This window comes from Pleurodeles waltl, chromosome 1_1 (genome assembly GCF_031143425.1).
Source record: "Pleurodeles waltl isolate 20211129_DDA chromosome 1_1, aPleWal1.hap1.20221129, whole genome shotgun sequence".
Classification (NCBI taxonomy): domain Eukaryota; kingdom Metazoa; phylum Chordata; class Amphibia; order Caudata; family Salamandridae; genus Pleurodeles; species Pleurodeles waltl.
Window position 1 is genome coordinate 554,946,667 of NC_090436.1, and position 72,089 is coordinate 555,018,755.

Genomic DNA, 72,089 nt, shown 5'->3' on the forward strand with positions numbered 1-72,089 from the left:
ATAAGCATCTATTTTTGACACACTTGCATCCAATTTTCTGACTTACACTGTGTTTGGGTGATTTGACTATTTTCTTAACAAGCATGTGGCCTATTACTAAACATGATTATGATGGTCTGACCTGCAGTGTGTGTTCTAGTGTTTGGGCACATGTGGCAGATCTTACTACTGCGGCCCATGATACTCATGTTGTTGGGCAGGATGGGCTCTCTTCAGTGACGCAACAGCTGCTAAAACTTAAATAATTTGATGGATTTTTGAAGGTTGAGCAGGTGTTGCATCAATAGAGGACAGCGAGGCTACGCGGCTAATGAGATAGACTCATGGCCTGTGTGTATTTTCTGTTCAAATTGTTGTTGTGACTCGGTGTGACCGGCATACTGGACATTTGGCGTAATGTGCAGGTATGTATGTGTTACAAATGGGTATAACCATCAGATTGCATTCAATGAGGTCCACAGTCAGGATCTGTGTTTTTAAGATCTGTTGCCTATTATGCTGTGTGTACTTGCTGGATATCATGGACATATTAGTTCCCATGACTGACTTTACACATGTTAGATAGGAGACTGTTGATTATGGCCATGTCATATATGTTAGTCCACACAAGTAATGAAATGTTGACTACCACTTCATGGTCACTTGTGTGTCTACTGACCATGAGTCAGGCATTTGACCATGATACGTAGGTACAGTGTTTGTGACACAGAGTCACAAAGCCAATCCTATAGTTGTTATGTACACCATAGTTTGACTCATGTAACTGACCAATGTTTGTCCTCTGGTTGTGGAACACCAGCACACCATGCTGCATGTGTTCCCATATTTGCACTGGTTCATTGGTGTCCAGTTCAAGGGTGTGGCCATGTGTACCCTGTGTCAGGATTGGCCTCCATGGTGTCACAGTTGCGTGCAGGTCTAGTCGAGAGCCCGTAGAGCCAAACCTTGAATCAACATAGTTTCCTTCAAAGCAGATATGACCAAAGGCCAAAGATCAGCGGAAAGCATACATGGGAATAGGCCAGCTATAGCACAGCAGAAACTTCATGAGGCTGAGGAAAGGGAAGCCTTTGTGTGCTCAGATATGTTAGTGATCAGTAATGGCGTATCATGCAGATTCCATCTCTACATTTGTACACAGGTTGGCCTCTGCTATTCCCACTGCACCAGGGAACATCAATGCCTATGTGCTGATTGATCTCACAGCTAGTCACCACGCATGCGCCATCAAAAGGTTGCGGCAGAAGTGAATCGGTGTCTGGATCGCAGGGCACAAACATGTTTTGTCCCTACATTAACATTGGCATTCCTTGTTCGTTGGGCTGGAGGCACAGCACTAAATCCATGCATACAGCCATTGCACACTGTCACTGTTTGGCACTCATGAAGACATGCTAAACCAGACAAGGGATGAGGGCAGGATTAGCCCATTTGAATACATGTCCCAGAACATGATACAATTAGATAACAAATTTAACTGTACTATACATTTGTGGGATCATTGCAGACCTACCAGACCCAATGCCCCAAGAGAAAACAGCAGCCATGGAATGCAACTATGAGGCAAATGTACCCACAGGAAACGTCTCTGGTTCACGCAAAGACTGGGAGCAGTCTGGCTAACAGGATGCAGGCTCTGTCAGGTAGGAACATGGAGAAGGCAAATACACAGTGAGCAGAGTCTGACTGGGACAAGAAGGAACAACACTGTGGGTACTGAGATCAGTTTGTACAGTACTCTGCACTGTTACACAATCCCCCAAGGACTCTGGTAAACCAATGATTTGCACGGCAATGCACAATAAGGAGATTCAGGAAATGGCAGCCTCTGAGCAGTTCCAGGCATCAACATGGGCAGGGCAGTGTCTAATGGCTGGGCTACATGAGAGTGCTCACAGATGTGTGTAGCTTCATTCTCTCGGAAGGCCTGGAGTTGATCATCCAGTTCAAAGGACAAACCGGATCTTTCACATGGGAAGCAATGGACAGCAGATTACAGGACCCTTGACTCCCGGGTAGGTCGCTCCCCGCGCCTCTGTCCCCTGCCCCCCTGGTTACTGCTGCCCCTGAGCGTGAGTGTGTCCTTGTTGTCTGAGCGAGTGTTTTTCCTTTTTGCCTTCTGTACCCCTGGTTGTCTGAGCAAGTGTTTTTCCTTTTTGCCTTCTGTACCCCTGGTTGTCTGAGCGAGTGTTTTTCCTTTTTGCCTTTTGTACCCCTGGTTGTTTGAGCGAGTGTTTTTCCTTTTTGCCTTCTGTACCCCTGGTTGTCTGAGCGAGTGTTTTTCCTTTTTGCCTTCTGTACCCCTGGTTGTTTGAGCGAGTGTTCTCCTTTTTTGCCTTTTGTACCCCTGTTTGCCTGTGTGTGCCCCCCTCGCCGTGCCCGTCGCCTTTTTTCTGCCTCGTTTTCTCGATCGCTTTATTCCTCGTTTTTTTCCCGCCTTTTGCGGCCCTCGCCGCTTCATTCCCTCTCCCGCTTTTCCCGCCGTTTTTTGCCTGCATCCCATTGGCCCCTACCCTCCCGCCACCCGCCTCCCAGCTGACCCCTCCTCCCAGCTAGCCTTAAATGGCGGCCGCTGCGCGACCGCGCCGCTGGCGTGCCGAAGGCGCGCCTAAGGCAAGCCCGTCTGCACCCGTCCGCGCCTGGACCGCGCCCAGCGCCCGAACCCCTGGCCCCCGACCCCCGCCTGACCTACGACTCCACCACCCTCACCACCCTCAACCCCGGCCGCACGCCGGGCTGCTACCGCGCCACCCCGAAACAAACCCATGGACCCTTCACCTGCAGCAGCTGCCGCTTCACCTGCCTACTGACTCACACCGCTCCCGTCAAGAACGACTCCCCCGGAAGCAATCTCCACTGCATCCTGGTCAACACCCATTCCGTCCACAGACACGCCATCGAACTGTGGAACCTCATCAACTCAACGAACCCGGACATCGCCTTCCTCACCGAGACCTGGATGAACCCCTCCTCGGCACCCGACATCGCCATAGCCATCCCCGACGGCTACAAAATCATCCGGAAAGACCGCACCAACCGCATCGTAGGAGGCGTCGCCATCGCACACAAAAGCTCCGTCCGTATCTCGACCCACATCGACAACTCACTCCCCAACGCCGAACACCTCCACTTCGCGATCCACAGCGACCCCAAGACCACCCTCAGAGGCTCCCTCATGTACAGACCACCAGGACCACGCACCAAGTTCAGCGAAGACATCGCAGACTTCATCAACCCTCACGCACTCTCGTCCACCAACTATATCCTCCTAGGGGACCTCAACTTTCACCTGGAGAACCACACCGACAACAACACCACAGCCTTACTGGACAACCTCGCCAACCTAGGACTGAAACAGCTAGTCAACACCCCCACCCACTACGCCGGACACACGCTCGACCCCATCTTCTCCTCCAGCAAACACATCTCCTTCAGCCACACCACCGAACTCACCTGGTCGGACCACAGCTGTGTCCACTTCAGCTTCAAGAAGACCACCATGCACCACCACACCCAGCAACCACCAAGAAGACACTGGAATCGAATCACCACAGAACAGCTCGCATCAACCCTCTCCCAGAACCAACCCACCAGCACCACTAACCCCAACGAAGCTGCCAACAACCTCACGAGCTGGATCTCAGACTGCGCCAACCTCCTGGCCCCCCTGAAGACCCAAGCTAACACCAACAACCACAAGAAAAACTTCTGGTTCACCCCCGACCTCAAGGACTCCAAAAAAGAATGCCGCACCCTCGAGAAGTCTTGGCGCCTCAACCAGACCGAGGAGAACATGTCAGCCCTCAAGAACGCCACCCGCCAACACCACCAACGCCTCCGCGCCGCACGAAAATCAGCCTACCAGAACAGACTAGACAACAACGCCCACAACAGCAAGGAACTTTTTGGCATCGTCAAAGAGCTCTCCAACCCCGACGCAGAAAACAACTCCATCCCTCCCTCACAGGACCTCTGCGACTCCCTCGCAGCCTTCTTCCACCACAAAATCGCCGACATATACAACAGCTTCACCACTACCAACACGAACCCACCCCCAGAACCCGCCACCGACATCACCACCATCCTCACCTGGAACCCAACCACCACCGAGGAAACCACCCGAGTCATGAACTCGATCCACTCGGGATCTCCATCCGACCCCTGCCCGCACCACATCTACAACAAAGCCGACAACATCATCGCACCCCACCTCCGAGACGTCATCAACGCATCTCTCACCTCCGCCACCTTCCCAGAGAGCTGGAAACACGCAGAGCTCAACGCCCTCTTAAAGAAACCAACAGCAGACCCCACCGAACTCAAAAACTTCCGGCCCATCTCCCTCCTACCGTTCCCCGCCAAAGTGATTGAGAAAATCGTCAACGCTCAACTCACCACCGCCTTGGAAACCAACGACTCACTCGACCCCACACAGTTCGGCTTCAGAGCTAACCACAGCACCGAAACCGCCCTCATCGCAGCCACGGACGACATCAGATCCCTGACTGACAAGGGAGAAACCGTGGCCCTCATACTCCTGGACCTCTCTGCAGCCTTCGACACTGTCTGCCACCGTACCCTGATACACCGCCTCAGCAACGCCGGCATCAGAGGCAAGGCCCTGGAATGGATCATCTCCTTCCTCTCCGGAAGAACTCAGAGAGTCCGCCTCCCCCCCTTCAGATCTACAGCCACGGAGATCATCTGCGGCGTCCCCCAAGGATCCTCCCTCAGCCCCACCCTCTTCAACATTTACATGACCCCCCTGGCGAACATCGCACGAAAACACGGACTCGACCTCATATCCTACGCCGACGACACCCAGCTCATCTTATCCCTCACCAACAACCCCACCTCAGCAAGGACCAGACTACACGAAGGCATGAAGGAATTAGCGAACTGGATGACAGACAGCAGGTTGAAACTGAACACAGAGAAGACGGAGGTTCTCATCCTCGGCCCCACACCCACCGCCTGGGACGACTCCTGGTGGCCTCCCGCCCTAGGCAGCACTCCCCAACCCACCGACCACGCACGCAACCTCGGCTTCATCCTGGACTCATCCCTCTCCATGTCCAGACAGGTCAACTCGGTGACCTCGGCATGCTTCAACACCCTCCGCATGCTCCGCAAGATCTTCCGCTGGATCCCCACCGATACCAGAAAGACCGTCACCCACGCCCTCGTCACCAGTCGCTTGGACTATGGGAACACTCTGTACGCCGGCATCACCATCAAGCTGCAGAGGAAACTTCAACGGATCCAGAACGCTGCCGCACGACTCATCCTGAACATACCCCGCCACCACCACATCTCCGGACACTTGAAGAAACTTCACTGGCTCCCAGTCAACAAGAGGATCACCTTCAGACTCCTCACCCACGCACACAAAGCCCTTCACAACCTCGGACCAAAACTCATCAACCACCGCATCTCCTTCTACACTCCTCCGCGCACCCTACGCTCGACCGGACAAGCCCTGGCAGCCGTACCCTGCATCCGCAAAGCCACCGCCGGAGGAAGATCCTTCTCTTTCCTGGCAGCGAAGACCTGGAACTCTCTGCCCAGCCACCTTCGCACCATACTTGACCACCTCTCCTTCAGGAGGCAGCTCAAGACCTGGCTCTTTGAGCACTGACCCCCACCCCCACCCCCCAGCGCCTTGAGACCCTTACGGGTGAGTAGCGCGCTTTATAAATGCGAATGAATGAATGAAAAGGATTTACCGACTACCAGGCAGTGCATTCTCAGACCTGAAGCCCATGCAGACTGATGTGCTCTAACTGTACCATGCCATACTGAAGAGGTAAGCACACAGGACTGAGAATGGGAGTCTGGGTGAGTGTAGATGATGATTCTCAGAGTCCAGATAGTCCATTTGCAGCACACCCTAGAGAAGAGTGGTCAGGGACTTAATACATGGCAGTGGCCGGAGTTATTACCTGGGATGGTCTGTGCAGGGCATGTGTTGTGAGCAATGCTTGTCATACCTGGGGCACTTGTGCTAACCATTTCCATGTTTGATGAACTTGTTGTCACACATCCTCCTTACAGAGATAGCTGATGTCACACTTACCGCTGTCAAGGGTCTGGTCATACATTCCTGTTGCCAATGCTATTACACATCCACTGCCTCATGTATGATGCACTTTTCTACCTTAGGATTAATGGTGTCTTAATTGTGTGTCATATGCTGCAATGGATCATGTTGGCAACAAGGAAGTGTCTCATAGCTGTGTACCTATGATGTTGCAGTTCAAATGTGATATGGACAGGATGTATGTCATTTAAGCTGTGTATGATGTTTGCTGTACATCCATACCCCTCAAATGTGAAGTGGCATCTGGAGTATGCAAATTTGTATTCCTGCAATGATCCATGAGGTAATACCCTGATTCTGATTCCTAGAGATCATGTGATGCATCAATAATTCCCTAGAGCATGATTTAGTGATGAAGTAAGTTGTTTAATTACATATGATGACAAAGTGGTGATGGTGATCAGAGTTCAAAGAAGTTCTGTACAAACTGTTGTCTGACCCGCATTCCTGCATCTGTGGTGTACTGGTCCCCCTCATGTTCCCAACCAGCATCCTCCTCCTCCCCCTCGTCAGGCATTTGCGGTTCTGGTTCGTAGAGGGGTATGTTCCTCCTCACACAAATGTTGTGCAGGATGGCACAGGTCAGAATGATTTTGCAGACCAATTCTGGGGAATATCGGAGGCTGCCTCCAGAGATTGTCCAGGCACCTGAATCTGGACTTCAGGATGCCAAAGGCCCACTCAACAATGGTGCGTGTCCTCCGATGTGCCTCATTATAGGCCCCCTCTGCTGCTGTGCTTAGGTTGGCAAATGGGGTCATGATCCATGGCTGGATCCCGTAACCCTGATCAGCTGAAAGAGAAACAGTGTGTAAGTATTTTTTTGTTGTTTGCACGATGATTGTCAGGTCACATGGCAGTTGTTATCTTGTGTAGTCTGTGACTCATATGTGTTTGTGGTATTGTGTGGGATCCTAGGCTTCTGTGATGTGCTTTCTGCATTGGGGTGTTTGACTGGCAAAACTGGAGTTTGGCAGATTGGGTTAGTATCCGTGTTATATTTGTAAACTTTCTATTCAGTGTGTTTCTCCCATGCATTATGGAGTGAGGAAGATGTGTCCGTGTGCTTTCACTGGAGGTGACATGATATTTGCAAACACACAATAGGTTCCACTGTGGTGGTGACATGGTTGCACTATATAGCCTGGACATCCCATTCAATTGGACATATGTAATTGCAGGTGGAATGCAACCATGAGGCCCTGTGATTTGACTAGGTGACAATGCAGGACACATCTCCATACGTTGGCAGCACAGAAGTGTTCACTGTTCATAATGCACAAATATCCCATGTTTGACAAGTTCTCTGCAAAGCTATTTTAGTGCCCTCAGCCAGTTTGCTCATGTGCAGCCCTGCACCTACACTCCTGAACTTGCTCCAGGTGAACTGGCTCACTTGGTTGTGGGGGTGATGGTTTCAGTGTTAGGAGGTCTATCTCCCTGTACATCTGTTATGTGTATGGGTAATTGTTGCAATCAGTATGCGTAGCTTTACATTAGTGTCACATCCACATATTTAAATGGCACAGTCCGCTCCCTTATTGCTAGCTGCCAATGTCACCCCAGGAGTGATGTGAGATCTTGTTACTGCCCGCAACATTCCATGTCACCTTCATTTGCGTCAATGTCATCATGCTATGCGTGTCATGGTGTTTGAGCTGCAGCAACACACATTACACAGCCCTTACACAGGACGTATTGCTTGTAAGTGTGTGGGATTGACTGTAGCCTTATGTGACATTGGAAGGTTCTTCTTCCAAGTTGTACTGCCAGTTAAGGCCATGTCATTGTCACAGTGTGGTTTGAGATTGGTCCCGTATTGCTCTAGTGTGGCATCGATTGTTATTTGCATCCATCATTTGTCCATAGGTATGTGTGTCCCAATGGGTCAGGATATCACAGATGAGTAGCAGTATCACACCTCAGTGTATGTGTTGTGTGTTGTACCGGGTTGCTGTGGTGTGTGTAAGTTATTAGGTTTCTGTACTTACTAACAAGGAGGCCATTGCCATATCGTCCATCCTAGAAGTGGTGGTTGATGGTGCTGTGGCGGAAGATGAATGAGTCATGGACACTCCCGGGATACTTTGCCATAATGTTTGTGAACAACCCCTGGTGATCCACAATGGCCTGCACATTGATGGAGTGTGTGTGCTTCCTATTGCGGTATAAGTGCTTGGTTGCAGCAGGTGGCACAATCCGGACGTGTGTGCAGTCTATGGCACCAAGCATGTGCGAGAGGCCATTAATCTGATAGAAGCCCTGTTTGGTCTCCTGCTGCTTCTGCTGTGTGTTGGGGAAGTAGATGTGGCGGGTGTGAGGGAGATGATGGCATCCAGCACCTTGGTAAGGAAGGCGGAGAATAAGGGCTGTGAGATCCCAGCAACCAGGGCACCAGTGGTTTGAAATGAGCCACTTGCCAACATGTGCAGAACAGCTAGCAGCTTGGTCTCCGGTGGAATGATGTGGGGTGTCCGCAAGCTGGGTGCCAACTGTGGCTCAATGTTGTGCAGCAGCTGGTGTATGGCTTGCCGGTTTAGTCTGTACCTGTGGATGATCTTGCGTTCCCTGAGGCCCATGAGGGTTGTCCTGGTCCGGAATATCCTGTCCTGCCTTCTGCTTTGCCTTTGAGGTCCACGTTTGTGTGGTGGTGGCTGCTGCTGTTGGTCCTGTACTCGGCGTCTTCTGGCATACTGCATGAATATCACCTCCATGTCCTCCTTCTTGGTCAATGATGTTGCTTGTGTGAGTTTTTCTTTAGTAGTGGTGTTTTTGCCCTATTTTAACGCCTGCCCTGACCCAAGCGTTACAATTTGACGCAAATCAGGTTTAGAGTAATTTTTTAGCTCTATTTCCCTCCAGTGCGCCATTTTCAAATAGATGGATAAATATGGCGCACAGGTGTTTGAGTCATTTTTTGGACGGGAACGTCTACCTTGCATTTCATTAGCGCAGGGTAGTTTCCTGCATCCAAAAAATGACTCTAACTCCATATTTGCCGGATTTGTGCCAAAAAAATGCCGCAAAACCAGCGCAAACAGAGTACAAATACGCCCCTAAGAGTGTCCAAGATACCCCACCCCAAGACCTTGAAAAGTAGCAGTAAAGTGATACCACTTCCCCAGAAACACACTAAACCAGTGATAGAGAATTCTGCTAAAACCACAACAGACTGCAAAGCGCTGAAGATGGATTCCTAGACCTGAGGACCTGCAAAGGAAGGGGACCAAGTCCAAGAGTTGTGAAAGTGTCTAGGGGGGCAGGAGCCCACTAAACCCCGGATGAAGGTGCCCAATGGCTGCCTCCGGATGGAAGAAGCAGAAGATTTTGCAACAACGAAAGGTGCTAGGAACTTCTCCTTTGTGCAGAAGATGTCCCACAGAGTGCTGGAGGATACAGAGTTCTTTCTTTGGAGAAAGACCACAAACAAGCCTTGCTAGCTGCAAAGGTCGTGGTTAAAAAAAAAGGGTGCTGCCTGGGCCCTGGAAAGACCAGGATGTTGCCACTTGGGGAAGGAGACAGAGGGCGTCCTTAGCAACAAAGAGAGTCCATGCACAGGAAGGCAGCACCCGCAGAAGTACTTGAACATGGGTTAAAGAAAACTGAGCACGATGGTCATCTCAACACTACAAAAGAGGGTCCCATGAGGCCGGTGGTCAACTCAGCGAGTTGAGCAATGCAGGACGGGGTGCTGGGGACTTGGGCTAAGCTGTGCATGAAGGATTCCTTGCAAAAGTGCACAAAAGTCCTAGCAGCTGCAGTTCACGCAGTGCACTGGATTACTGTCTGGAGGGGGGAGGTAAGGACTTACCGCCTCCAAATTTGGATAGGTGGACCACAGGAGAGTCTGGGTCACTTGGGTCCACCACCTGTGTGCCAAGGGCCACACTCGTCAGGATGAGAGGGGTCCCAGAGTACCGGTGACGCTGAAGTTTGGTGCCTGCTGGAGCAGGGGGAAGATTCCATCAACACACGGGAGATTTTTGTGTGACTTTCAGTGCAGGATGAAGGCAGACAGCCCCCAAAGCATGCATCACCAGGAAACAGTTGAGAAAGCCAGCAGGATTAGGTGCTACAATGTTGCTGGTAGTCTTCTTGCTACTTTGTTGCAGTTTTCCAGGCGTCCTTGAGCAGTCAGTGATCGATCCATGGCAGAAGTCGAAGAGAGAGGTGCAGAGGAACTCTGGTGAATTCTTGCAAGTCGTTATCTGAGGAAAAGCCCATAGGAGAGACCCTAAATGGCCCTCAGTGGAGGATTGGCCACCTAGTCAGGTAAGCACCTATCTCTGTCCACTGGCCACTCAGAGGCCTCCATTGTGCCCTCACACCTCTGGATTCAAGATGGCAGAGGTTAAGGGCACCCTGGAGGAGCTCTGGGCACCACCCCTGGTGTGGTGATGGACAGGGGAGTGATCACTCCCCTTTCCTTAGTCCAGTTTCGTGCCAGAGCAGGGACTGGGGGTCCCATAAAACGGTGTAGGCTGGCTTATACAAGGAGGGCACCATCTGTGCCCTTCAAAGCATTTCCAGAGGCTGGGGGAGGCTACTCCTCCCCAGCCCTTAACACCTATTTCCAAAGGAACAGGGTGTAACACCCTCCCTCAGAGGAAATTCTTTGTTCTGCCTTTCTGGGACTGGGCTGCCCAGACCCCAGGAGGGCAGAACCCTGTCTGTGAGTTGGCAGCAGCGGTACCTGCAGAGAAAACCCCAGAGAGCTGGTATGGCAGTACCCAGGGCCAATGGTAGAGCCCTGGGGATGCATGGGATTGGCACCCCAGTACCAGATTTAGCATGGGGGGACAATTCCATGATCTTAGACATGTTACATGGCCATATTCGGAGTTACCATTGTGAAGCCACATATAGGTATTGACCTATATATAGAGCACACGTGTAATGGTGTCCCCACACTCAAAAAATCCAGGGAAATTGCCCTGAACTATGTGGGGGCACCTTGGCTAGACCCAGGGTGCCCCCACACTAAGTAACTTTGCACCTAACATTCACTAGGTGAAGGTTAGACATATAGGTGACTTATAGGTTACTCAAGTGCAGTGTAAAATGGCTGTGAAATAACATGTGCGTTATTTCACTCAGGCTGCAGTGGCAGTCCTGTGTAAGATTTGTCTGAGCTCCCTATGGGTGGCAAAAGAAATGCTGCAGCCCATAGGGATCTCCTGGAACCCCAATACCCTGGGTACCTAGGTACTATACACTAGGGAATTATAAGGGTGTTCCTGTGTGCCAATTAGAATTGGTGAAAATGGTCACTAGCCTATAGTGACAATTTTAAAGGCAGAGAGAGCATAAGCACTGAGGCTCTGGTTAGCAGAGCCTCAGTGACACAATTAGTGACTACCCAGATACACACATTCAGGCCACAAACTATGGGCACTGGGGTCCTGGCTAGCAGGATCCCAGTGAGACAGGCAAAAACAAACTTACATACATGTAAAAATGGGCATAACATGCCAGGCTAGATGGTACTTTCCTACAGTTCCTCCATCTAACAGGTGGATCCCTGTGCTACTCACCCAAGAAGGTCTGCAAGATAGTAGTGGCATGATGCATGTTACATAAGCTGGCCCTCAGACGCCATGTTGCTTTTTTGCAGGAGGAGGAGACTGGAGATGCCCGTGTGCCAGCAGTGGACCCTGTGGACAGTGAGGATGGGGAGGCAGAGGATGAGGATGAGGACAACAGATTATCTGTGATCCGGCAATATTTCCAATGACACACAGGTAGGACAACGTAACTTTACATTTCAATGACTTTGGTTGTGTGGCAATGGCATGCTGATATTTCCCACTTCTATGCCCTCTTATTGCTCCCTCTGGCAATTCATTTAGCAGATGTTGGTGACCTGACATATACTCCTGGTGTGTTCACTACAGCCAGCTACAGGTCATTAATCTATGCTAATTCTAAGCACAGTTCATTTGCAATTGTAATACTTGTTTTAGTAAATACATATTTGAAATACATGACATGCTCATAATAGAATTTGATCCAAGGGTCTTTATTGAAGTGCTAACATATATGGGGAAGTGCAATGGGATAGGGTGATGATAGAGGAAAGTCCAGGGTATTGCTCCAGTCTGTTTGTAGCACAGGTGCAGTGTCCATGGGGACATAGGAAGGGGAGCAATGGCAGTTCATAGTGGACAGGGTGACTGAGTGGGACACAAGGTGGGCAATCAGAAGAGTCTCATTTCCTGGCAGGGTTCTTGGCAAGTGTCTCTGGCTTCTGTCTGGATCGAAGGGAATGTTTGCGGGGTGGTTCACCTTCTGCAGGGGGAGGGGTGCTGGTGGTCTGTGAGTCCTGTGGCGGGGCCTCCTGGCCACTAGCGGCAGCGGAGGTGGAAGGCTGTTCAGATGTCTAGCTAGTGGCAGGGACCAGCTGGTGTGAGACTGCCTCCCTCATAATGTTGGCCATGTCTGCTAGCACCCCTGCTATGGAGATCAGGGTGTTGTTGATGGCCTGCAAGTCCTCTCTGATCCCCTGGTACTGTCCCTCCTGCAGCCGCCTGTTCTCCTGCACGTTGTCTAGGATCTGGGCCATTGTGTCCTGGGAATGTTGGTAGGCTCCCAGGATCTCGGAGAGTGCCTCCTGGAGAGTTGGTTCCCTAAGCCTGTCCTCCCCCTAGCACACAGTAGTCCTCCCAATGTCCCTATTGGCCTGTACCACTGTCCACTGAACCGTGTGCCCACTGCCACTGAACCCAGGTCCCTGATTGTCTTGGGGGCGAGGTGTGTCCTGGGGTCCCTGTAGAGGTGGACACACTGCTGATTGACGTGTCCTGGGGACAGAGGTGTGGGTATGCTGGGTGGGTGCTGTGGTGGTATTTCCTGATGGGTGAGGCTCTGTGGTGGTGTGTGACTGGGCCTGGATAACCGGATGTACAGTGGTCCCCGATAGGCCAGGTAGGTCATATAGATCCTGTAGACCAGAGTTGCTGTCATCACTGTGGGCCTCTTCAGCTGGGGGACTGGATAGTGTTGGCACCTCCTCTCCGGTGACATTGGCTGGGGTACCTGTGGGGATCTAAATGATGTGTTATGGTTTATGTGTCTGACATAATGTACATCCGTGACTTCACCTCTATGGTTGGATTTGCCCTGCCAGCTTTCACTTGTGTATGTTAGTATATGATGGGATTGTTAGTTCTCTCTGCTATACATGCTTTAGTGATGATTGTCCATGCAGGGTTGTGAGGGGTGTCCATGCATTGGTACAGTATGCAGGGCTTGGCATTGGGATGAGTGAGATGTGATGGTGGTGTGTGGGATGTACTTGAGTGATGGGAGTGATGGTGTGGGTGAGGGTATGTGATGGTATGAAGGTAGGGGGTGAAAATAGTACAGCGTTGACTTACCAGCTTCCAGTCCTCCTCCAACTCTGGCCAGGCCCTCAGGATGCAGTATTGCCAAGGCTTGCTCCTTCCATGCTGTGAGTTGTGGAGGTCCACCGACAGTACTCTGTAGAGCGAGCTGGTATGTTGCTGCTATGCAACGTACCTTCCCCTCTAGGTCATTCCAACTCTTCCTGATGTCATCCCTAGTTCTTGGGTGATGTCCCACGGCATTGACCCTGTCCACGAGTCTCTGCCATAGCTCCATCTTCCTAGCTATAGATATCTGCTGCACCTGTGCTCCAAATAGCTGTGGCTCTACTCTGATGATTTCCTCCACCATGACCCTTAGCTCCTCCTCTGAGAAACGGGGGTGTCTTTGTGGTGCCATGTGTGTTCTCTGAGGTGTGTTGGTGAGGGTGTGTTGGGTAATATGTTGGGGTGTGTGATGTGGAGTGTGTGAGTGGTGTATAGGTGTGAGTAGTGAGGGGCTCTAGTTGTGTCAGTGGTCTTGGTGTATCTCTTGTGGCAATGTTTTGTAGTCGTAAAGGGTTATGGGTACTGTGGGGTGTCATTTATTGTGTTGTGGGTGTGGTGTGTGTATGGGTGTCAAGTGGGTGTTATTTGAATTGTCCAATGTGGTGGTGTTTTGTATGTGGGAGTTCATTGTGAGCGCGGCGGTATGTACGGCCAATGGTTTACCGCCGTTGAATGTCCGCCATGGTGATTCGTGGATCATTATGTGGTGGGCGTTGTTCTGTTGGCGTAACGGTGTGGGTTTTGATACCGCCACTTGATCACTGACCTTTGGGCTGGCAGATTTGTGTGTGTGTGGCTGAATTCTGTTGAATTGGTGTGTGTGTGTGTGTCATAATATGGTGAACGAATTTCCGCAGCCGTGGCGGTAAGTTGGCAGCCGTCAGCGTGGCGGTAAGTGGGATTTACCACCAATGTCATAAAGAGTGCCACAGTTTTTAATCCCTGTCTTCCATTCGACCAAATTGTGCACTCTTAAGCACTCATTTTTGCACTTATTCCATGATCTCTTTTTGGCAAGATTGGGAGTATTTAGAATCAAGTTGAACATTGCTAGTACGTGCATAGTTAAAGAAAATATACTAAAATACAAGATATTACATTGGTAGTGACAAAGGCCCTCATTACAGCATTGGTGGTAAAAGCCGCTTACTGCCGTGCAGAAGACCGCCAACACACCGCCGCGGCCTCGGAATTCCGGCACAGCTATCATGACCCACAGTTCGGAATCCGCCAAAATCTAGACACCCACACAAGTCCGCCACACCAAAGGTCAGTGATAAACTGGCGAAAACAAATCCTCCACCGTCACGCCAACAGAAATACACCCACACTATCACGACCCACGAATCCACGCGACGGTCTTTCAACCGCGGTATTCCATTGGCTGTACACATCGCTGCGCTTAAAATACATACACATTTACAAAACACAGCCACATTGGACAATTCAAAATACACAACCCTGATACACATACACACACCACTCCCACACACCCAATACTATATAAAACACACACCCACATCACCCACAAACCCCTACTACAAAAAATTCCGAAAGAAGGCCAGAGAGACACTGCACCAGCAAGAACAACAGCATCCACAGGCACACAACACCATCACCCACAGAACTTCCATGCACCTCACACAACACCCCACTACATATAAGCACACTTATCACCACACACACCACCCCACACATCACCCACACCACCCCATGGCACGGCAAAGACACCCCAGGTTCTCGGAGGAGGAGCTCAGGGTCATGGTGGAGGAAATTGTCCGGGTAGAGCCACAGCTATTCGGATCACAGGTGCAGCACACCTCAATTGCAAGGAGCTATGGCAAAGAATCGTGGACAGGGTCAACGCAGTGGGACAGCACCCAAGAAATTGGGAGGACATCAGGAAGAGGTGGAACGTCCTACGGGGGAAGGTGCGTTCCGTGCTCTCAAAACACCACCTGGCGGTTCAGCGGACTCGCGGAGGACCCCCACCTCCTCCCCCACAACAAACAACATGGGAGGAGCAGGTGTTGGCGATTCTGCATCCTGAGGGCCTCACAGGAGTAGGTGGAGGAATGGACTCTGGTAAGACAAAACTTAACTATTACATCCCCCACCCTACCTGCATGCCAGCACATACCCCCACCCTCGCCCTCACCCCCATCACTCCAACTCCTCACATATGTCCCAACATCACAAACCACCCATCCCAACACCAAGCCCTGCATGCAACAACAAAGCATGGACACCCATCACCAAAGCATGCCCACTGCACATACCCATACAACCCCCTAAACCATCATCATACAAGGTCCCTCACAGGAATGCAAGACCTGGGGTACACGGTCACCCACCCATTGCACATTATGACACACGCAGATGTAATAAACATCCTTTTATACCCCTGCAGGACCACTACCCAACGTCACCAGACAGGAGGGTCCACACATGTCCACACCACCAACAGAAGAGGCCCACAGTGATGACAGCAGCTCTGTCCAACTGGATCTAGATGACCAGCCCGGCCCATCGGGGACCTCTGGACAGTCGGTTTCCCTCACACAGTCACAGGCCACTACAGACCTTCCCCCTCTGGAAACACCAGCACAGCACCCACCCAGCGGGCCCATACCTCCGTCCCCAGGACATGTCAATCAGCTTTGTGTCCATCACTACAGGGAACCCAGGCTAACCCACCACCCCAACAACAACAGAGACCTGGGGGCAGTGGGCACATGGTCCAAGGGACGGAGGCCCAGGAACACAGGGGAACTGGGAGGGCTGCTGTGCGACAGGGGGCGGACAGGCCAAGGGAACCCACTCTCCACGAGGCCCTCTCCTCCATCATGGGAGCCTACCACCACTCCCAGGAGACGATGGCAACGGTACTGGCCAAGTTTCAGGAGACCCAGCGCCTGCAGGAGGAACAGTATATGGGCTTCAGGGAGGAACTCAGAACCATCAGCTCCACCCTGGGCACCATCGTAGGGGTGCTGAAGGAACTCGTGAACACTAGGAGGGACACTTGGCACTACAAGGGGCCCCTGACACTAGCATGGACGATGAACTGCCCACCACCTCTGCCGGCGCTAGTGGACAGGACGCCCCGCCACAGGACCACCACACCAGCACCCCACCCCTTGCAGAGGGAGAACCACCCCGCAAACGGTCCCTGAGATCCAGGACAAAGACAGAGCACGATGCCAAGACCCCTACCAAGAAATGAGACCACCCTGATTGTCATCCTACTGTCCCACTTTGTCACCCTGAACATACTTAAAATGCCCCAGCTCCACTTACTATGCCCATATGGGCAATGCACCCGTGAGACTAATAGACTGGACTCTGCCATGGACATTCCTCCGCCATCACCCCTCACCATTTTGCTACCCCCTCCAATATTGAGCACTTAAATAAACACACTTAAAGCACAAAGCAATCTGGAGTCTGTCTGTGTTTTTGAAAAGTGTATTAGCAATTACAGTGACAAAATGCTCTTACAATTGTAATGTCAACATACCTATGTCACACAGCTCTAGTCCATGAGGAATCTAAGCAGATGTCACACAGTGGGATCCACATCTGTGAAATTGTAAGGGAAAGTGACAACTCAGTGCCAACACACTGGGTGAAAACGACAGACAGTGGAGAGGTAGTAGTGTTAAAGTACATGCAGTAGGCAGGTCTGTACTCTTAACTGTGTTTCACTGGAAATATTGCTGGATCACTGAGTCCCTGTTGTTCATGGCTTCTTCCTCTGCTTCCTCGTCTTCACTGTCCACAGGCTCCACAGCTGCCACAACACCGCCATCTGGGCCATCCTCCTGCAGAAAAGGCACCTGTCGTTGCAAAGCCAAGTGGTGAAGCATACAGCAGGCCAGGATGATCTGGCACACCTTCTTTGGTGAGTAGAATAGGGATCCACCTGTCCTATGGAGGCACCGGAACCTGGCCTTCAGGAGGCCGAAGCTCCAATCGATCACCCTCCTAGTTCGACCATGGGCTTCATTGTACCGTTCCTCTGCCCTTGTCCTGGGATTCCTCACTGGGGTCAGTAGCCATGACAGGTTGGGGTAACCAGAGTCACCTGCAAATGGCGAGGGACAACTGTTAGACACGCACTAACCTGTAGGGATATCCCCAGACCCAGACAACCATTCCCACTGTCTTGCTCCCAGGTGCTCACCAAATAGCCACACACGGTGCCTCTGGAGTTGCCCCATCACATAAGGGATGCTGCTATTCCGCAGGATGTAGGCGTCATGCATTGAGCCAGGGAACATGGCATTCACATGGGAGATGTACTGGTCGGCCAAACATACCATCTGTACATTCATTGAATGATAACTCTTCCTGCATCTATACACCTGTTCACTCCTTTGGGGGGGACCAAAGCCACATGGGTCCCATCAATGGCACCTATGATGTTGGAGATATGTCCCAGGGCATAGAAATCACCTTTCACTGTAGGCAAATCTTCCACCTGAGGGAAAACGATGTAGCTCCGCATGTGTTTCAGCAGGGCAGACAACACTCTGGACAACACATTGGAAAACATAGGCTGGGATATCCCTGATGCTATGGCCACTGTTGTTTGAAATGACCCACTTGCAAGGAAATGGAGTACTGACAGCACCTGCACTTGAGGGGGGATTCCTGTGGGATGGCGGATTACTGACATAAGGTCTGGCACCAACTGGGTATACAGTTCCTGGATTGTGGCATGGTCAAGTGTGTATGTGATTATCCATTGTCGACAGGTCCACCAACGGTCGGTACACTGGAGGATGCCGGAATCTCATGTCCCAGCGGACGGTGCCTATGAAGGACAACAGCGAGCACAGAGTCAAACAACTCAGAGGTACGTACCCACAGTTTACACAGAACACCATTCATACACAAAAGGTGGCCTGTATGTGTGTTGAGTCTAGGCCTAGGTATGTGTGACGCAGTTGAAAATGAAGCCATGTGGACCCCTGAAATGGCGGCTGCCTGACCTCTAAAGTGGAACAATGGGATGTGAGGTAACTGCGCTGGCGGTGTACACCGTCGCAGTAGGCGGTCGAAGACCGCAGCGCAATGCTGCATTTTTTAGCATTGGACCCTATGGGTTCCAGGGGCCAATGACGATGTACGCCGGCGGTGACGGTACGCACCGCCGCGGACGTGACCGCCATTTTCTATCTGTTCAATCACTCGATACCTGATCTTCGACAGGAGAGGACGTACACTGCAAGTGCTGCTGTGACCTCGGTCCGGAAGAGACAATGGCTCGAGTGTCTGGGGAAAGGGCCCCTGCCTTCACATCGGAGGAGTTGGAGAAACTCATGGATGGGGTCCTCCCCCAGTACACGCTACTCTACGGTCCTCCAGACAAACTGGTAAGTACACTGGGAGCATGCTGTATGGCTTATGCCTGTGTGGAGAGGGTTGGATGTGAGAAGAAAGGGGGGAGAGTGCGGCGTGTATGAAACAACGGTGACTGCATGTGCCTCATGGCAAGGGTAGGGATGGGTGCCAATCACTTTGACGGTGCAGTTGGTAATAACTTACTCTTCCCCCTGTACATTTCATGTAGTTCAGCGCCCACCAGAAAAAACATATTTGGCGTGCCATCGCCAAGGACGTCCGGACCCTGGGGGTCTACTTCAGACGGAGCACCCACTGCCGGAAAAGATGGGAGGACATTTGCCACTGGAGCAAGAAGACGGCGGAGGCTCAGCTGGGGATGGCCTCCCAACGTGGGAGGGGAGGCCGTCGCACCATGACCCCCCTGATGTTCAGGATCCTGGCGGTGGCCTACTCGGAGTTGGATGGGCGCTTGAGGGCATCACAGCAGCCACAAGGGGGTGAGTACACTCTCATTCTGCTGACTTTGCACGCAGTGGAGGGGTCTGGTTGGGGGAGGTGGGCTGTGGGTTTTCCTAGGCCAGGGCGAGATCCGTAGGCAAGGTCCCTCCGTAAGGGAGGCCATGTGACACCCCACCCCACCTCTGTAGAGTGCCAAGTACACCTAGTCATGCCCCTGTGTCATATATGTGTGCAGATGTCGTCCATAGCCTTGTAGGGCATTTCCCAGGAATTGAACAGTGGAGGCCAAGAGTGTGGCATAGTGCAGGGAGCTTCTGTGTCTGTCGTGTCCACCAACGGTAGCGGTAATGCATGAACTCAACTCTGGTCTCCCTGTTCTTGTGTGCATTAGCATCATCAGGCGGAGGAGCAGTGGCACCGAGCACCAGGGGGCTGCATCCCACATGGCCATGGAGGGCCACACTACGGACTCGGACTTCACCAGTGGGACAGAGGGCGAGGGGAGCTCCACGGCAGGTACAGGAGCTGAGACCAGTGACACAGACTTGTCCTCTGATGGGAGCTCCCTTGTGGTGGCGGCAACATCTGTGCCACCCCCATATACAGGTACAGCCGCCACCCCCCTTCAAGCACCACCCTCCCAGCAGCCCCTCAGCCTTTGCCCCATGCCCGCTCATCCGGGAGGGTGGGCATCACCTTCGCCCCAGGCACCTCAGCCCCTGCACCAGTCACCGCTGCTGCCCTCAGTGAGGAGGTCATTGACCTCCTCAGGTCCCTCACTGTTGGGCAGTCTACCATTTTGAATGCCATCCAGGGTGTAGAAAGGCAGTTGCAACAAACAAGTGCATTCCTGGAGGACATTCATTCTGGTCAGGTGGCCCTTCTGCAAGCTTTTCAGACTCTGGCCTCATCACTGATGGCAGCCATTGTCCCTGTGTCTAGCCTCCCCCTCCAACTTCTTCCACCCCAACCCAATCCCCTGTACCTCAGCCTATCCCAAGCACACCTACAGACCAGCATGCACACACCTCAACACACAAGGGAAGCAAACATAAGCACCACGCATCCAACAGGCACTCATGCAAGCATCAGAAACATGCAGACACACCAACATCCACTGCCTCCACTGTGTTCCCCTCCTCCTCGTCTCCCTCCTCCCTCCCAGTCTCGTCTACACTCACACCTGCATGCACTACCTCTACAGCCACTACTTCCATCACCAGCACACACACCACCACACCCCGCTCACGTGCAGTCACCACCCCCACTACCATTCACACTTCCCCTGTATCCTCTCCCAGTGTGTCTGTGACGCCCCCTCCGAAGATACGCAGGCACACACCCACCCAACAGCCATCCACCTCACAACAGAATCCAGCGCATGCACCTTCAACCAAAGTCAGCAAACGAACACCTCCTACAACCACAACCTCTTCCTCCACTCCCAATCCCCCTCCAGCTACCCGTCCCAGTGTGTCAAAAAAACTTTTCCTGTCCAACCTTGACCTCTTTCCCACACCTTCCCCATCCCGTCCGTCTCATAGGTCCTGAACTAGCACCTCAGCCACAACATCTCCGGGACCAGTGGTGCCTGTAGTCACCGGAACCTGGAGTGCACCGGCCACCAGGGCAGCCAGTGTGGCACAGAGCCACAGCACAGACAGTCCCCCACCTGTGAAGCATCAGAAGTTGGCCAGTGGCCGGCGGGAGAAGGGGAAGACTCCAGCCACCAAAGCCGCTCCCAGGGGTCCCAAAGGGAGTGTGGGGTCAGCTGTGACACCTTCCAAGGTGGGGAAGGGCCACAAGAAACCAGGAAAGTCTGGGAAGAGCAGCACGACGGAGAAGACCGCCATCATCCCCGCTGCCCAGGAGGCCACCTCCAGCACCAGCCCAGCTGCCCAGGACAGGACCGCCAGCACCAGCCCAGCTGCCCAGGACAGGACCGCCAGCACAAGCCCACATGCCCAGGACAGGACTGGCAGCACAAGCCCAGCTGCCCAGAACAGGACCACCAGCACAAGCCCACATGCCCAGTACAGGACCGGCAGCACAAGCCCAGCTGCCCAGGACAGGACCGGCAGCACAAGCCCAGCTGCCCAGGACAGGACCGCCAGCACAAGCCCACATGCCCAGGACAGGACCAGCAGCACAAGCCCAGCTGCCCAGGACAGGACCGCCAGCACAAGCCCACATGCCCAGGACAGGACCGGCAGCACAAGCCCAGCTGCCTAGGACAGGACCGCCAGCACAAGCCCACCTGCCCAGGACAGGACCACCAGCACCAGCCCAGCTGGCAAGGACAGGACCGCCAGCACAAGCCCACATGCCCAGGGCAGGACCGGCAGCACAAGCCCACATGCCCAGGACAGGACCGGCAGCACAAGCCCATATGCCCTGGACAGGACCGGCAGCACAAGCCCAGCTGCCCAGGAAGCCACCGCCAGCAAAAGCCCCGCTGGGCCATGAAGGACCGCCAGCAAAAGCCCCGCTGGGCCATGAAGGACCTCCAGCTGCTGAGTCCCTGCTATGGAGACCGCCGCCTCAAGCACCGCTGAACAGGGCACCGCCATCTCAAGCACCGCTGAACAGGGCACTGCCGTCTCAAGTACAGCTGCACAGGGCACCGCCATCTCAAGCACCACTGAACAGGGCACTGCCGTCTCAAGCACAGCTGAACAGGGCACCGCCATCTCAAGCACCGCTGAACAGGGCACCGCTGTCTCAAGCACCGCTGCACAGGGCACCGCCATCTCAAGCACCACTGAACAGGGCACCGCCGTCTCAAGCACCGCTGAACAGGGCACCGCCGTCTCAAGCACCTCTGAACAGGGCACCGCCGTCTCAAGCACCGCTGGCCCATGAGCGTCAAGGGCACTGACGCAACTGAGTGAATGATGCACTCTGGGCACAAAGCCCCCTCCAGAACCAGTGGAGTAAGGCATCCACTACCTCAGTCCTTGTCAGGATGAAGCACTCTGGGCACAAGGCACCCTCCAGAACCAGTGGAGATTCACATCCACTACCTCAGTCCTTGGCAGAATGAAGCACTCTGGGCACAAAGCCCCCTCCAGAACCAGTGGAGACTGTCATCCACTTGAAAGACTGTGGCTTTGCACTCCCCAGGATTGAACAGTGGGCAAACCACCCACTGGAGAGACTTGTGAGACTGTGGCTTTGCACTCCCCAGGATTGAACAGTGGGCAAACCACCCACTGGAGAGACTTGTGAGACTGTGGATTTGCATTCCCCAGGATTGAACAGTGGGCAACCCACCCACTGGAGAGACTTGTGAGACTGTGGCTTTGCACTCACCAGGATTGAACAATGGGCAAACCACCCACTGGTGGAGAGACTTGTGAGACTGTGGCTTTGCACTTCCCAGGATTGAACAGTGGGCAAACCACCCACTGTAGAGACTTGTGAGACTGTGGCTTTGCACTCCCCAGGATTGAACAGTGGGCATGTGGCCCCCTTTTGGATTTGGCGTCGTGCACTCAACCGACTGAGGTGCCCCCTGTTTCCCTCCCCCTGAGGTGCCTGTTTAGTTGCTCTCTGATGCCCCTGCAGTGTTCTCTCCGTCATGGTCGGGGATCTTGTGTGGGCCTCACCCATACTTTGTGGTCCCAGTGTTCCACAGACTTTATTTGAGCACTACCTGGACTACTATGCTCGGTATATATTTTGTACATGGTGTATATATATATGTTTCTGCCTACTTGCTTTTAATATATTACATTGGTTACGCTAATTTTCTATTGTCTTTGCATTCTTCCGGGGGGTTTGGGGCGTGTAACTGTGATGTATTTATATGCATTAGTGTGTGTGTTGTGGTGGGTGAGGGTGTGGGTGTTGCGTTTTGCGTGTCACTGTTTTTTCCCTCCCCCTCCCGTGTGTCGTAGGTGCAGTACTCACCGTGGTCTTCGCCGCCGGCGTTCGTGCTCCTGGTAGAGGAGCAGGAAGATTATTGCAGGTAGAATTTGGAGTTCTGGATCTATGGCGTCCTCTTTCCTCGTGGGGTGTGTAGAGGTGGGCGTTTTTCCTTCGGGATTCCTGTTTCCACCGTGTTTTTATTCGCGGTGAATCTGCCCTGGAAAAGGTGGCGGATTATTAGGTTGTGATACTGTGGGCGTTACTTTGTCCTCCGCCTGTCTGTTGGCGGTGACCGCTGTGCTGTTTGTTTGTACCGCCGTGGCAGTCGGAGTGTTAAAGTGGCTGTCTTTGTTGGGGGTTTCCGCCACGGTCATAATTGCAAATTTTTTACCGTCGGCCTGTTGGCGGTCTTACCTCCGCTTTAACACCGACCGCCAGGGTTGTAATGACCACCAAAGTGCCCATTCCTACAGTATAATCTCCAAAATGCAATATGTGGGTGAATGTATAGCTTTTCTAGCACGTTGCAGTGTGCTGCAGTCTGTATTTAACCAAACTGTTTGATTCTGAGCAGATCATACGCTTCCTGTGTCTCTTTCCACTTATTTTCCAATATATCAGCCCTTTGAAATGGACTTAGTAGAATAAATAAATGTATGGCTGGGCTTCCAGGATAACTACCTCCCCCTTTGATTTTCATTCACACATTCATAGCTGTTTATTGGTATGCAGCTGGTTTGGTTTTTGTTAAGCTTCCCCTTCTCCTAAAGATGCATAGGGTTCGACCTTTCCTGTTCTGCAGCTCCTTCCTTCAGCCATCAAAATCTACCTCTTTTACAGCTCATAAAGGGCTGAAAGAATGAAAGTTGTTTGTCCTTTGAGAGAATTAAAAGTGTCAGGGAACCAAAAAGTGCATGGGGGTGGTCCTCCTCTATATTTTTGCCTACCTCCTCTATTTTTCTGGCCTCGTTTTTGCTGTGCATTTTCCTACTGCTAACCAGTGCTAAAGTGAATGTGCTCTCTCCTTAAAACAATGTAACATTTGCTTAACCCCAATTGGCATATTTAAAGTACTTCTAAATCCCTAGTAAAGTTAACTGTACTTGCCCAGGTACTGTATATTAAATGCTAATTTTGGGTTTTGGACCTGCAGCACTGATTGAGCCACTCAATTAAGTAGCCCCTTAACCATGTCTCAGGCCTGTCACTGCAGAGCCTGCATGTGCAGTTTAACACTGCCATATCGTCCTGGCAAAATAACACTTTTCATTTTATATATATAAGTCACCCCTAAGGTAAGCCCTGGGCAACTCAAGGGCAGGATGCATTGTATTTAAAAGGCAGGATATGTACTTTTAGTTTTTACGTGTCCTGTTATTAAAGAAAACTACCAAAGTCTTTTTTCACTACTACAAACCCTATTTCTTCCATAGGATAACATTGGGATTACCTTATTATATCTATAAAGTTTAATTCAAAATTTGGAAAGAGATAAACGTTACGAGTTTGGTGTCTCTGGCTCATTTAAGTGGATACGTTACTGGGTTAGGTAGGCCCAATAAAATATAAGCAAGGAATCTAGGAATCTCTGTGTCGAAAATGGCATCAACAGCCATCAGTACCTCCGTCCACAATTGGGTGATTTTAGGGCTAGTCCAAAGAAGAAGTGTGAGTGTGCCGACCTGGCCACAGTATCACCAGCAAGTGTTATCGCTACCCGCTTTCCACTTGGCTACCCACACTGGAGTGGAATACCAGTAATGAACAATTTTAAGAAACATCTCCTTACTGAAAGTAGTGAGAGTTGAAATGCATGCCCGGAAAAGGGTATCATTCCATTCCCTAACAGAGAAAGAACATCCACACTCCTCCTCCCATCTGCGCTGCACCCTGGTTTTCTGTCGCTGTGTGAGTTTGTGTAGGAACGCATAGATATCAGACAAGAGGTGCCTATTGGAGAAGCGGGTAAGTAACCATTTCTCATATGGTGTGAGGGGCAACTGGTATGTATCCAGATCTGTGGCTGTGTAATCCAATGACAAATAGCTATGTTTTGCCAGTAAGCTGAGGATGGGATGCCAAATGATGCTTGTACTTGAGAAATGTCCATCAAAAAAGTTCCCTATGCGTTTACAGTTGGCTGTTTGGCACTGGGTAAAGGCCATGCTATGTAACCTGGACAGAAAGTCTGGGTTTCCCATGATCAGAGTTTGTGCGTACATAGGGGTGAACAAGCCACACTGAGTCTGGACTCTGTCCCAAGTCCCCAATGTACCATGAAGGATCGGGGAAATATACACCCCTGCTGGGCGATGCCACATCAGCATCTTCCAAATGTAGATGCCTGCCACTGCTTGGTCATTAAAGCACCAATGTTTTTCTGAACAGGGCTATCTCAATTGTGTAGTTTGATAGTAACGTAGAAGATGGGGAACCCCCAGTCGCCCCTCTGCCTGGGAGAGGTAAGTTTGGTTTTGCGGCATCCGTGCTCTATTTCTGTCCCATATGAAGTCCTCAAGAAGATGCTGCTTTTTGTTTAGCATCTGGGTGGATGGGACTGGTGGTGTTTGCATCACGTATAATAGTTTAGGCAACAGCATCATCTTCACTGCTGCTAAACGGCCCAACTATGAAAGACTATCTGTCGCTACTTAGAAAGGTCATTGTGCAGTTTTCATGAACACCCTATAGTTTGGGTTGACTGTGCATCCTATAGTAGGAAGTATTTGCAAGCCAAATATGTTAAACCATGTGTGGATCAAGAAAATGGGAACAGGCTTTCTAGCAGAGCCTGCTCTCATTGTGGGATCAAAGCCGAGGACTTCTGTAGGTTTGTTTTAAATTCTGTGGCTTGGACTAAATTATTTAATTCAGATACCACTACTGACTGAAAACCCCCCCTTTAAATAAGACCAGAAGAACGTCGTCCACATACAGTGCTGCCTTATGTTCTCTGCTGCCCATAGGTATCCCAGATATGCTTGCGTTTCCCAAGAGCCTCTCAGCAAGTGGCTCTATATAAAGAGCAAACAGTAGCTGGGATAATGAACACCCCTGCCATGTGCCCCTGTGTATATCGAAGGGTTGGGAGGTGAGGCTGTTAACTCTCACTACCACCTTTGGAGAAGCATAATTACATAAAATCCATCGCTGGGATCTGGGACCGAGAGCCAGGGACCCCAGTACCAGCTACAAGTAGGTCTAGTGCACTTAGTTGAAGGCCTTCTCTGCATCAACTGATAAGAGAAGTGCTGGAATGCCTGCACACCTTGTTTTGTCAAAGAGAAGGCAGATAAGCTTAGTATTGTCACTGCATCCCCTTTCGGGGATAAACGCGGTTTGGTCAAGGCTGACAAGGCCCTGCATGTAAGGAATGAGGTGGTGTGCCAAGATTCCGGTAAAAATCTTAACGTCAACATTTAATAACAACATGGGGTGGTATGAGACGCAGTACTAAGGATCTTTGTCCAGTTTTGGCAGTGCTGTGATCGAGGCCAGTTACATAGTTTCTGTAAGGGCGACATTCTCACTAAACAAGTTATATAAGCGTACCAGAATGGGTACCAGCAAAGACCCAAACGTTTAGGAGAAAATAGGGACATAGCCATCTAAGCCTGAAGTTTTGCCTACTGGGATGTGTTTGAGGGCCATTGAAACTTCATTTACTGTGATATTCTGGTCAATCGAGGGGCATCACCTTGTGGGATCACCCCCTCCCCAGGAGCATGGACCAGGTAGACCCAACCCCACCCCTTTGTCGAGTTCCTCTGCTGAGTAGAGTTTGGTGTAGTATTCCTCAAAATCCCTCACAATTTGGTTATGATATGGATGGGAAGTTTGATCAGAGCCCCTAATCTCCTCCACCCTATTCCTGGCTACCAAGGAGCGTTATGTGTGAGCCAGTAGTTGACCCGCTTTGTTCCCCTGCATAAAACCTCTGTTTAGTGTGAAACATCACATATTCTGTTCTATCCACATCAAGCTTCTTTAACTGCTTCAGTGCCACAGTAAGTTGGCGTTGTGTTGCACAGGAGTCTGTGTGGAGCCCTTGTGCCTATGTATTTTTTCTACCTTCTTTACAGGTGACTCTAGCTGAGCACAAGTGTTCTAACTATCCATATCAAGGCATGCACCTATTGCTATAAAACGGCCCCATAAAACAGCTTTTAAGGTATTCCAGAGTAGCCCAATAGGAGTGTTTGGAGTATCATTTGTGGCTAAGAAAGAAATTATAACGTCTTAGATTTCGGTGACGGTAGCCTGATATGTCAGCAATTTGGAATTGAGACCCCAGATGTGGTATGATGTTGGGCCGTTTGGAAGAGCACATTTTAATCTGAGCGGGGAGTGCTCAGACAGGACAGCTGCCACTATTTCTATAGCTTGTGTCATGCTTAGGATGGTGAGAAAGAGATCAATCCTGGCATATGTTTGGTGAGCGGCAGAAAAGAAGGTGTACCCTTGAGATGCTAGACTTTTTGTATGAGAGATGTCCACTAACCCCAGGTCATCCAGCCATTGCCTGTACTTCATTGTAAACACCCCAGTTTGCCCTGAACATTGAGCAGATCTGTCCATAATTGTCTGGGACAATATTGAAATCCCCTCCTATAATGTTAAGTCAAGGCCCCACCCTATGGTTTTCGCAATGAAGGACTCTTGGCCCTCGTTAGGCGCATAAATGGTTGCTTTCCTGTACGATCGACCCTGGTTATCAATCCACAAGGACTGTAGGGACCCCTCTATTTCAGTCTGCGTGTGTATGTGTCACCTTACCAGCAAAATGAGAGACCAACAGAATCCCCAGCCCACCCTCTTCCTGGGCCTTGATGAGAAATATTGATGGTCAAACCATCTGGAGCATAAGCACCTCCAGTCTGCTTTCAATAGGTGAGTTTCCTGTATGAGACAGATATCACATTTAGAATCCCTAAGCAACGCCAACAGAGTGAGGTGCTTCACTGGGGTATTTATGCCTCTGACATTCAGACTAAGTATATTAAGCATTTACTCTGTTATCAACAGGAACCCTGAGAAGGCAAGGCTGATATGTATGATGGAATGCCCCAGCAGCGCAAAAAGACATGCAGTGCCCACCGTGTAACTATAGTATGTATAGGTCATAGATAGGAAGAGTAAGAATAACAGAACTTTTGAATAACTAAGATATTCCCTGCCTGGGAATGGAACATCTAAACATTGGGGTCCAGGTCGATGATAGCACCAACAGCAATCTACCATCATGATGGGGATAGGGAGCTCTGCCTCCCCTGGAGCAAGCCAGCCAGCGTCTTCGGTCATCATGACAGTCCCCGAGTCTCTCTGTATCCATTGTCTGTGACTGACATCAACGGACATTGCTGACCTAAGAGGAACGGGCATCCTTGGAACCTCTGGAACAGAGCATCATTGTCGCTGTCTGGTTCAGAGGCATCCACTGCCGCTCCCTTCTCCTCATATGTGGAATTCGCCTGGCCTTCTATGTCCCCCGTCATTTTCTTCAGCTGTTTGGAGAAGAGATCCATCAGTGAGGCATCCTTTTTGGAGTGCTTGTGGGTAGCCATGGTAGGGGATGGGCTCGCACTGTACCCGCTCCCACTGGTGGCAGCAGTGGGGCGCTGCCATCCTCCGTGCTCCTAAAGCCTGGGTCCAGGCCGCAGGGTACCCTCAAGCTTAGTCCGCCAGCCTGCGTGAGTCCCCTGGACAGTTGGTGTCTGCGATCCATCTGAATAGTGAAGCCTGCTCAGTGATCCAGGGAACCCATGGTAGGCCAGACAGCCGCCTTAAGGGAACTAGCAATCATTCAGCTAGCGGCTGGGATCCTCACTGTTAGCTGCTGTTAAGGCTATTCCCCAGGCCTGTGTCAAGCAGGACTGAGGTCCCCGTGCACCACAGTCCTAGGCATCCCCAGGGAGGTGATAGTGTCTTCTTTCTTAGTAGCACTGGCTCTCCGCTCCCCTGGGCCTGGCCAGATCATTCATGCTCCAAATTCCAACTCACCAAAGGCTGCGGTCACACACCTTCCTTGGCCCCCATTCTCTCATCCTCCCACAGGGAGTCGCTTTTTTAGGTCAGTCACCTAACAATGCAGTCCCCCTGATGCACCTCCTTTTGTACTGCCAGAGTTATCCCCTTCCGCCTGGTGACCTCCTGGGGAGCAGTACGGGTCTGTGCCCGGGCAGGAAGCAGCTCACACACCCGAGTTTAGTGCCTGCAGTGCTGCAGTCTGTCTGGTGTTGGCAAAGCTCATCTCTGGTCTTCAGCACCCCTATGCACTGCATCCAACCTCGGTCCACGGGGTGGGTCCTGTGACTGCTTCCGGCCCAGTTGATCGTGGCAGAGCCACACAAAAGTCCTCCTACTCGGGTGCCATGTTGGACACGCGCCCCCTTTGTGCACTTTAAAGGCCTGTCTTTGAAATCTCCCACACTTCAATGGCCAACTGGTTATAAGTACTGGAACTCTGACATCACCACTTCAGTACACTTCTGTACCTGTGGATACTCTGCCAGGACTGCTACTTTGAAGGAGCAATTGCCTTGCTGTGCTGACCTGCTGCCTTCTTCCCTGGAGAGGAAGAATTGGACCAGGAGCCCATCTTGAACCCAGGCCCGCAGATCAGCTCAAAGGGCTAGCTTGCTGGCCCCTGATCTGAGCCTCAGGGACATAAGTGGCTCCCCACAGCTCCTGACCAATCTTCAACAAGTTCTTGACCCCCAAGAAGTGACTGTCATGTTCTGGGCCCTTGGAAGACATTTTTCCACACTTTACGTCAAGCTTTTGGGCTGTTAATGAAAGGCTTGCTCACTCCAGAGCCTTTTTGCTTGCCTCGAAGTCCACCACAAGCAGCTGCAAGTTCATCTGTTTGCACAGCAAGTATCACCAACAACGGTCTCCTTGCTCCTGCCGAACTTCTTCCCCATGTACGGGACTCTTGGCACAGATATTCAGAAGGTAAAACTTCAGCAGGACTAATTTGTGACTGTATTCGACCCATGCTCTATCAAAGTTGACTTGAACATTTGATTTTCACTCAGTCCAGCGTGACCAGAGAGCTACAGGTGACGCTTTATACTTTTAGGTGCTATATTGCAGTTTATTCTTTAAAAAATCATACCTTTTGTTCTACTGATTGTTTTTTTGTTGTTTTTGTTTTGTTTTTTTATTACATTTTGTTCTATCTTTCCAGCCTGTTTTATTGTTTGAACTGTTGAACAAATACTTTACACACTGCCTCGAAATTAAGCATGACTGCTCTGTGCTAAGCTACCACAGGGTGAGCAAAAGTTAATATTGGGTTTGCTTGATACTTACCCTGACTAGGATTGTGGTTGCTGTTTAACTAAGGTTTACATCCCAGTCAACCAACAACTCAATTTCTAACAAGCTTATACTCTCCCAGATTCCTATGAGCATCAGTCACTGCCTGCTTTGCTGCCCCACAGGTTTACCTTCCTGACCTGAGTGCAGTGGCTAGGGTTTGGCACATGTGATCAGCAATCGTCAGCCCATTTACAGGCCAAGACTACACCACTTGGGATTGCATGGGAACTGTGACTATACAGAGACAACTCACAATGAGGGCCCCAGTGCTCTTACTGTGCGGTGCCTGTAAGAGATAGCAGGCCTAATAGCATATGAGACCCAGAGGTCAGACTACCATACACCCTGTGCCTTAAGCATGGCCTCCCAATACTGAAGGGCCACTGTGAGGCATCGCCCAAACCCCAGTTGCAAAAGCACAATCATGACCACTTGCAGTACACATCTTGTCATCAGTGAATGTATGTCTGTTAAACACACTTTTATTCTTTATGAAGTACAGTGTATAATAGTGTTCTAAGCAGACAAAACAATGTTTTTTAAATATAATGAGAAGTGTCATTCATGTTTTGTCCAATGGACTGACACAGAATCCCAACTGGTCATTCTTCTCTAGAGGTTTTTTGCATTAGTATTTATTTAACGTTTACCTTTTCCTTGTGAGATCTAAAGCACTTTGTAAGTCACATCTCTGGTAGAGCAATATTCTTTCCATTCTACAAAGAAAGCATTTTGGAGGGTAATAGATATTCCACCTCAGGAATTCTCATGTTCTGTAACAGTCCAATGTACATCTTCATAGTCTCTTTGTCTTTGAGGTCTTTCAGGATCTAAAAATCTTGTTTATTTTCACTTTCCGTAATGAATGCATCGATTTTGATGATCTCTGACTTATGGGGAAGAAATGGCTGCTGAAGTGGGGGCATGTTTGATTGTATGGTTGTGGGTCCATGGATAGACTGGCTGTTAATGAGCAGAGTTCTCAGCTGGCACCTTGCTTTTCTTCGGATAAGAACCCAATAATTATTGATTGTCTAAACAGCAAGAGACCTGTGGTTGTACATTGTTTTGGGTTGACTGTTTACACTACCTCATATGAGCGTCCTCTAGTTGGGTACTTGTCACCACAATTAATTATGAACTCAAGGTACTCTAGGCAGGAGATGGAGCCCTGACTATCTAGTGGATATACAGTTATGTGAGCTTACGAATTATAAAGATGAACTGCTATGGATGGATCTATCTTTTGGCATCTCATTTTCTAAAATATTTTCCATGTACTCTTTCACAACTCTTGACCTTGATCGACAAATGCAGTAAAAGCAGCAATATGTTACAGGTAGGAAACATTTTCGGTGATTATTGTTTTGGGTGGATGGGTGATTGTTTGTGTGACTGTGCTTGGCTTGGGAATTGTAGTACATTTTGCAAACAGAACAATTAGGGGATATGCTCAGGGTATTGTTTGGCTTGCTTTTATTGCTTTTTTTACATTCTGTAAAACACCCCATTCAATCCCTTTATTTTCAAATGTTATAATAAATATATGCTGCAAAATCCAACATTTGAATACATTTTGTTTAAAACCTTCTTGCGGGGGAGAACCTCCCACTAGCCCCACCCAACATCTTCTCTTTCAGCTCGGGCCCATCACTCTGACCTCATACATTTTCACCCTACCACTTCTAAAATCGACCAGTCACCACAGCCGGCAGCCAGTCCTTGCATACAGGGTTGCTGAGGTACTTACAGACATAGCACAAACTCCTCCAGTGCAATCACTCACACCACTGCAGCTCCTCCTGGCATACGGGTTCAACGCTAAGCCATACACGAGTCATGGGGTGCTTTTCTAAACATTCACTTAAATGGTGAGCCCCTCTGGCATTAAGTGTCACCACAATGAGGTGGTATGGGCTTGGCAATTCCTGCATGGTGCTTGATGCATGACCCAGTCCGAATCATGGGCAGTGAACTGATTGGTGCATAGCCATTTGCTCACACCTCACTCAGAGAGATCCTTCGGTATGAGCTCCTCACTGGATCTCACTACCTTCAATGTTCTTCTCTTCATCAAAGCACCCAAGGGTCTTGGCAAGCAGCAGGCACCAGTGTTCCACAGCAGGCAGGCCTTTTCCCCCAGTCCTGGTCACATGAGGAAGTCTTGTGGAGCTGACCCTTCTCACACGGCCCATCAGACTGCTCTGCAGATGACATACTTTGAGGTCTCAACCTCCCATACCTACAGTTTATTTCCAGACACCAAATGTGATTTAGGGAATAGACATTTGAAATTTAATGTTGGGATTCTGCTTCTTTTGAAGTGTGCACATTTCTCTGTCTTCTTCCTCTTGAAAGGATGACTGTCACAGCTTCAAAGACTCCAAAGCTGATAGTCCACAACACAACACAGTAAATGGGAGTGACTAGGGTTCACACGTGGATGTCAGACACAGTGATGTGTGCATCAAAAGGGTGATCCCAGGACCCCAGCCCTACTCTTTGAGGTTCCCTTATTAGCCCAATCTCTCTTCCTGAGATGTGTCTAGGCCCCTTCCTTGTGATCTATGTTTAAACCAAAGAGCACCCTTTTGAGATGTACATTGGGAGTCACTCTCACTCTTCCCCCAGTGTGTCTTACCTAACTCACAGGAATGCAGCACCCCACAAATCAGTCTGGGGGGATTCCTTTATTCCTCATGTCTTCAGCAGACAGACTTGGGCTTCCCAAAATGGAATCCAGGGCTCTCTATATAATGGACCATTGCACGCATGCTTGCATTTAGGGTTCATGCACAGCACACATACAGTCCAGACTGTTATTTCCATCTATTGTGTCACCCCATGTGCACTTACATTCAGCAGACACTGGCCCTAATTATTAGGTTGGTGGAAGCTGCCCGCCAAACTCATTCGCACAGAAGACCGCCATCCCAGTCTTCCCCCCGAAGGACCTATTAAGAGTACCCCTGCTGGGCCGGCAAGTGGAGACAGCATTTCCGCCCACCGGGTCAGCAGGGAACAGGGCCTTAGTACTGACGGTGGCTCAAAATTGAGCCAGCTTCAATGTGTCGGTGCGTCAGCTGCGAGAGTACCGGTAAATCAGTAGTGAATGGCGTGACAGGGCTGTCCATGGGGACTCCTGTACTGTCCGTGCCAAGTGCATGGCAGTGCAAGGGCCCCCACGGGGCACTCAGCAGCCCCTTTCTGCCAGCCTTTGCATGGATTGCGACCCCCAAGACCGCCAGGCTGTCGACTTGTGGCAACCTGGCGGTGCTGGCGGTCGGACCATGGCGGCTCCGCAGTTGTCATTATATGGCGGTCGGACCGCTGCTTGCATGGTGGTCCAACCTCCATTGTGAGTCTGGCGGTCCAGACTCGTTATGACCACCACAATCTCTCTCTGTGCACTGCTCAGTACTGTACACTTTTTGCAAACACCCAGAGCACATGCTGTTATTATGCAGGCACAGAAGCACATACAGTAATGTTAAGACACTCCATAGCAGCCTAGGCAGCACGCTATACGCCTGTGCTCTGTGTCATGGCCAGTATAAAAATGGCTTTGATAGTAATTACCTTTGGACATGAAATGTTTAAATTGCTTCTGGTAAATGCACTTTATGCACGTTATGATCTGTCACTCAACCCAAACAGCTTCAAATATGGCTTATCTACATGCTGCAACCAGTATATAATATTGTTGTATTATGTAAATTGATATTTCTTTTTTCATTGAGTCGCTTAAAATCTTTTATATTTTTAAAATGTTTATGATGTATCTGTTATTTATGTGTACATTCATGATTTTTAACCAAAATCCAAAAAAAGAAAAAGGTGACTTTCATTTTATTGACAAAGTCCAACTGTAGAAATCTTCATGGTGGCTTTACTCCATGGATATCTGACGACTGAGCTCCTTCCTTAGACACTCCTGCAACCTTACCCCACTGAACTTTTACCTTGCCTCATAATTTTCTAGGTCCGAAAGTAAAAGCTGATTGGGCCCAATCCACTTTGGGGGTCATTCTAACTCTGGCGAGCGGCAGAGGCCGCCCGCCAGAGTTCCCCCCTCCAGAATACCGCACCGCGGTCAGGAGACCGCTGCGGTTATTCTGTGTTTCCCGCTGGGCTGGCGGGCCCGCCAGAAGGCCGCCCGCCAGCCCAGCGGGAAACCCCCTTCCCACGAGGAAGCCGGTTCCGGAGTGGGAAGGTGCGACTGCTGACCAGACACTGAAATACTTTGTGGGGCCCTCTTATGGGGGCCCCTGCAGTGCCCATGCCATTGGGGGCCCCACGACACCCCATACCGCCATCCTGTTCCTGGCGGGCGAACGGCCAGGAACAGGATGGCGGTATGGGGTGTCTGAATCCCCATGGCGGCGCAGCAAGGATTCAGCAGGGCAGCGGAAAACTGGCGGGAGACCGCCGGTTTTCCTGTTCTGACCGTGGCCAAACCGCCGCGGTCAGAATGCCCTGCGGGGCACCGCCAGCCTGTCAGAATGACCCCCTTTGTGTATCAGAACAACGCTCCATCACGTTCAGCCTAAAAATTTGATTTTGCCCCAGTCTAGTGTGACTAGATGCCTGTGGTTGTACATTTATCCTATTTTTCTAAATTGGTTTGGGATTATTAGGGACAGATTCAGGAGCCCATAGTGCTTCCTTGTGCCACATTAGTGTCAACTTATTTAGTGGCAAAATCACCACACCAAGGCCCGTATTTATACTTTTTTTAGCGCCGCATTTGCGCCGCTTTTTGGCGCAAAACGGCGCAAACCTACAAAATACAATGGTATTTTGCAAGTTTGCGCCGTTTTTGCGTCAAAAAACGACGCAAATGCGGCGCAAAAAAAGTATAAATACGGGCCCAAATTTACAAAGTGCTGCAATATGTGCATTGCACGACCTTGTAACCCTTTGCACTACATTATGCCTGCGCCAGGATAATATATGCAAAGAGGGCGTTCCCCGTTAGGCGGTTTGAAAAAATGGAGCGAAGTAATCTAAGAGATTTTTTTACATAATTTTTTCAGCACTTTTAACACCCGCTCACAGCGGGTGTTAAAAGGAGGCACACCATTGTTTAAATGAGCTTTGCAGAATTAGCATCAACATCTTTTACGCTGATCATGCAAAGCATCAAACTAGCATCAAATATTCTGAAGCTAGTTCTCTAACTACCGCCATAGTGCACATTGTCTTAGATAAGCTGCACACATGGTGGCATTAGGGCGGCCCTAAAAGGCCCAAGAAAAGTGGTGCTGCACTGGATGCAGTGCCACTTTTCTTAAATCTGGCCCTATTTTGTTGTGTTTTTACTTCATTGCTGTTTGTGTGCTGCATAAATGCTTTACACCTTTCCTCTAAGTTAAGCCTCACTGCTTTTGTGCCAATCTATCCAGGGTTAAGCACAGGTTATTTTAGTGACTTTTTGTAATTCACCCTGTAAGGGATTGCAGCTGTTGCTTGACCAGGGCTCACACCCCAGTCAACCAAGATCCCAGTTTCTCAAAACTGTCACATCTTTTTATGTGAGGAGACTCTGCACTCATAAAGATAGTACTAGTAAATCCTTTTGTGAATATCAATCGTAAACTTACACAAAGTTCTAAGATTACCTTTGATAATGAGGCCCTCATTCGTACTGGGCATTATTATAACAAGTGAGATTTCCATATTTAATTATTATAAATGTTGCACTAGTAAGCATTACAAAAAATAAGATGAGAGGTTTAGGACAAATGGAGTAGCAAGAAAAATAAAACAAATACATGTGGCTCTATGTCTTGAGTGCTACAGAGGATCCAATTCACAAAGATAAACTTAGACCTGAAGTCTAAGTTTAGACCTGAACTCTAATGGGCCAAATTCACAAAGGTAAACCTCAGTTATAAGTTTACCTTTGTGAATTGGGCTGCTAGACTTCAGGGTTCAACTCAGATTTCAAGACTAAATGTACCTTTGTGAAAGTGATCAAGTGATGTGACTGAACCCAGTACTCATTTGGTTGCTACCCTTGGGGAATTGTGAAAACGGAGTGACCAAATTGTGTCTTTCAAACCACAATTTTCCATAAAGGTGGTTCATCAGTACATTCTCCTATCCATCCTTCTTTCCTCCTTTATTGCTATCATTCATCCACCCATCCAACTAACCATCGAATTTGCACACAGTTTTGACTCTCTTAAATGTATGATTGAATACTTTCCATACCATTATTTTAAATTACCAAGGTGCACAGATTGATTACAACCATCTATGATATTAGGTGATGTAAATTTGCCTAATTAAATAGTATTCTGAAATATGGAATAAAGAAACGAAAAATTAAATGAATATTCAAAGTAAATGAAAAGAAAATAAGTCAAAAAATGAACAACAAAATTACAAAGGCATGCAATAAAAAAAAAAACATATCTGGAAAATAAAAAACAACCTATTTTGCCATTAAGTCAGCCTCTTTCTCCAAAACAATTTGAACGATGTTATTTATATTGAAGTTGGACCTACCTGTTAACTCTATGCCACTGCATACTCTAGTCACATTACCTCCATGAAAATGCCTACTCTATTCTTAAAAAATACGCGCCACTTACGTTTAAAACATGTGCATAAACATGAGGAAGTTTGGGTGACATTTGCTGTTCTTGCCAGTACTTCTGTCATCTATGATGTCTTAAATAACTGCAGAATTGTCAGAGAAAATCAATGTAGTCTAAACAATATCAAGATTAGGGGGTGTACTACATATATTATTTTTGCTTGGCTGGTGATGTTATGCAAAATGTACATGTAGTTCATGTGGAGGACTGGGAGTTGGCCTGCCCCTTTCTCGGCATTTGGCGTGATCTGCCTTGAAGGAAGTACTAAGTAGGGCAAAAGTCACTGGTACATTTTTATGGATTTCAAAGATGTCAAGTTTTCAAGGGTAAATGTATTTACATTCAGCAAACATGGGGGCTGGTGAGACTCTTTTCTTTGGGAGGGAATGAGCACCAGACCAGTGCCTAAAGCCCTGGCCTGAGTAGCCACGCTCCAGGCTTACTTGTGGGCTTCAAGGTGTTGTAATTTAGTAACGATTAGATTAAGCATTAGCAGAAAACATCTTGTATTTAGCAACTATTGTGAACATTTCGCGGAATCCATTTTGTATTTATGGCAGCTGCTTGGAGCCCTTGCCTAGGAGTGCCTGGCCCCGACTACAAAGCGGGCTTCTCAGAACTCTTACTGGGGCTTACTTGAGTGCTTTCACCTTGACTATTAAACCCTCACTTTGGACTTGAGTACAAGACTGCTGGAGCAATATACTAGGGGTGAGTCGAAAATTCCACTTCACCAGTGGAGCTTTGGCCACTCCACATTACATGCTCCACTGGCCGCCACATGGCTGAGTATTTTCTCATGTGCAGCTCACCAACTGTAAGTTGGTGAGTGCGAGCAAGAATTGGCATCTCCTAGTGTGATTTTTGGGTGCTAGGAGTGCACCTGACTTAATTGTCCTAATGCTGGTGTTCACTGGAGGTTGTGCATTGGAAAAGCTGATGCTCAATAAGAGAATCTACTCGAGCACCAGCAAAACCAACGTGAGCAGCAGAGCACACTGGCATGCCACACGGTGCAGTCTGCGCTGATTACTCAGCGTGAAACAAGTTCCTGGTGCTAAAAGTCAGCACAAGCATTGCGACATGCTGATTTCAGCCCTCTCGTGGAACTCCACTGAATCTTACAGAGTTTTTATGTAACTTCACAGAATTCCACAGTTAAACTTCACCTGTTCCTCCCACCCCTACTGGGTGAAATACTGCTCAGCCTGGCCCGTTATACCTAGAACTGGGTTTGCCAGTGTGGAAAAATCTGATTTGGTTTTACGAGCAGATAATTCCTGCCAGTAAATGTCACCTGAGGCTGGGGCTACAACCATAGCCATACCTATGCTTCTTCTTCCTCCTACACTGTCTCCATACTTGCCTCCGCCTCTTCCCCTCACATATACACATCCATACATTGCAATAAACCCTTTGGAACAGGGGCTACTTGTGAAATTTCGCACAATAGTTTTATGTTTGCACAGTTATTCAAGATTAAGATGGGATTAATGTATACTAGGTATAACTATATGGAAATACCAGCTGGTAATACTAATTCTGGTCACTGGGAATCTCCTTCACCGGCAAACAGAGGGCCCTGACTCACAGCTGATAAGATTACTGTTGATAATATAATGCTATCAGCAATAATAGTTCACTAAGTCATGGTGGTGTGCCCTGTAGGCACAGTGGCATGCCTCTAGTCAGGACTGAAGTCTTCATGACAACACACTTTCGAGGATGTAAAGTCTGGAAGATATTATAGGCAACAGCTGTTCTTTCACTGTACTTCCATGACCTTTTGTCGTGGTACATGGAGGTGGATCACAGGGCAACACAGTATAGTGGACGTCTTTTTCAAAAACATTGTAGGACAAGGACAATGTGTGTGTAAACAATTCTCATTTTAATGGAACATTAATAAATACAATTGTAAGAATTTCAGGAGTTTTACAGATAACTTTTGGAACATTCTACGTTTACACGCATATGTGTAATATGTGTGAGTTAGGACGTGTGTAAATATAGTTTTCAAGTGTAGCCTTATGATGCCAAAGAATATGCATGCCCAATAATATTGTTTTATGGTTGACTAAATTTTGTGTAAATTTATCACTTAAGAGAACCCTTACTGTTGTATGTTTTACACGTAGGTTCTACTAGGTTTAAACATGCCTCAACCGCTGCTATCCATCCAAAAATATAATGCTGATATGCCTTTTATTTGATAACACTGGCCCTTTGGAGCTACTGACCAGAGTGCCTAGACCCACTGGAGTCACTGACCGGAAGAACATGGCAAGCTTGCCTCTTTGTGCCTCTGTCACTGCCTGCTCAGGCCATCTGACTGACATGCTGATCATAAAAGAAAGTGTGCCCTCACCTGACAGTGCACAGTGGGATGTGATGCCTATGTGCACTGTGTGTCCCATCGACATGGCATTCATCCGGTCACCACAATGAAAACCCAATCAATGACAATGAGACTCTGGCCAAGGAGGGCATAGAGAGAGAGAAGCTTAGCCCACAGGATAACCCTCAAGAGATCACAGCAAGGTAGCTACTCTTCTGCGTAGGAAACTTTTACCTATCTCCCTCTCTGCTGCAGTCTCCACGTGTGCTGTAAAATGCAACATCCTAGAAGCCAGCTATACCTGGCCAACTGAAGCTCCACAATACTGCAGTATCATTACGGTTATTGACAATATTTATAGCATATCCCACAGATTTTCAAGGACCAGCAAGAGATGAGTGAAACCTTTTGGAACCTTAGCACTTTCAAAGGCTCAGAACCCTTTCTCTGGGTGAATTAATTCCAAGGTGCCCTGCCCTTCATAAAGAAAAAAAACCTCTCCTTCAGGCTCCCTGGCTGCCCTAGGATTTTTGTTGTTACTGCAATTGATTGTAAAAGGATGCCAGTCTCTGCTTTTCAAAGTTTGTGGGTTCTAAACCGACTCACTTCCAACTGATTCAAGGCAACGTAGGCCATCTCACATCTCTTCTGAATAGCCTTTGGCTACTTTTTGGAACCACTGACCCACATTCAACTGCTATCTGTATGGACCCATTCTCCATTTCACCCTTCAAAGATCCTGGTTGTTTATTTACTAGAATCACCAAGCACTGCATCAGTGATGGCTCCACCTGAGCCCTCCACTGGCCTTCCATGTGAATGGAATAAGCCTTCCTTTTCTTCATGCCTCAGCCGCCACAGTTCCCGACACCAGCAAAGGCCAAGTCTGACCTTGAAGCTCCAGCACAGTATATTTCCAGGGCTAGTTGATTCAGCAGGTGTTTTCTTACACACTCATTAGCAAATTCTATGGTCACTGTCCTATTGTCCACAGCTATAAATACATTTTCTCATGTTTGATGAGTCTGAATGAGTGCCTAAAATGAGTGTTTCATGCATTCTACAACACCAGCACTACTTACCAAAGGTGGCTTGCTTGGCACATGCAAAAGAGCCATATTTCTTACCCAGTTAAAGTGTGTGAATAGACTGAGATAGCTTTGGCCCAAAGACCTCAAATATTTTGTTGATTACCGAGTGGCAGCAATATTTGATGGCACTTTAGAGGAGATGAAATGGTTCGACTAGTCTTTTGCTGTTAATCCCAGGTCGGTTGACCAATTTGCACACCAGTCTTTCCAGTGTCAGCAACTGGACGACTGACCTTCTTTGTGTGGAGTCTACTGATCAGACAGTACAGGTAAAAGGCATTTACCTCTTGATATTTTGAGCTCCTTTGAACTCTCTCTTTTATTCAACTTTTCCTCATCATACTTTTTGGCTATAATATTGTGTTGAACTTTGGGAAGAGATTCTATATTTGACTAGGGAAGCTACCAGACATGCTTCTGAAACTAAAAAAAAAGTTGGAAGTGTTGGCGCATTACGAATTTGAGAACTTCTGGTTATTGAGCGAGTAGGTAGTATTAGACAATGGAGTATTATAAAAAAAACTCTAGGACCAATAGTCCCTAGAAGGGAAGGAAACAGAAAAAGAAGACTGATAATGGTGGGTGAAAGGAGGAAACTAGATGGTACGAGATGCAGAGATAAAAGCCTACCTGTTGAAAGAGGTGCAGAAAGTAGGTTATGTGCCTATATTTTAGAGTGTCAGTGGTCTTTCCACATTTACAATCAGTTTCTGAAAATACACGAAAACCCTGATTTATGGTATGCTCAAGTGGAGAGGTCATTGTGGGAGGACCTAACTACTTTCTTTGACATTGTGATCCTGATTAATTTGTGGGGGAAATGGAAGGTGGCCGTGGCTTGGCCAGCTGCTGAACCACAGAGAGATCCTGTAACAAATGTGCCTTCTCCTACTGTTATGGACAAGTAAAATCATGTGATTACCTTTTTGAAAATAAAGGTCATGCAGAAGGAGGTTGACAGACCTAATATAACCAGAACAACCATGGAATATAACAAGTCCATACATGCCTATCATGAAAGAGTCATGAAATTTTACCAGCAGCATAGTGGCATGTAAAATCCAGAAATCTAGAAATGGAGAATCTTAGTGGTTTCCTGTAACAGTTCTATGCAAACTTGGGTTCTTGGTGAGGGTGTGAGCCCTGGTTCAATAACAGCCACAGTGCCTAGCAGGGTGAACCACAGAAAGTCAATACATTAAACCAGAAAGGCTTAACTTAGGTGCAATGTGTATAGTATTTATGCAGCACACAGTGATAAAGTAAAAACACAACACAAGAAATATTGCAAACCAATTTAGAAAATGGAGTATATTCAAATAAGTCACTTGACACCAAATGACAAAAATTCAATCAGTAGAACTAGAGTTATGGATTTTTAAAGTGTTTAGCAAAAACTAGAACATAAAAGATTAAAGCACAAACCACAAACTCCTAGTCATGAGAGACCGGGTCAAAGTAAAAAAAGATGGCAGACCGCGATGGAGTGTGGGTCAGAATAAAGGGGTAAATTGGGCCTGGTCAGTGCTTACCTTTTGACTTAGAATAAGTTTTAAGAAAACTTTTATGAGAAGGTAAATTTCACTGTGACAAGGCTGAAGGCAGTATCCAAGGAGAGAGCATCATCGGCAGAGAGCCGCTGGACAAATTGACAGTGAAGATTTCTACGTTCGGACTTGGTCACTTTTTTGGAACTCAGAAATCTCCAACAGGACGAGGCAGGAGGCTGTAGCTGAAGACACTTCCAAGAGCTTAGATGCATCTTTTGTGAAGGACCGCTGAACAGGATTTGCTGATGCAGAGAAGAACACAGAGGGAACAGCCATAAAGTCAGGGCAAACACTGATGCACCTTGGCTGGATCAGCAAGCAGGTTGATCCTGGTCTTCCCTCAGTTCCTAAAGCAGTTTTTAGCCATAAAAGTCCACATTTTTGGATTTTGGCTATCTGGGCATCTTTAAGCACAACAACCAAGGGTCCAACACTGGTTGGACAGCACTTAGAGGTTCAGGATTCACTCAAGCTGAGTCCAGGTGTTGGGTCAAGATGGTGGGAGCCTTTTATGTCCCTGTGGCCCTGAACAGGAGGCCAGCAGACTAGCTCTTGGAATCACTCTGATAGTCCTGAGCTCGGATATTGAAGCAGGGCATAAGTAGTATGGCAGGTTTCTGATGGTTCACGTTAGAGTCTAGGCAGCAAAGCAGTCCTTTCAGATGCAGCACCGCCGTCTTGTGGAGAATGCAGCAGGCCACAGAAGCTGATTTCCTCTGAAAGTCCTTCTGCAGGTCCAGGAAGTAGACTGGGCTACTTCTTGAAAGTCAGATCAGTCAAGGGGGCAACAATGGTGCTATACCCCTTGACAAACTTCCTTTAATAACCCTGTGAGGTCCAGGAAGGCCTTACTGAGTTTTTGATGGCTCCCAGATCAGAATAGCTTCTGTTTTGGCCTCGAGTGACTGCCCGTACCCCTGACAATAAGGTATCCCACGTACACCAAAGACCCCTGCCTATCTGGGACTTACTAGCCTTGATAGTTAGGTCTGTTTGCTGCAGGACCTGAAGCACTTCTTCCAGGTGAAAGAGGTGGTCTTCTAGCTACTACTGAAGAGAGTTATATCATCCAGATAAGCAGCATTGAAAGCCTCCATACCAGCCAAGATTACTGGGTTAGTCCAGGGACTACTGGAGTATTCAACCACCCCTAGTTTCAACAACTCTGAGGCCTCCTCTTCAATGCTGGACTCCACTTTGTCAGACTTCCTGTATATTTAATTGTTAACAGGTGAGCTGCCTCCAGTATCAGCTTCATGGATACACATATGTGTAAGCCCAGGACTGAGGGAAAACAGAGAGCCAGCCTGTCCCAATAACTGGAGACAGTCCCTCTGTTGTTCTGGGGTCAGGATGGGGAAGAGGTTGATACCCTTCACTGATCCATCTTGCGCTTGAAATTACAGGAGTTCAGGGAGAGGTTTACTTACCTGTTCCCCCCCCATCAACTGTCACCAGCAACATGGTGCCCTCATATCTCTCATAGTAGGGCTTGAGGCGATTGATGGAGAGCCCATAAGGGGTTTCCAGGGTGCTTGAGATCCCCCAGGTGTGTGGCCTCCCCCTTCCTCTCAACTACATCATAGTGCTCAGTCCAATAGTCCTGGGGGGCCCGAGCTCCACTGGCTCCATCACTCACACCTTCTGTCCAGGTTGAAATTCCACTATAGTATCCATCTTGTCATACCATCACTTCATAACTTCCTGTCTGGCTTCCAAGTTCTCAGAAGCTTTTGTCCAGAACTTGGCCATCTGGTTCCTGAGGGCTAGCATGCATCAAACCACATCCTGGGGGATTTATTTGGAGTTTGCTCCCACCCCTTCTTGACCAGACTGAGAGGTCTCCTAAAAGAGTGACCATACAGAAGCTCAAATGTGCATGGTAAGAGGATGTCTCACTTCCACCTCATGGACTCAGGTATGCCCATAATCATGCCTTTTAGGGTCTTGTTTACACTTTCAACAATCCCTTTGGTTTGTGGATGGTAGGGTGTGGAGGACTTGTAGGTTACCCCACACCCCTTCCATATTGACGTCATGTATACAGACATGAACTTGGTGGCCTGGTCAGGCACTACTTCTTTGGAGAACCCCACTCAGGTGAAAATACCTGTAAGGGCCCTAACTACTACATGTGCAGTTACAGTCTTCAGAGGGAAGGCCTCTGGGTACCTAGTGACATGCCCACCAAGGCCAGGATAAACCTGCTGACTAAGGCTGTCTGAGGTCTAATGGCCCTGCAATGTTGATGCAAGCCTTTCAAAGGGGATGCCAATAGGTAAGGGATTCAGGGGAGCCTTCAGCATTTTCCCTGTTTTCCCACTGGCGTTGCAGGTGGAACAAGCCCTACAAAATGTCTAAGAGGCTATCCTCATCCGAGGCCAATGAAAGTGGGAGACAAGGCTAGGCAAAGGTCTTGTCCTGCCGCAGATGTCCTGCTAGAGGAAGTTTATGAGTATGCACTAGTAGGAAACCCCTGTAACATTGGGGTCTACCAATACATGTGCTGCCCCATGCATAGGTACCTTAGGCTCTCTAAACTGGAGGTTACTCTGCCAGTATGAGATGATCTCCAAAGTATCACCAGCTGCTAAGTGTCAGCTTACTGCCTCATGCATCAAAGGGTAAGGCACACCTTCTGTGATTTACAGGACTCCTCCCTGCCAGGCCACCATCCAGAAAGCTCAGGCAGATAATCAAGGAAGGCAATGTCCTCCCTGGTAGATTCTAGGGCAGCCTACTCCAGTGCACATGCCAATGGCGCAATGGGACATTCAGAGACTGGTTTCCCATACCTTTTGGCCCTTCCTCTCCTGGCAGATGTCTATAACATTTTTACAGACTCCAGATCCCTTGACTCCTATACTGGGCAGCCATGGTCTTGGTGGTTACACAGACCCACTTGGGCAACCCCAACATTTCCAGGTGTGACCTGAGCTCCACTTCCTTCCAGGCAGTGTGCTACAAGATCATACCACCAAAACAATCCATACTCATGGCGGAGCTCACAGCAACTTTCAGAAAACACGAGATCCCCCCAACCAAAGGAAATCAGAGCCACAAGGTAGCTGCTCTCCCTGTTGTCTGCTACTACAATCTGGTGGAATGTATTGGGTATCATTTGCTCTGAGGACAACAGATGATATGTGACATTAGTTATACTGGCTCCTTTGTCCCTCAGAGCCTCCACACTCTGGTCACTGATTTTAGCCCATTGCCTATTTTTGGAAGTATTTCAAGACATATGTACTTTGGACACCATCTCCTTGTTCACCAGGGACTCCCCACATTAACTTGCGCCCTCTCCTCCCCAAGAACTACGTTAACCAACCCCTGAGTATTTCTACCAATGGGAGGCTGTGCCCTCTTGGGACCACCTTGGTGTGCTCATACTGGTAATATTCATAGCACTTGGGGACAAATTTACAAATGTAGTAGTTGATAAAGGCTTTATTCCGGTGGCTAGATTGGGGATAGGACCCTTCCCCTGAGAACAATTTTGGGGGCCTTGGAAGAGCACTTTCTTGTTTTTAACCACCCTCTTTCTTTTGGTTATAACTAGGGATGGGCAGAACTTTGGAGTTGCACTACATGGAACTCCGCAAAGTGGTAAAAAAATTATTCTGTGCTATGTGGAGTTTCACGGGTGAGCGGATTTTCCCCATCATGCCAGTTCGTGTTGAGATTTATGTGAAACACAACACTGAATACATTCTTGCATTCAAAATTGCACATGAATGCCACCATGCAGCTCGCATGGGCATGGGCATTTTGTTTTTTTACTCTGTTTATGGTGCTCAGACTGTTTTTTTCATCCCAGGCCTCGCAGCAGTTACCCCCTGCAGGCGTGTTGGCTGTATTTGGGGAGGGTGCTTGGCTGTGTTCGATGCACCACCCAGTTCCAGCGCACCACCCAGCAGCTGACGCACCACTCGACAGATGTTATGGACCGTGAGCAGCATCTGCTTGGCCTGCTAGGCATAGAGCTTCCGCTGCTCGGTGAGTACTAACTATATTATTGTGTTTGTGTTCTATAATGCTAACTTTTTTTTCTGAATAGCATGCTGCTCACATTCAGAGGTAAGTTACGTTTAGTTCACATAAAGAATATTGTTATGTGATCCGGCTAGATCTAGGCACTCCAAACACTTGTCAGCACTCACCTTGGCTGACTATTTAATAAGCCATTGCAATGCAGACTCCTCTGTCATTCTTTTACCATGTGAATTAGTGATATCAGTGAGTTAGCCTTCTCTGTGACTTTCTTTATGTATCTTGTGTAGTCCCAAGCAATTTCACAGTGATATGTAGTACTAGTATGCATTGCAAAAAAGGAGACTGAGGTGGTCCATCAATGGGGCGGAGAAATGAGAATAGATATTTTAGGATAAGTATAGCCAACTCAATGATAGCCAATACTAGTACCATAGGTGATCTGAGCTAGTGTTACTGTGTTTGCCTGCTATAATAAATTTGTGGAGATTAACTGTACCACTTATCTATTTTTTTATATTATTTATTACTTACATCAGCACCCAAGGGCAAAAAAAAGGGGCAGCAACGAGGTGGGTCCGGGAAGAGCTGGGGATGAGGCTTCGATCACCAGCCCCTTTGCTGAGAGCTCTGCTAACCCCAGTAAGGGCCATATGTAGCAAGGGTTTTGCGAGTCGCAAACGGCGAAAATCACCGTTTGCGAGTCGCAAAAGCCTCTTTGCTATGTAGAAATGCATTTTGCGAGTCGGAACCGACTAGCAAAATGCATTTCCGACTCGCAAATAGGAAGGGGTGTTCCCTTCCTATTTGCGACTCGCAATGCTATGCATTTTCATTTCGGTTGCAAATGAAAGCGCAGTTACCATCCACTTGAAGTGGATGGTAACGCAGGCGCAAACGGGAAGGGGTCCCCATGGGACCCCTTCCCCTTTGTGTCTGGAAAAAAGAATAATTTTTCAGAGCAGGCAGTGGTCCAAGGGACCACTACCTGCCCTGAAAAATACCGAAACTAAAGGTTTCGGGGTTTTTTCAAAGTGCAGCTTGTTTTCCTTTAAGGAAAACGGGCTACACTTTGAAAAAAAAAGACTGCTTTATTTAAAAGCAGTCACGGAAATGGTGGTCTGCTGTCTCCAGCAGGCCACCATCCCCGTGAGTGCCCTGAATCGCTATGGGGTCGCAAACTGCGACCCACCTCATTAATATTAATGAGGTGGGTCTTTGCGACCCCATAGCGACTCGCAGAAGGTGTCTGAGACACCTTTCTGCATTCCAAATTGCGAGTTGCAATTTGCGAGTCGCTGGGACTCGCAAATTGCAAATTGCAATTTGGAGTTTTGCTACATCTGGCCCTTAGTCCTTTTATTCATTACTAACATTTTCCTAACTTTTACCTCTGACCACTATTATGCTACTTTTACTTTTTCCTTGTTTATTTTTTTATAGTGTCTCCTTTTTTTCTAACTTCCCTATCCAATTTCTGTTTAGTTCCTATTTATCCTTGCATTATCATTTTATTTTTCATTATTTCATGTTTTTGTTTGGTAGCTGACATTTTTCAGTCTACACCAGTGTGTAGATTTCTTCTGCTTTGTTAGCAGTCTTTCCCTCTCCCCTATATATCTTGTGGTACTGTAAGACTAAGAACAGATTTTTGGTACGCTACTGTTTAATGTGAAGATTGCAGCCCCAAGTAAGCTAGTATTATTAATAATATTGACCATGTATGTTTGCTGAAAAGGCTTTCATTTTCTTGCTCATGTTCAAACAGTTTTGAGAGAGTGGCCTTGGTCATGGGCCACCTTTCCAACCCCTAATGTTGTGCTGTGTAATTAATGTATACAGTATACTGGCGGTTCACACGACAGTGAAGCATGGCTGGAAAGTATGAGATCCCATTGCCTTGGCCAACCAACACCATGGCCCTCATTCTGACCTCGGCGGTCTTTTCGCAAGACCGCCGAGTTACCGCCGCGGTGAAGACCGCCGACCGCGGCGGTATGCCGCTGTGCGCATTCCGACCGCTGGGAGCGTTCCGCCGGGAAACCGCCGGCAGCCAGACTGGCGGTCGGCGGGAAAGTGGAGACTGGTCAACCTCCACCGCCACGCCAGCAGAACACCGCCCCCAGAATTACGACCCACATTTCTGTGTGGCGGTCTTCTGTTGGCGGTGTGCTGTCGGCGGTCACGTCCCTATGGCTCCCGTCGCCTCCCGGAGGACCAACGCACAAGGTAAGTTGATCGTCCGTGAGGGGAGGGGGTGGGGGGGTGTTGTGTGATGTGTGCGTGCATGGGGGTGTGCAGATGTGCATGTTGGGGTGCGTGCATGTCGGGGTGCGTGTATGTGCATTTCGGAGTGGGCGTGGGGAGGGGGTTCGTACCACCTCTGGGGGGTGGCAGGGGGGTGGAGGGGGTGGGGGGAGGACTCGGGGGGGCAGTGGGGGGTGGGGGGGACCCCTATCAGTGCCAGGGAAGGAATTCCCGGGCCCCGATAGTGCCTACCGCCATGGTTCGCATGGCGGTTCCCGACCGCCAGAAACCGCGGCGGTAAGCAGGGTCATGATACGGGTGGCGGTCTTGGGGCGACCGCCGGGCCGGAGTGCGCAAACTCCAGCCCGTCGGTCATGACCGCCGTGGCGGTCGGAGTGGGGAAGTGGCGGTCGATCGCGGCGGTGACCGCCGCGGTCAGAATGCCATTTTTTGGACCGCCGGTCTGTTCGCGGTCCGACCGCCGCCTCTCCGCCGACCGCCAAGGTCAGAATGAGGGCCCATATGTCTTTCATTGACCATTAATATTCCACCTGTTCATTGTACTTCAATGATTCAGACTCATTGTCATCATAGACTATTTAGCTCTGCCCCTCCATTACAAAAAGATTTTGGTTGGCTTGACTACCTGGCTTTTCTAACAGTGTGAACCAACAAAATGCCCAGTGTGATATTTTTGATAGAAGATAGTGCAGTGGTAACCGTAGTGATGTTTTTTGGTTGTAATGTTTTGAAAAAAAACAAGGGGAGGTTTATCTGGCATACATAAAATGTATAATGGTTCTTTCTAGCCACACATAGTGCCCCCTGTTCACGTTCACCTGCAGGAGCAGAAGGAGCAGGGGGAAAAGCGTCAGCCGGGACGGGCGGACATAAGTCACATTGCTTGCTTATTGACAATTACTATTATACACTCTAGCTACAAGTGTGTTGTTGTGAACTCCCCTACATTATCAGCTACAGCGGGGGTTAAGTTATGGCCTCTTCTGTCTGCCTCTCAGCAAAAGCTCACATAATGTATGCTAAAAACGATGGCTTGATGGAAACGGGAAAGAAAGGAAGGTTAAAAGAAAGGATGAATGAAATGAGTGAAAGGAAAGGATGTGTGGGTGGGTCAAAGGATCTGTTTTGTGAGTACTGGGTAAATTGACGGATGGGTGAAAGAATGATTGAAAGAAAGGCTGACTACTGAATGGATGGATTGGAAATTTTGGTGAAAGACTGTAGGAGAGAAAGTAAAGCTTAAATCATGGTGGCTATGGGTGAATATACTTAAGAAGTATGAAACGATGATTGAATAATTGCTTGGATGATTAAACAAGGGAGCTCTTCTGAAGAGGGGCATGTTGTCCACCTAGTTCACTAACATTGTTTTATGGTTATCAAAGCTATGGTTGAAGGTAGGGGGTATTTTAATTTGTGTTCTTCTAATCCCATGACTCACTGTATTTGTTAAGCGAGGCAGATATGCATCCCACTCATCATCATTTCTCAAACCCCACATTGCCCATGGCATTTCACCACCCATGACAAAAGAAGTCCAGTATGGTTCAATTTGCGACTGCAGTGTTGGCTGTACAATGTGCATCGGCTTCAGTGCCATTTACAAAGTTTTCAATGCATTGCAAACAAAACACAAAAGGTATGTTTCCCTTCTCCCACTCAGTCACCTCTCTTAGTACTTCTGTCCGTTATTCCTTCCTAAGTTCTTCTGTCTCTGCCTACCAAAAAAATCGAAAAATCTATTTTTTGCATTTGCCACATTTTTATGGCCATATGAAGTTTTTCCAAAATATATTTTATTTTCCATAAGACCACTGCCTGCTCCGAAAAAATGTTTGCAGTGCCATTCACAAAGGGGAAGGGGTTCCATGGGGACCCCTTCCCTTTTGCGAATGCGTTACCACCCATTTCAAAAGGGTGCAAACTGCGATTGGTTTTTGAACACCCCCTTCCTAATTGCACCTCGCAAACCCGTTTTGCGATTCGGTAACCAGGTTTGTGCATTGCAAAGTGCTTTTGCACGTCACAAAGAGCGAAATTCGCTATTTGCGACATGCAAGCTGCTTTGTACATCTGGCCCATAGTATCTTCTTTATTATTCATCTGCCTTTTTGAAGTCAGGGTAGAAACAAAGTGAAAGGAATTTGTAGAAGAGCAGGGACATTGGAATTAAAGATAGATAGTTATCAGCTGTGGCTGCCTGAGCTGCAGATAGGAGCAAAGTACCAGAAGAGTTGGCTAGCATGCCTCCATTTATTTTGGCACAACAAATTGTACTCTAAAGCACATAGGCCCTCATTATGACATTGGCGGTAAAAGCCGTTTACCGCCGTTCAGAAGACCGCCAACACACCGCCGCGGGCGCGGAATTCCACCACAGCTGTTATGACCCACAGTTCGGAATCCGCCAAAATTCAGACACCCACACAACTCCGCCGCACCAAAGGTCAGTGATAAACTGGCGATAACATACCTCCACCGTCACATCAACAGAAATACGCCCACACTATCACGACACACGAATCCACGCAGCGGTCTTTCAACCGCGGTATTCCATTGGCGGTACACACAGCCGCGCTCAAAATACACACACTCTTACAAAACACAGCCACATTGGACAATTCCAAATATACACACCTGATACACATACACACACCACTCCCACACACTCAATACACTATAAAACGCACACCCACATCACCCACAAACCCTTACGACCACAAATCACGAACAAAAGCCAGAGAGAGACACCACCATCAACAACACAGTGGGAAAGCACCCAAGAAATCGGGAGGACATCAGGAAGAGGTGGAACGACCTACGGGGGATGGTGCGTTCCGTGGTCTCAAGACACCACCTGGCGGTTCAGCGGACTGGCGGCGGGCCCTCACCTGCTCCCCCACAACTAACAACATGGGAGGAGCAGGTTTTGGCGATTCTGCTTCCTGAGGGCCTCGCAGGAGTAGGTGGAGGAATGGACTTTGGTAAGTCAAAGTTTTACTATTACATCCCCCACCCTACCTGCATGCCAGCACATACCTCCACCCTCACCCCATCACTCCTACTCCTCACAAATGTCCTAACATCAGAAACCACACATCCCAACACCAAGCCCTGCATGCAACACCAAAGCATGGACACCCATCACTAAAGCATGCCCACTGCACATACCCATACACCCTCCTAAACCATCATCACACAAGGTCCCACACAGGAATGCTAGCACTGGGGTACATGGTCACCCACCCATTGCACACCTTGACACACACAGATGCAATAATCATGCCTTTATACCCCTGCAGGACCCCTACCCAACGTCACTGGACAGGAGAGTCCTCACATGTCCACACAACCAACAGAAGAGGCCCACAGTGATGACAGCACCTCTCTCCAACTGGATCTAGATGATCAGCCCGGCCCATCGGGGACCTTGGGACAGTTGGTTCCCCACACCCAGTTACAGGCCACTACAGACCTTCCCCTCTCTGGAAACACCAGCACAGCACCCACCCAGTGGGCCCATACCTCCGTCCCCAGGACACGTCAATCAGCAGTGTGTCCACCACTACAAGGAACCCAGGCTAACCCAACACCCCAACAACAACAGGGACCTGGGGGCAGTGGTAGTGGGCACACGGTCCAGGGGACGGATGCCCAGGAACACAGGGGAACAGGGAGGGCTGCTGTGCGACAGGGGGCGGATGGGCCAGGGAACCCACTCTCCACGAGGCCCTCTCCAACATCATGGGAGCCTACCACCACTCCCAGGAGACGAAGGCAACAGTACTGGCCAAGTTTCAGGAGACCCAGCGCCTGCAGGAGGAACAGTATATGGACTCAGGGAGGAACTCAGAACCATCAATTCCACCCTGGGCACCATCGTAGGGGTGCTGAAGGAAGTACTCAACACCAGGAGGGACACTGTGGCAGTACAATGTGCCCCTGACACTAGCCTGGACGATGAACTGGCCACCACCTCCGCCGGAACTAGTGGACAGGAGGCACCGCAACAGGACCACCACAACAGCACCCCACCCCCTGCAGAGGGAGAACCACCTCGGAAATGGTCCCTGAGATCCAGGAACAAGACAGAGACTGATGCCAAGACCCCCGTCAAGAAATGAGACCACCCTAATTGTCATCCTACTGTTCCACTTTGTCACCCTGTCCATCCTTAAACTGCCCCAGCTCCACTTCCTTTGCCCATTTGGGCAATGCACCTGTGAGACTAATAGACTGGACTCTGCCATGGACATTCCTCCGCCATCACCCCTCACCATTTTGCTACCCCCTCCAATTTTGAGCACTAAAATAAACACCCTTAAAGCACAAAACAATCTGGAGTCTGTCTGTGATTTCGGAATACTGTGTTAGCAATAACTGTGGCAAAATTTGTAATGTCAACATACCTATGTCAAACAGCTCTACTCCATGAGGAATCAAAGCAGATGTCACACTGTGGGACCCAGATCTGTGAAATCGTAAGGGAAAGTGACAACTCAGTGACCATACACTGGGTGAAAAAGACAGACAGTAGAGAGGTAGTAGTGTATAAGTACATGTAGTAGGCAGGTTTGAATTCTTACCTGTGTTTCACTGGAAATATTGCTGGATCACTGAGTTCCTGTTGTCCATGTCTTCTTCCTCTGCTTCCTCGTCTTCACTGTCCACAGGCTCCACAGCTGCAACAACACCGCCATCTGGACCATCCTCCTGCAGAAAGGGCACCTGTCGTCGCAAAGCCAAGTTGTGAAGCATACAGCAGGCCACGATGATCTGGCACGCCTTCTTTGGTATGTAGAATAGGGATCCACCTGTCATATGGAGGCACCTGAACCTCACCTTCAGGAGGCCGAAGGTGCGTTCGATCACCCTCCTAGTTCGCCCATGTGCCTCATTGTAGCGTTCCTCTGCCCTTATCCTGGGATTCCTCACTGGGGTCAGTAGCCATGACAGGTTGGGGTAACCAGAGTCACCTGCAAATGACGAGGGACAACTGTTAGACACACACTAACCTGGAGGGATATCCCCAGACCCAGACAATCATTTCCCTTGACTAGCTTCCAGATGCTCACCTGATAGCCACACACGGTGTCTCTGGAGTTGACCCATCCCATAAGGGATGCTGCTATTCCGCAGGATGTAAGCGTCATGCACTGAGCTAGGGAACATGGCATTCACATGGGAGATGTACTGGTCTGCCAAACATACCATCTGTACATTCATCGAATGATAACTCTTCCGGTTTCTGTACACCTGTTCACTCCTGTGGGGGGGAATCAAAGCCACATGTGTCCCATCAATGGCACCTATGATGTTGGGGATATGTCCCAGGGCTTAGAAATCACCTTTCACTGTAGGCAAATCCTCCACCTGAGGGAAAACGATGTAGCTCTGCATGTGTTTCGGCAGGGCAGACAACACTCTGGACAACACGTTGGAAAACATAGGCTGGGACATCCCTGATGCCATGGCCACTGCTGTTTGAAATGACCCACTTGCAAGGAAATGGAGCACTGACAGCACCTGCGCTTGAGGGGGGATTCCTGTGTGATGGACGATAGCTGACATCAGGTCTGGCTCCAGCTGGGTACACAGTTCCAGGATTGTGGCACGGACAAGCCTGTATGTGATTATCACATGTCGCTCCTCCATTGTCGACAGGTCCACCAACAGTCGGTACACCGGAGGATGCCACCATCTCCTCACATGTCCCAGTGGACGGTGCCTATGAAGGACAACAGCGAACACAGAGTCAAACAACTCAGAGGTATGTACCCACAGCTTACACAGAAAACCATTCATACTCAAAAAGTGGTCTGTATGTGTGTTGAGTCTAGGCCTAGGTATGTGTGACGCAGTTGAAAATTAAGCCATGTGGGCCCCTGAAATGGCGGCTGCCTGACCTCTAAAGTGGGACAATGGGATGTGAGGTAACTGCGCTGGCGTTGTACACCGTCAATCTGTTCAATCACTCAATACCTGATCTTCGACAGGAGAGGACCTACACTGCAAGTGCTGCTGTGACTTCGGTCTGGAAGAGACAATGGCTCGAGTGTCTGGGGAAAGGGCCCCTGCCTTCACATCTGAGGAGTTGGAGAAACTCGTGGACGGGGTCCTCCCCCAGTACACACTACTCCACGGTCCTCCAGACAAGCAGGTAAGTACACTAGGAGTATGAAATATGGGCTATGTCTGTGTGGAGAGGGGTGGATGTAAGAAGGAAGGGGGGAGAGTGCAGCGTGCATGAAACAACGGTGAGTGCATGTGCCACGTGGCAAGGGTAGGGATGGGGGCCAATCACTTTGACGGTGCAGTTGGTAATAGCTTTCTCTTCCCCCTGCACAAATCATGTCAGCGCCCACCAGAAAAAACATATTTGGCGTGCCATTGCCAAGGACGTCCGGACCCTGGGACGGAGCACCCACTGCCGGAAGAGATGGGAGGACATTCGCCGCTGGAGCAAGAAGACGGTGGAGGCTCAGCTGGGGATGGCCTCCCAACGTGGGAGGGATGCCCGTCGCACCATGACCCCCTGATGTTCAGGATCCTGGCAGTGGCGTACCCGGAGTTGGATGGGCGCTTGAGGGCATCACAGCAGCCACAAGGGGTGAGTACACTCGCATTCTGCGGACTTTGTGCGCAGTTGAGGGGTCTGGGTCGGAGAAGTGGGCTGTGGGTTTCCCTAGGCCATGGCGAGTGCGGTAGGCAAGGTCCCTCTGTAAGGCAGGCCCTGTGGCACCCCACCCCACCTCTGTAGAGTGCTAACTACACCTAGTCATGCCCCTGTGTCATCTATGTGTGCAGATGTCGTCCATAGCCTTGTAGGCCATTTCCCAGGAATTGAACAGTGGAGCCCAAGTGCGCGGCGTAGTGCAGGGGGCTTCTGTGTCTGTCGTGTCCGCCAACAGTAGCGCTAATGCATGCACTCAACATGTCTTTCTTCTGTCGTCCCCCCCCTTTTTGTGGTCTCCCTGTTCTTGTGTGCATTAGCATCACCTGGCGGAGGAGCAGTGGCACCAGAGCAGGAGGGAGCTGCTTCCCACATGGCCATGGAGGGCCACACTATGGACTCGTAGTTCACCAGTGGGACGGAGGGCGAGGGGAGCTCCACTGCGGGGACAGGAGCTGAGACCAGTGACACAGACTCGTCCTCTGATGGGAGCTCCCTTGTGGTGGCTGGATCATCTGTGCCCCCCCATCTACAGGTACAGCCGCCACCCCCCTTCCAGCACCGCCCTCCCAGCAGCCCCTCAGCCTTCGCCTCGTGCCCTCTCACCTGGGAGGGTGGGCATCACCTTCGTCCCAGGCACCTCAGGCCCTGCCCCAGTCACCCCTGCTGCCCTCAGTGAGGAGGCCATTGACCTCCTCACGTCCCTCACTGTTGGGCAGTCTACCATTTTGAATGCCATCCATGGTGTAGAAAGGCAGTTGCAACAAACAAATGCATTCCTGGAGAGCATTCATTCTGGTCAGGTGGCAGCCATTGTCCCTGTGTCTAGCCTCTCCCCTCCAACTTCCTCCACCCCGACCCAATCCCCTGTACCTCAGCCTATCCCAAGCACACCTACAGACCAGCATGCACACACATCAACACACAAGGGAAGCTCAGGCAACACACATGCAGACACACCAACCTCCATTGCTTCCACTGTGTCCCCCTCCTCATCGTCTCCCTCCTCCCTCCCTGTCTCGTCTACACTCACACCTGCATGCACTACCTCTACAGCCACTACGTCCCTCTCCAGCACACCCACGACCACACCCCGCTCACGTGCAGTCACCACCCTCAGTACCACTCACACGTCCCCTGTGTCCTCTCCCAATGTGACTGTGACGCCCCCTCAGAAGATACACAGACGCAGGCACATCCACCAAATAGCCATCCACCTCACGACAGCCTCCAGTGCATGCACCTTCACCCAAAGTCAGCAATCAAACACCTCCTACAACCACAACCTCTTCCTCCACTCCCAAACCCCTTCCAGCTACCCGTCCCAGTGTGTCAAAAAACCTTTTCCTGTCCAACCTTGACCTCTTTCCCACACCTCCCCCACCCCGTCCGTCTCATAGGTCCCGAACTAGCACCTCAGTCACTACATCTCCGGGACCAGTGGTGCCTGTAGTCACCGGAATCTGGAGTGCACCGCCCACCAGGGCAGCCAGTGTGGCACGGAGCCACAGCACAGACAGTCCCCCACCTGTGAAGCATCAGAAGTTGGCCAGTGCCCGGCAGGAGAGGGGGAAGACTCCAGCCACCAAAGCCGCTCCCAGGGGTCCCAGTGGGAGTGTGGAGTCAGCTGTGACACCTTCCAAGATGGGGAAGGGCCACAAGAAACCCGGCAAGTCTGGGAAGAGCAGCACGGCGGAGAAGACCGCCATCAACCCAGCTGCCCAGGAGGCCACCACCAGCACAAGCCCAGCTGCCCAGGAGGCCACCGCCAGCACCAGCCCAGCTGCCCAGGAGGCCACCGCCAGCACCAGCCCAGCTGCCCTGTGAGCCACAGCCAGCACAAGCCCAGCTGCCCAGGAGGCCACCGCCAGCACAAGCCCAGCTGCCCAGGAGGCCACCGCCAGCACAAGCCCTGCTGGGCCACGAAGGACCGCCAGCAAAAGCCCCGCCGGGCCATGAAGGACCTCCAGCAAAAGCCCCGCTGGGCACTGAAGGACTGCCAGCACAAGCCCCGCTGGGCCATGAAGGACCGCCAGCAGCTGAGTCCCTGCAATGGAGACCACCATTTCAAGCACCGCTGACCAGGGCACCGCCGTCTCAAGCACCGCTGAACAGGGCACCGCCGTCTCAAGCACCGCTGAACCGGGCACCGCCGCCTGAAGCACCGCTGAACAGGGGACCGCCGTCTCAAGCACCGCTGAACAGGGCACCGTCGTCTCAAGCACCGTGAACAGGGCACCGCCGTCTCAAGCACCACTGAACAGGGCACCGCCGTCTCAAGCACCGCTAAACAGGGCACCGCCGCCTCAAGCATCGCTGGCCCATGAGCGCCAAGGGCACTGAGGCTACTGAGTCCGTCACAGGCAGAATGAAGCACTGTGGGCACCATGCCCCCTCCAGAACCAGTGGAGAGATCCATCCACTACCTCTGTCCTTAGCAGGATGAAGCACTCTGGGCACCATGCCCCCTCCAGAACCAGTGGAGAGATCCATCCACTACCTCTGTCCTTAGCAGGATGAAGCACTCTGGGCACCATGTCCCCTCCAGAACCAGTGGAGAGATCCATCCACCACCTCTGTCCTTAGCAGGATGAAGCACTCTGGGCACAAGGCCCCCTCCAGAACCAGTGGAGACTGTTATCCACTTGAGAGACTGTGGCTTTGCACTCCCCAGGATGGAACAGTGGTTAAGCCACCCACTGTAGAGACTTGAGAGACTGTGGCTTTGCACTCCCCAGGATGGAACAGTGGGCAACCCACCCACTGGAGAGACTGTGGCTTTGCACTCCCCAGGATGGAATAGTGGGCAAGCCACCCACTGTAGAGACTTGAGAGACTGTGGCTTTGCACTCCCCAGGATGGAACAGTGGGCATGTGGCCCCCTCGTGGATTTGGCGTTGTGCACTCAACCGGCTGAGGTGCCTCCCTTTCCCTCCCCCTGAGGTGCCTGTTTAGTTGCTGTCTGATGCCCTTGCAGTGTTCTCTCCGTCATGGTTGGGAATCTAGTGTGGGCCTCGCCCATACCGTGTGGGCCCAGTGTTCCAGGGACTTAATTGGAGCACTACCTGGACTACTATGCTTGGTATATATTTTGTAAATGGTGTATATATATATATATTTTTTTGCCTACTTGATTTTAATATATTACAATGGTTACACTCATTTTCTATTGTCTTTGCATTCTTCTGGGGGGTTTAGGGGTGTAACTGTGATGTATCAATGTGCATTAGTGTGTGTGTTGTAGTGGGTGGGGGTGTTACGTGTTGCGTGTGTATGTCCCTGTTTTTTCCCTCCCCCCTCCCCTGTGTCGTAGGTGCAGTACCCACCATGGTCTTCGCCGCCAGCGTTCGTGCCCCTGGTAGAGGAGCAGGAAGACTATTGCAGGTAGAATTTGGAGTTCCGGGTCCATGGTGTCCTCATTCCTCGTGGGGTGTGTAGAGGTGAGCGTTTTCCCTTTGGAATTCCTGTTTCCGCTGTGTTTTTATCCACAGTGAATCCGCCCCGGAAAAGGTGGCGGATTGGCCTGTTGTGATACTGTGGGCGGTACATTGTCTCCCGCCTGTCTGTTGGCGGTGACCACCATGCTGTTTGTTTGTACTGCTGTGGCAGTCGGAGTGTTAAAGTGGCTGTCTTTGTTGGCGGTTTCCGCCACGGTCGGAATTGCAAATTTTTTACCGCCGGCCTGTTGGCGGTCTTACCGCCGCTTTAACACCATCCGCCAGGGTTGTAACGACCAACATAATGCCTTATTCATAAATGACAGGTAATTAATTTTTATTTTTTCCACTAAAAGTGTCAGTTTAGTTATTAGAAAACCCTTTAAAAGAAGAAAAAAAATCAAATCACTGTTTTTTTTTTTCATCTGGTGCTAACTGTCTTAATTCTTTGCTACCAGACAGTCAGTGCTTTTACGTGAGGCATATGTGGGTAAGTAAATAACATTAACCCTGCGACTCTTCTAATCATGATCTCATCAAATCCCAATGTCCCTAGGGGACCAGCAATGTACTGCTACTGTGCCACCCACTACTTACTTTTAAAGAGGTGTTTGCTCAGAGCATTGATTACAATTTGTCTTTTTTAGTTGTTTTCTTGATATAGCTACTCCTGCTGGCTGACCAACACCTCCCACCAGGCAGGAGATAGCGGCTCATCTGCAGAGGCTGGAGATCGTCCAGGCTAAATAGAGGCGGCTGGGGGTCTTGGAGGATGAAGAGACTGGTATTGTGTGTGTGTGTTGTAGTGGGTGGGGGTGTTACGTGTTGCGTGTGTATGTCCCTGTTTTTTCCCTCCCCCCTCCCCTGTGTCGTAGGTGCAGTACTCACTGTGGTCTTCGCCGCCGGCGTTCGTGCTCCTGGTAGAGGAGCAGGAAGACTATCGCAGGTAGAATTTGGAGATCCCGGTCCATGGTGTCCTCATTCCTCGTGGGGTGTGTAGAGGTGAGCGTTTTCCCTTTGGAATTCCTGTTTCCGCTGTGTTTTTATCCACAGTGAATCTGCCCCGGAAAAGGTGGCGGATTGGCTTGTTGTGATACTGTGGGCGGTACATTGTCTCCCGCCTGTCTGTTGGCAGTGACCGCCATGCTGTTTGTTTGTACCGCCGCGGTTGTCAGAGTGTTAAAGTGGCTGTCTTTGTTGGCGGTTTCCGCCACGGTCGTAATTGCAAATATTTTAAAGCCGGCCTGTTGGCGGTCTTACCGCCGCTTTAACACCATCCGCCAGGGTTGTAACGACCACTATAATGTCTTATTCATAAATGAGAGGTAATTTATTTTTAGTTTTTCCACTAAAAGTGTCAGTTTAGTTATTAGAAAACCCTTTAAAAGAAAAAAAAATCAAATCACTGTTTTTTTTCTTCAACTGGTGCTAATCTGTCTTAATTCTTTTCTACCAGACAGTCAGTGCTTTTACGTGAGGCATGTGTGGGTAAGTAAATAACATTGACCTTGTGACTCTTCTAATCATGATCACATCAAATCCCAATGTCCCTAGGGGACCAGCAATGTACTGCTACTGTGCCACCCACTACTTGCTTATAAAGAGGTGTTTGCTCAGAGCATTGATTACAATTTGTCTTTTTTAGTTGTTTTCTTGATATAGCTACTCCTGCTGGCTGACCAACACCTCCCACCAGGCAGGAGATAGCGGCTCATCTGCAGAGGCTGGAGATCATCCAGGCTAAATAGAGGCGGCTGGGGGTTTTGGAGGATGAAGAGACAGGTATTGCGTGTGTGTGTTGTAGTGGGTGGGGGTGTTACGTGTTGCGTGTGTATGTCCCTGTTTTTTCCCTCCCCCCTCCCCTGTGTCGTAGGTGCAGTACTCACTGTGGTCTTCGCCGCCGGCGTTCGTGCTCCTGGTAGAGGAGCAGGAAGTATATCGCAGGTAGAATTTGGAGATCCCGGTCCATGGTGTCCTCATTCCTCGTGGGGTGTGTAGAGGTGAGCGTTTTCCCTTTGGAATTCCTGTTTCCGCTGTGTTTTTATCCACAGTGAATATGCCCCGGAAAAGGTGGCGGATTGGCTTGTTGTGATACTGTGGGCGGTACATTGTCTCCCGCCTGTCTGTTGGCGGTGACCACCATTCTGTTTGTTTGGACCGCCGCGGTTGTCAGAGTGTTAAAGTGGCTGTCTTTGTTGGCGGTTTCCGCCACGGTCGTAATTGCAAATTTTTTACCGCCGGCCTGTTGGCGGTCTTACCGCCGCTTTAACACCATCCGCCAGGGTTGTAACGACCACCATAATGCCTTATTCATAAATGAGAGGTAATTTATTTTTATTTTTTCCACTAAAAGTGTCAGTTTAGTTATTAGAAAACCCTTTAAAAGAAAAAAAAATCAAATCACTGTTTTTTTTCTTCAACTGGTGCTAATCTGTCTTAATTCTTTTCTACCAGACAGTCAGTGCTTTTACGTGAGGCATGTGTGGGTAAGTAAATAACATTGACCCTGTGACTCTTCTAATCATGATCACATCAAATCCCAATGTCCCTAGGGCACCAGCAATGTACTGCTACTGTGCCACCCACTACTTGCTTTTAAAGAGGTGTTTGCTCAGAGCATTGATTACAATTTGTCTTTTTTAGTTGTTTTCTTGATATAGCTACTCCTGCTGGCTGACCAACACCTCCCACCAGGCAGGAGATAGCGGCTCATCTGCAGAGTCTGGAGATCGTACAGGCTAAATAGAGGCGGCTGGGGGTCTTGGAGGATGAAGAGACAGGTATTACTGCCTCTGACCCAGAACCCAGTTCATTAGCAGCACGCCAGCCCCAGCCTTCAGTCTCTCAGCCATCACATTGTGGGCTCTACCGCCAGCTGTCGGGGGTGCTGATTGCAACTGCTGCCACCCACTCCCTGACTGATAGGGTAGTGCTGCACCATATCCTGCAGTGAATGGACAGTATGGAGAGCTGGCTCGCCAGGATCAAGCAGAGCCTGGACAGCTCCAGTCCCAAATAGTCAGTGCCCTCCTCTGAGCCCTTTTTTAATTGTTTTTTTGGTGGGAGGGATTTGTTGTGGGTGGAAAAGGTGGGGAGGGAGCTGGGAAGAGGTTTCCCTTTGGACTTTCATTGGACTTTTTAGGAACAGGGCTATTTGTTTGGAGAGAGGGATAGGCCTGGTATGGGTAGAAAGGGTGGGTTTTCTTTTTGGTTGAAAATAAAGTGGAAAATCTATTTTGCTTCATTTATGCTTCAAATATTTATTTTGGTGTTTTAGTTTGCACTGCTGTCTTTTATTGCAGCCTTTTTTTTTAAATCTGCTACAACAAGTGTATGTAATTTACTTATACCATTGCTTTCGTGTCCTCTGTAACTATGTTGACCACTACTGCTTCTCACTGCAGGGTTTTCCCAAGGTGGCATCTTAACTTAAAGGGGTGGTAGAGGTAGTAGCAGGCTAGAGTGCTAACAGGTAAGATACAAGGTGCCACTCCCACCTATGCAAACTCCAACTACAGGATTAATCAACGGGTTATCCATCACTGTCACAAGATTCAAAGAAAACAGAGAGGTAGTAGGTCATATATTATATGATAACTTTAGGAAGACTGAGACCAAACTACCACAATGTCAGTAAATGACACACAACAAAGAAAACCTGATATGATAATAAAAACAGGAAATATCAACTTCTTCTGAGCAATGGGGAGCTAGTATTTAAAAACTAAACTTAGGAAATTAAATCCCTGAGTCAGTAGAAGTGGGCTCTGAGTCAGGAGTGGTTAGGCAAGGTTAAACGTTTATGCAACGCACAACACAATGCCTTAGTGATGGTGGGGCAGGTGTGGAATATTGCTGAGGCAATAGAAGGTCATGTAGTGAGCTGGTGTGACTTTCGCCACATCCGTCCCAGCAAGTGTGTGATCCATTTATGGTGTAAAATTAAAGCATACCTCAATAAATCACATAGCCCGGGAGAAGAGGGTTAGGGGCTCGATGAATTGATAGGAAAGGGGATTTAGAGAAAGGTGTGACAAAGACAAACACTACACAAAAGAAACCACAACAATATTCATTGGGGTGCTGAGCAGCACACCATCATCAAACTGCTGTAGAAGGGAACAATTAAAATGAAGGGATAAGTATGAAACAGTTCAACTAAATGCATTGCAAACAGACACTCAAGATGGTATATCTCTAAATGTTATGTCTTCTAGGTTTGAAAAATACATTATAATTATGGAGGACTGAAGTTCACCCACCCAGTTCTAAAAATGATGATTGTTAAAAGGAAAACAATACTGTATAGCCAAATGGCCGGTGCATCTCTATTCTTCATAGAATTCTGTTACTCTTGGGAGCCAGACTGAACCCTTGCAGTAGGTAAGCTGGAGTGTTGAGCTTTCATCACGTTTTGTTCATGCAGAAGAGAATTAGGAGAAGGCCTGTGTATTGAAAAACAGTAACTGTGTTCTATAATAATGGAGAATGACAAAAGGAAGAAAGGTAAAGTCAGGTGTGTATCAAGCTGATTCAGAGGCAGACCAAGAACATAAAGAGGAGTTTCACATTTGAGCCAGAAATGCAGCAAACATGCACTCAGCAGCATTTCCCAAATCAATGCACCTCAGAGCCTTCGCCATCATCATGGTTTCTCTTTGAAGTCGATAACATTCTCATTTTAGCTGCTGAGGTAGTCCCACCCTGAGTCCTTCCATCCTCCTCCCCCTTCTCCTGAGTTTGAGTAACTCTATCCCAGTCCCAAACCGAGCGAGATAGAACTGTGTACTGCATTGCTATTAAAGAACAAATAGAGAAAGAGAATTAGAGTATTTTGAGTAGATTTGTATTTGGTAACTAAAGTGACTGGTCTGGTTTCTGAGGAACCAGAAAAAAGGAGTGGACTCTGCATGTAAATTTTGCTAAGTTTGAAAGGCCAATCACTTTCAGGAAAAAAATGTCACCCATCAGGCCCAAAACTTTGCAGATTTCAAAATCAAGTTTACAAATGTCCCTCACTGTCAGCCACCCATTGGTGCAATAGTTAATAGTTACCTCTTCTAATGCAAACATAGCGCCTGATTGATACAAAATATTATTTCCTCTTTCATGATAGCAACACATTGGAATTTGGCATTGGCACTGTCAGTCTTCTACTCATTGATCTTCTGGGGCTGCCATGCTATATGATGTAAAAAAGATAGGCAATGGCATGAAGGGAGACAGACATTGGCCCTCATTTCACCATTGGCAGTATTGATCGTCTACCGCCGCGACGACGGCTGCCAACAAATCGCCACCGTGGCTACCAGCTGTCTACCTGTATCATGACCGCTGATGGTGTTCCGCCAGAATGCTGGTGGTACACCGCCGACGGCCATGGCGGAGGATGGCGGTAAGGCAACACTGCTGACAGCAGCACCGCCACACCAGCAAAACACCTCCGACCATATCATGACCAATGATACGGCCTGGCAGTGTTTTGCTGGCGTACACTGCTGCTGACAGCAGCTCCGTGGACCGTCTCCAGGCGGAGGTCCCCCTGCAAGGAGGTAAGTCGGCTTCTTCGACCGGAGACTGGAGAAGGGGGTGGGGGTGTTGTGTGTATGTGGGGGGTGTTGTGTGTATGTATTGGTATACGTGCATGCAGGTGTGAGTCGCATAGGATGCATGCGTGAATGAGTGATTGTCAGTGTTATATGCTGTGAATTCATGTGTGACAAGGTATGTTGGAGTGTGTTGCAGTGCGTGGGTATGTATGTGTGCATGCATGGGAGGTGGTGGGTATGCGTGTGTACATGTGTGTATATGGGTACGTGTGTGGGTGTGTATATATAAGGGGGGCAGGGGAGGGAGGGCAAGGGTGGGGTTGAGCTCGTGGGAAGGAGAGAGGGGCAGGGGAGGAATTCCCTGGCACTGATAGTGCCTACCGCCATGGTTTTCGTGGCAGTAACTTTGACATGAAAACCATGGCAGAAGGCCGGGTCGTGATCCCGAGCGTGGGACTGTGGCGGCTGTTACCACCCTGGTTGTCGGTGTGATAAAGTGGCAGATTTGGATGGCGGTAGCCGCCATGGTCAATATCCCAAATTGTTTACCGCCGCTTTAACACCGACCACCAGAGTTGTAATGAGGGCCATTGTCTCCAATGTCCTCAAGGGAGTGTGGTAGCTTTTTCACTGCACACATGCTTTTTTGAAAATAAAGGCAGAACTTCAAAAGAAATAATTAAAAGGTTCTGTGGTATCACTGGCATACTGGGATGTAAAGGTCATCCTCAAAGTCAGGTGATTTACCAAGAAGTTGGTCACCAATCATCCTCTTCATCCTCCTGTGGTGTTTTGGGAACAGTGTAATCATGTGATATGAAATACTGGTTCATTTTGATAATGGTTATTCTCTCTACATTTTGGGGTGTGAGACTGGTCCCTCTTACTGTAACAACTGGACCAGCTGCACTGAACAAATGTTCAGCAGACACGCTTACTAAAGGAAAATCCAGATACTTTATTGCCAGCCTGCTGATCTCTGGCCATTGGTGCATCTTCCCATACCAATACACCAATGGATTTTGATCCACATACATCTCTTTTGGATCATCCAGATCCTCTTGGAACATCCTCTGTGCCTGTCATTGGTGCTGCCACTTGCTCAACCACTTTTGCCTTCACGTCTGCACTGGTTCCAATTCTTCTAATGCTGTTGTTGCTGGTGTTTTTGTTGCTTGTGATGGCTGCTGTGAGACTGTACTCTCTGAAAGTTGAAGACGGCATCCCAGAATTGCAGAGTGGAGCTCTAAGTTTCAGCCATTCTTCTACCAGTTCTCCGGCTTGCTCAACAATTCACCACTTGTATTTTGAAACATCCATTTCAGTAGAAGGAATAAAAGAGGAAGTACTTTTTTTGAAGTGGATCAAATAGGATGGCAGAGATGTACTCTTTGGATGAGATAATGTCATTTTACATTACAAGTCAAGCAATAGCTTAGGCTCTCAACCGAGGCATGGGCTTCTGGGTTTTTGTTCATACCTTGGAGTGCGAACCTTTCAGACACCATCTTTAGTTGTTCCTATAGCAGATACAACAACGGGATAGCTTGGCCCATCATACTGTCCTTCTTGCTAACTTTCCATGTGAAAACCTCAAAAGTGAGCAGCATCTGTATTAGGCATTCAACTAAGCTCCATTCGTCTGCACCCATGGTCATAGCTTTCCCAACTGCATCCCCTCATCTTAGCATGACATGGTCATTGATCTGTCTGTACTGCTTAAACAGACGTTGCAACATAAAATAGGTTGAGTTCCAGCGTGTTGGCACCTCTTGTATCAGGGCTTTAACTGGTACTCTGTTACCATGCTGAATATTCTGCAACTGTTTCCAGGCTTTAAAGAGTGTGTGCAGGTTCGACTGCAGGTGGTCAGTATGTTGCTGAGAAAGTCTTGCGAATCCGGTTGATACTGTGGACCATACACAGGACCCTAAAATAGCCACTGACTTTCATGCCTTGACTATGTTGTTGTTATTGTAGGTAGGCAGAGACCTCTGGGTCGCAGCAATTCAGAAACCTTCTTACTAAATTTGTTTGAGATGTTTGCAGCTGTATGTGATTTCTCCATGGTGAACATGGCTACTGTTGCATGCTGCCGAACGCTCTTAAGAAATGTCTTCAGGGGCAGGATCTGTAGATAGCTTTTGCTTTACTCCCACAAAAGAGCTCCAGTGTGCAGTGATGCATATGTGATCCGTAGCCTGACAACTGGTCTACATGTCTGTCGTCATGTGGATAGCATGGACAACACTTTGCTGCAAAGTTTGTCCAACTAATTTGAGCATATCGTGGTGCAGCACTGGAACAGCACCTTTGGCAAAATAGGTCTGACTTGGAACCTTTCACTTTGGACATATGGCTACCAAAAACTCTAAGAATCCCACTCCTTCCACAAAAGAAAAATGGAGGAGACCCATTGCTAACATTTTTGCCAGATTCCCATTGTACAAAAGTGCCATTGAGTGGTTAGAGTTGTAAGGCCCCTCCTGCCTCAACATGCCTGCAATGGTAGCCTGAATTTTCTTCTTTTGTGGGGCCACTGATGCAGGTGACTTTTGAGATATAGGTAGTGGTAGACTCAATGTGCATTGTGGGGCAGTTGCCGTATGCCATGGTGTCTCCATCTGACTCTGAATCTTCCTGTGCCATTGTGAGTTCGCTGAGGTGGGTGATGCTGTTTCACTGCTGGTGACAGGGCTGCTTTACATGAGGATGTCACCATCTTCTTCCTCACCTTCCGCCATGAATTGACCAGTTGTAGCTGATGTTTCCCTGCTTTCCTCACCTTCACCACCAAAAGCACATTCAGCCATTTTTTAAGGTGCTCCTCCTACTGGATTGCATGATGTTTTTCATGTGGGTTGTCTAACCTCCAGTACCATAAAGTGAACCAGGCTTACCTCGTCAAACACTTGTCTGGCAAATAGAGAATTTTGCAATTTTCTCCTCCTATTTGCTGATCGTAAGAAAGGCCCAAACTGGGAAGGAGTACTTTCTTACTGGCCACTGAGAAAAAACAGAGGTAGGTGGGTGTGCCTCTCTGCAGTGCACACTGCTACTGAGATACAGGTTGGTACAGGTCTCTGCTGGGGCCTTACAAACATAGGAGCTGGCAGTGCTGCCTGTGTCACATCCCTCCGTGCAGGTTGGATAAAAATGACGGACTCCTCTGTAGCAGCTTCCACAATGACTGGCTCATCATCATCATCCTCCTCATTATCATCACCTTGAATGATTCTAAGGGTTTCTTGAATGCTTCTTTTCCCTTTCCTTTGCTGCTGTTACTCAGACTCTGCCAGGGTCCACTCCTTGCCCCTCTCATCACCATCAGAAGTGGTACTTTGAGAAGAAGGTGGAGTAGTACCCTTCCTTCTTCTTGCTGGAGATCTGGGAGCCATTGATTCTAAAAGAGGAGGTTCTTGCTCGGCAGGAAATTTGAAGTCCCGTTCTGCTTCATCATCAGGAAGGTCTACTATTGCTGGCTGCAGCTGCTGTCCACTTTGCTCTGTTTCCTGAGGTGACTTGAAATTACTTTGAGAAAGGGACAAATCCAATTCACCATCACTGCTCGTGGGTGTTGCCACACTGACAGACATGGTCTAGGGCTTAGGTTGGGGTGGTGCTTTTTATGCAGGAGTGCTGCTCCCAGGTTTCTCCCCAGAGGCCAGTTTTGGAAGGCACACATCTCATGAAAAAGGTTGAGATTTGCACACCAATATTGGAAAGCTACTTCTTCTCACTGACCACTTTATTGGGAGCAACTTTTTTTGTAGCAATCTTAGCACGAGCAGAAGAGTTTAGAGGACCGAAGTAACTGCAAGGTCTTCTCTTTGGCAGTACTGCAGCAGGTAATGTGAGGTCTCTTCTCTTGTGCACCTAAAAGTAACCAAGCAAGAATGGAGGAAGGAGGAATGGATGTGGATGAATTGGTGGATCAAGGCAAAATGCTGAATTGAATAAAATGAAACAAAAAAATAAACTAAAAAATATAATAAAATTAAATTGAAATTAAAATTAAAACACAAAAAGTGGCCACTAGCCACATGGTCAAACAACAACAGGGAGCAAAGAGTCACTGGGGACAAAGAATAACCCATGCAAATCTATTGCAAGGACACACTGGCTGTATGCACAAAATGGTTGCCAGTTACATGGTAAACCATGCAAAGAACACATGCAAGCCAATGGCAATGGGGCACTGGCTGGATGGAGAGAATGGCTGCCAGTCACATGGTCAAACAACAGCAACAATAAGGAGCAAGGAGGCATGGAGAACAAAGAGAGAGCACATGCAAGCATATGGCAAAAGAACACTGGCTGAATGCACAACTGGGTGCAAAAAATGGCCACCAGCCACACGGTCAAAAAGCAACTGCAAACTAGGAGGCATGGAGAACAAAGAACACATGCAAAACTATGGACATAGACTACACAAACTGGCCCCTGGCCACATGGCATGGAGAATAACAACAAATGGTGGATGATGACAAACACACACTGGCCATAAGGAGGCATGATGGGAATACTGAATACTGAAAAAACTAACATTGATTCAGCAATGTCAACATATACACTTTTTGCAAAAAATTAAAACAATAACAAACTCATTTAATTTAATCCAATGCCATCCCTGCCCTCAATGAAGCTTTAAAAGCATATACCACTGACATACTCATTTTATGCACTGATGACTACTAGTACTGAGCCTACAGGCTAGATGACCATTTGGAAATCTAGGCCAAATGGTAAAACAATATTGCAAATGTTACAAACATGTGGAAAAGGACAGGTGCGGAGCTGTCAACAACAGAAGTATTGCCAGCCATCTTGGGACTCAGCTGAAGCTCCGTTTAGGAAAAAGATATAAAAAAATATGAAAGGGGCAGGGTACAAACACCCTAACCCCTTAGCTCTGGTTGTGGGGTACCAAATGAACCCCCAGGGCAGAAAAGCATTTTTTTTATTTTACGAGCGGATCCGCTGTAAAATTTTAAAAAAACAAAGCATGGTTTCTCGTGCTTCCTTATAATAAATGCCCCTGGTGGGGCAAGTACTGGGGGCATTTTTCTTTAGAAATGCAGGGGGGCCTCCTGGCTCCCTCCCGCTGCCCCAGGGAAGTGCCACGTGCCCCACCTGCTGCCCTGGGGACTTGCACCTCCCCAGGCCTGTTATGACATGCAGGGGCACCCGGCCCCCTCCCGCTGCCCCAGGGACCACCACCTCCCAGGGACATTTAAGAAACAATATGAGGGAGGCCTGTGGCACCCCTGGGACCACCACCCCAATGGGGCAAATATAAAAAAAGGCAATTAGCCCCAAGGACCACCACTCCCCGGGGCTACATGAATAGAGTGGGCCGCATGGCCACCCCCAAGCCTCGGGGACCACCACCCCCGGGGCTATCTTCAGGTTGGATGGGGTCCACGTGGCCACCATCTTGGAGCCACAGATGGACCTGGGGACTGCCACCTCCCTCCCCCTGGGCCGGCTCCTGCTATGTCCCAAGGGTGTCCTCCCCAGGACATAGCTGTTTGCTGTGGCTTGGCTGCAGTGTTGCAGCCAAGCCACAGCAAACACTCGGCTGTTTGACAGCAAGACCTTTAAAGCAGGTCTCACTGTCAAACAGCACAGTTTTTATCTCTGTCTCCTGCACACAAGCAGGGGACAGAGATGAAATGCTTCTGCAAGCACAGATCTGCTGTCAAAGCAGCTCAGTGCTTGATGACGGAATGAGGCTTCCCCTGCAGTGTCAGGTAGCCCATAAAGGGCACTTTATTAAAAAATAAATAAAGAAAAATACATAAATAAAAACGGAAAGACCGTGGGCAAGCTCTTGAGGACTCCCTTGTGGTACCAGAAAGCCCATAAAAGGCTAAACGATAATTAAAAACAAACAAAACCAACGTAGTTCAGTGTGAAGGTCGAAAGACCTTCACATTGAGCTTTGGGGGTGCGAGTCCAGCTGGACTCATTACCATTTATTTTTTTTAATAAAAAAAATAGTTTCTTTAAAATAATGAAGACTTTTTTATTTTAAATTCAACACAAATATCTCATTCCAACTATTTGAGACATTAAAGCCTACAAAAAACTCTGTCTCTTTCACTCTCACTTTCTTTCTCTCTTTCTGTCCTTCAAACGATTTCTCCCACTCAGACACTTACGCACCCACCCTTAAACTCACTCAAACTCTCATGCACCCACTCACAGACCCACACACACACCCTCAAACACCCACTCACAGACCCGCGCACCCACTGAAGCACCCAGTAAAACACTGATGTACCCACTCACTCACACCCAGACAGACAATCTGATGTCCACTCTCACCCCTAGATACGCCCTCTAATCACACAAAACAAAGTGACTGCATTTAACCTGAGCATTGGGGTTAACTTTTTGCTGGAGTGTGAGGCAGTGTGCTCCCTTTTTTCTTTTTGTCCAATGACTGCTCCCTTGAGCTAACGAGCTGACGAGCTCTAGTGAGGCACCTGTGCGTCAGTGAGTGGTACAAAAACCTGAAAAGACTCTTGGCGGCATTTCAAGCAACCCCACAGACTTGGCTGCTCTCTGATGATCATGGGCTAAACCCAGACAATGTGTCCAGAGATACACAGCACTTGCTGCACCTACTAATGTGAAAGTGTCGCGTAGGCTCTCATTATCTTAATGAGACTACTGCATTTTGAGCAGCAAGATCGTACAAGATTTGGGGGACTGAGTCTGACCCACGGTGGATGACACTTGCCACTCCAAATCCAGGCTTTGCTCCGGCTAACTAGCAGTGCCTCATCTCTCCCGAATGGTAGAGATGATTGGGCAGCCGAGCGCATGACATTTCTGTACCTCTCAGGGAAGTCGTGGTCACTCAGGTCACAACCGGTTCTCTCATACACAGTACAGTCTCATATATAAATGACAATAAAGGCAGGGTAAGTTTTAAAGATTGGTTTAATAAAACAACTGTATTTTGGATAGCAAAGTATGAGCTGCAATAACCAGAACTACACACACAGTAATGATAAAATAGTAATGATGAGAGTGAAGCACAAGAATAAGGCTATCATAGTGCCGCTAGATTATTTTTCTCTCTAAGTTATATTTTGAGCACAGCTTGTTAAGCTCTAAGGCTGCCTTTCAGGTTCCCCCGGGAGGACATCAACCCTCATACCTGAGCAAAGGCCTGTAATCTGCATCAGCATCTGCAACGGGGCATTCAGCATACAGTTGCGGTTCCCTGGCTGGAATCTCCCTCTTGACGTGTACTAGGACTAGAAAGTGTTTTTATAACTAACACGCAGATGTTCTAAGAAAACGTTCCTATGTAAGGATGTGTATTTTCTACGAATGCTGGAGACTAAACTTCTACCAAGTTTACCGGCAATGTACCAGACTGTAGCCTTGACTGAAGCACAGAGCGATCAAGAATGCATTATTTGAGAACACAGTGCTGAACTAAGCTAAACAGTGTGATAGAAGAAATTAAAACAAGACCATAAAAACTGGTTATTGTAAAATAACAGTGTGAAGCTGAATAAAATATATCTAGGGCAAAGTACACAGCGGCCTAGTATGTTAAACTAACGTGCATGGAGCTATACTTAAAATAGCTACGCAACAAAAGACTTTTGATTACTTTTTCAACACAAAACGAAGTGACTGCATTTACCATGATGCATTTGGGCTAACTTTTTGCTGGAGTGTGAGGAAGTGTGCTCCCTTTTTTCTTTTTGTCCAATCACTGCTCCCTTGAGCTAACGAGCTGTCGAGCTCTGGTGAGGCACCTGTACGCCAGTGAGTGGTACATAAACCTGAGAAGACTTTTGGCGGCATTTCAAGCAAACCCACAGATTTGGCTGCTCTCTGCTGATGATGGGCTAAACCCAGAAACACGTGTCCAGAGATACACAGTACTTGCTGCACCTACTAAGGTGAATGACTTTTGATTACTTTTTCAACAGAAAATAAAGTGACTGCATTTACCATGATGCATTGGGGCTAACTTTTTGCTGGAGTGTGAGGCAGTGTGCTCCCTTTTTTCTTTTTGTTCAATGACTGCTTCCTTGAGCTAACGAGCTGACGAGCTCTGG